Raw genomic sequence first — 72,089 nt, 5'->3', positions numbered from 1 at the left:
GCAAATTATACGCTTGTGGAGGATTTCCGCAGTGTCAGCGCACATCTTGTGCGCTGATCACGGATAGAATTCCACAATCGTTACAGCAGGCAGATAAGAGAAGATCTGCGGTGTGGGAGTTTAAACCAGGGGACAAAGTTTGGGTATCAACTCGTCATATAGCTCTGAGACAGCCATCCGCGAAACTGGGGCCCAGGTATATTGGACCATATCCAATTTCTGAAAGGATTAACCATGTTACTTAGAGAGTCAATTTACCTCATTCTCTAAGGGTGGGGAAAGCCTTTCATGTGTCGCTCCTGAAGCCGGCTGTTCAGGTGGATTCCCCCCCTCCTCACCCTGTCATGGTTGATGGTGAGCCCGAGTGGGAGGTCGGTGCAGTATTCAGGGCTCAGTGCAGTATTTGGTGCATTGGAGAGGATACGGTTTAGAGGAAAGATCTTGGGTCAAAGCAGGTGATTACATGCAGATAACCTTAGGAAACGGTTTCATGAGCTTTATCCTGACAGGCCAGGTGGGACGTGTCCGGAGTCCACGCCTAGAGGGAGGGGTACTGTAACGAAAAATCCGCAACGCCGGATGGATTGCGGAAATATGGTCGCATCCAATCCGGCAAGCGGACTTTCCAACGCGGGATGCGGAAATTCATCCGCATCCGCTGCGCAAACCCGTCTGAGCACTCTGCTCCAAACTCCCCATGCTGCTCACCAGGACTCTGCCATCTTGCCTCTCGGAGGGGAGAGAGAGCGAGGGAGGGAGAGCCCTAAGGTGAGGGATGGAGGGGAGATGGCCCCCCTCTCCACCGCAGCTCACAGCTCTCCCTCTTCTATTCTCTGCTCTCCTCCAGCTGGCCGCACGGGCACACGGCCGGGGGGGGGGGGGCAGTTCAAGTGGCGCGGGGCCTGTTCAAGGGCAGGGCCTGGGGCGATCGCCCCAGTTGCTCCCCCAAAGGCCGGCTCTGGCCAAAAGACTTGGTTGGAAGGAGACACAAAGCCTGCCTGATATTGCGTTGTGGAGAGAAGGTATCACATACACAATTGAACACGATTGATTTAGGACCACTTTTTCAAATTTGAGCACCATCCGGCTGAGGATCCTCTGCACGGCCCTGGGCATCAGCTTCCCTATTTCATGGGATGCTCTCCATTCGCAGCCTTCTCTTCGATATGTAGTAACTCGAATTTCACTTCCAGGTACCTCCGTGGGCTGCTGCTGCTGCCTTTAAGCCTTTCCAGAAATCAGGCCCTAATATTATGATTTTTAAATACATTTACTTTGCCTGTAGTTACATGGGTTATGTTTACAGTTTTTATGATTAAATATCAGGGTGTTGCTAAACTTTAAAAAAAAAAGAACCATGTGATGCTGTTTTGTTTTTTTTTCATATTCCTGTGAACTTCATGAGTAGTGGCAGGGCCGCGCCTGGGCGGGTGCTGCGGGTGCATTGCACCCAGGCGCCGCTCACCCCCTCTGGCCGCGGCTCCCACCCTCCCTCTAGCCGCTGCCGCCGCGTCATTAAGACCTCGATCAGGCGGCGACCAATCGTGCGGGCGCTAGGACCTAACACACTGCACTGATATGCGGATGTGACATCACTTCCGCATATAGAGCGGGTGCGTCCGGTGCCCGCTCGCACTGGTCATGTCGCCGCTGATCCTGAGGTCTGACACTGCAAGGTGAGGGGGAAGGGGCGGCGGCGGCGGCTAGAAGGGGGGCCTTCCTGTCACTCACTCACTCACTACCTAAAGGGCCTCCCTGTCACTCACTCACTACCTAAAGGGGCTCCCTGTCACTCACTCACTACCTAAAGGGCCTCCCTGTCACTCACTCACTACCTAAAGGGGCTCCCTGTCACTCACTCACTACCTAAAGGGGCTCCCTGTCACTCACCCCTTACCTAAAGGGGCTCCCTGTCACTCACTCACTACCTAAAGGGGCTCCCTGTCACTCACTCAATAACTAAAGGGGCTTCCTGTCACTCCTTCACTACCTAAAGGGGCTCCCTGTCACTCACTCACTACCTAAAAGGGCTCCCTGTCACTCACTGCCTAAAGGGGCTCCCTGTCACTCACTGCTCAAAGGGGCTCCCTGTCACCCACTGCATAAAGGGGCTCCCTGTCACTCACCGCCTAAAGGGGTCCCTGTCACTCACTGCCTAAAGGGGCTCCCTGTCACTCACTGCCTAAAGGGGCTCCCTGTTACTCACTGCCTAAAGGGGGTCCCTGTCACTCACTGCCTAAAGGGGCTCCCTGTCACTCACTGCGTAAAGGGGCTCCCTGTCACTCACTGCCTAAAGGGGCTCCCTGTCACTCACTGCCTAAAGGGGCTTCCTGTCACTCACTGCCTAAAGGTGCTCCCTGTCACTCACTACCTAAAGGGCCTCCCTGTCACTCACTCACTGCCTAAAGGGGCTCCCTGTCATTCACTGCCTAAAGGGGCTCCCTGTCACCCACTGCCTAAAGGGGGTCCCTGTCACTCACTGCCTAAAGGGGCTCCCTGTCACTCACTGCCTAAAGGGGCTCCCTGTCACTCACTGCCTAAAGGGGCTCCCTGTCACTCACTGCATGAAGGGGGTCCCTGTCGCTCACTGCCTAAAGGGGCTCCCTGTCACTCACTGCCTAAAGGGGTCCCTGTCACTCACTGCCTAAAGGGGCTCCCTGTCACTCACTGCCTAAAGGGGCTCCCTGTCACTCACTGCCTAAAGGGCTACCTGTCACTCACTGCCTAAAGGGCTCCCTGTTACTCACTGCCTAAAGGGCTCCCTGTCACTCACTGCCTAAAGAGCTCCCTGTCACTCACTGCCTAAAGGGCTCCCTGTCACTGCCTAAAGGGCTCCCTGTCACTCACTGCCTAAAGGGCTTCCTGTCAATTACTGCCTAAAGGGCTCCCTGTCACTCACTACCTAAAGGGGGTCCAAGCTGGCTACATATCCTGGGGACACTGGCTGTTTGTCATTATGTGCATTTACTGGTGAAAAGCTGTATCTTATTATGTGCATTTACTGGTGAAAAGCTGCCTCTTATTATGTGCATTTGCTGGTGAAAAGCTGTCTCTTATTATGTGCATTTACTGGTGAAAAGCGGTTTCTTATTATATGTATTTACTGGTGAAAAGCGGTCTTTTATTATGTGCATTTACTGGTGAAAAGCGGTTTCTTATGTGCATTTACTGGTGAAAAACGGTCTCTTATTATGTGCATTTACTGGTGAAAAGCTGTCTCTTATTATGTGCATTTGCTGATGAAAAGCAGTCTCTTATGTGCATTTACTGGTGAAAAGCGGTCTCTTATTATGTGCATTTACTGGTGAAAAGCGGTCTTTTATTATGTGCATTTACTGGGGAAAAGCTGTCTCTCATTATGTGCATTTACTGATGAAAGGCTGTCTGTCATTACATGCATTTACTGGTGAAACGCTGTCTCTTATGTGCATTTAGTGGGGAAATTTTGTCAGTAAAAATCTTTTGTTAGTAAATTTTTAAGTATTTGTCAGTAAAAAATAACGTCAAAAAAACAAGAGAACTTAAGGTCCCCCCTGAATATAGTAATACCAAAATGAGCAAAATATAATAATGCTGGATGTTTTGAAAAAATATAAATATTTTTTCAAAACATCCAGCATTATTATATTTTGCTCATTTTGGTATTACTATATTCAGGGGGGACCTTTAGTTCTCTTGTTTTTTTGACTGTATATTGTTTTGGGTCGGCGACCCTTCACCCTCCTGCATAGCCTATTATGGCAATTAGAGTAACATTAGTTACCTAGTGATGCTTGCTTGTTTTCTTGGTTTTGAAAAAAGTAAAAAATAACGTGATAGGTTGGCAACACTGGCAGGCTGCGCGGCGCAACGGGAAAGATACAGGCAGCCCACCTCACGCTTGGGCTTGGCGGGAGGAGGAGGCGACGACAGCGAGCGAGAGTAGGGTGGCCGCAGGCAGCCATAAATACGCAGTGTGTGACTGCGTCGCACTCGCAGAGCCTCTCAACCTGAGTCAGTCCAGAGACTGGCAGACTCGCAGGCAACCAAAGCCAGCCAGGAGCAAGCCCATGGAAGAGGGGTAGGAATAGGGTATCACATGCATGCGTAAAGAGGTGGAAGGTGTGGGTGTGATTAGGCAGGACATGGGTGTGGTTATGTGGTTGGGCGCGGTTAATTTAACCACTCCCATAGGCCCCAGAGAAAATCTTGCACCCAGATGCCAGGCACCCCAGGCTCACCCCTGAGTAGTGACTAATAGAATTTATAACTGATAACTATTCCTGCTCCTTCAAAGTGTGCAATTGCACCAAAAAGTCCCCAAAGTTCTGTTCACAATTTACTCGTTACCAGGATTGCTGTAGAAAAGTCCAAAATTCAAACAATCCAATAATTACTGCTGCGCTCTCCGTGATCTGTAATACACACAAAGAGACTCCACATAGGGTAATATCGTTCTGTCTGCAGATTGCATATAGCACACCACCTCCGTGTCTGTGTATTCGTGAGAATGCGTGCCCCTCTCCTATAAATGCACTTCCTTTAACTCTATGCGCTCACCAGAAAAAAGCCACCTCAGCTTCCAGGTGGGTCTTAAGTTTTATTCATAAGCCTCTTGCTTGTACTCTTCAAGGCGCATAGGGTATCTCCTAATAGCATTCAACGGCATATGCAAAGATTCTTAGCCTCTCTTGAGGATTCTTTTATTCCAATATACGATCTCAATAAAACACATAAAATTCACATAGCGTAAAACTGTAAAAAGTTTACCTCTGGGCGCAATTAGATTTGCACTTACGCGTCCAGGTAAAAGTATGGCATGTAACATAAACTGCTTGGGTCCTCTAACCCGCCGTGTGGGAGCTCCTGATGAGACCGGCATGAGGACGAAACGTGTAGGGCAGAGCTTAACTACTTTCACCTCCTGGACGTAGAAGCTATGTCCAGGAGGCCATGTGCGCTCCTGCACGCTCCGGCGGCCGATCGCGCGTATGCACGCGTGCTCCGGGCCGTGGATCGTTAGCCCAGGAATCAATGAATCGGGCCATGGTGCCCGATCACTGATTCCTCTCCCCCGCAGAAAAAGCGACAGCTTCTCTCGGAAGCCTCGCTTTTTCTGCCTCCTACGTCCCCCTACGTCCCTCTAAGCATACATGTTACGCTTAGAGTGTCGTTGTGTAAACAAACCTAAGATTGCCATCTTGTGGCCAAAAAGTAAAACTACATCTACATAAAAAAAAAAAAAAAACAACAACATATATTTACATTAAAAAAATTACTATTTACATCCCACCCTCCCAAAAATACCCAAATAAAATGTTTAACCATTTTACCCCCAGCGGTACGGATTTCTCCGTCCCTTTTTCCACCCTGTTATCACCAAGGGACAGAGAAACCCGCACCTGACTCCGCTCACGCCGCTCCCACCGCTGTCCGCGCTCCCGCTCGCTCGTCTGCGCGCCCCCGCACTCGTGCACGCTGCTGCCTGCTCGCCCGGAGATCAATGAACGGGAAAAACCTTTCCCGTTCGTTGATCTAAGCCCCCCGTAATGATCAGCTGCTTCTACGAGAAGCAGCGCGATCATTGTGAAAAAAAAAGTTGCCCATCCTCCCTGAACTTCCTGCAAGCCTACTTCCTGTACAATTCGCATAAACAAAAACTTACTGTGGCCATCTTGTGGCCAAATAGTAAAACTACACCCTAAAGCATTTTTCATATACAAATACATTAGTTACACATTAAAAATTAACTCATTACCTCCCATACTCCCCAATTTTTTTTATTGTAATTAAAAAAAAAAATACAATAAAAAAAAAATACATAAATAGTTACCTTAGGGACTGAACTTTTAAAATATTTATGTCAAGAGGGTATAACACTGTTACTTTATAAATTATGGCTTGTAATTAGGGATGGACGCAAAACTGAAAAAAATGCACCTTTATTTCCAAATAAAATATTGGCGCTAAACATTGTGATAGGGACATAATTTAAACGGTTTTATAACCGGGACAAATTGGCAATTACATTTCATGGGTTTTAATTACAGTAGCATGCATTATTTAAAAACTATAAAGGCCGAAAACTGAATAATAATACATTTTTTTCCACATTTTTTTCCTATTTTTCCATTAAAACACATTTAGAATAAAATAATTCTTGGCATAATGTCCCACCTAAAAAAAAGCCTAATTGGTGGCGAAAAAAAACAAGATATACAGGGAGTGCAGAATTATTAGGCAAGTTGTATTTTTGAGGAATAATTTTATTATTGAACAACAACCATGTTCTCAATGAACCCAAAAAACTCATTAATATCAAAGCTGAATCTTTTTGAAAGTAGTTTTTAGTTTCAGCTATTTTAGGGGGATATCTGTGTGTGCAGGTGACTATTACTGTGCATAATTATTAGGCAACTTAAAAAAAAACAAATATATACCCATTTCAATTATTTATTTTTACCAGTAAAAGCAATATTCACAAATATACATTTCTGACATTCAAAAACAAAACAAAAACAAATCAGTGACCAATATAGCCACCTTTCTTTGCAAGGACACTCAAAAGCCTGCCATCCATGGATTCTGTCAGTGTTTTGATCTGTTCGCCATCAACATTGCGTGCAGCAGCAACCACAGCCTCCCAGACACTGTTCAAAGAGGTGTACTGTTTTCCCTCCTTGTAAATCTCACATTTTATGATGGACCACAGGTTCTCAATGGGGTTTAGATCAGGTGAACAAGGAGGCCATGTCATTAGTTTTTCTTCTTTTATAGCCTTTCTTGCCAGCCACGCTGTGGAGTACTTGGACGCGTGTGATGGAGCATTGTCCTGCATGAAAATCATGTTTTTCTTGAAGGATGCAGACTTCTTCCTGTACCACTGCTTGAAGAAGGCGTCTTCCAGAAACTGGCAGTAGGACTGGGAGTTGAGCTTGACTCCATCCTCAACCCGAAAAGGCCCCACAAGCTCATCTTTGATGATACCAGCCCAAACCAGTACTCCACCTCCACCTTGCTGGTGTCTGAGTCGGACTGGAGCTCTCTGCCCTTTTACCAATCCAGCCACGGGACCATCCATTTGGCCCATCGAGACTCACTCTCATTTCATCAGTCCATAAAACCTTAGAAAAATCAGTCTTGAGATATTTCTTGGCCCAGTCTTGACGTTTCAGCTTGTGTGTCTTGTTCAGTAGTGGTCGTCTTTCAGCCTTTCTTACCTTGGCCATGTCTCTGAGCATTGCACACCTTGTGCTTTTGGGCACTCCAGTGATGTTGCAGCTCTGAAATATGGCCAAACTGGTGGCAAGTGGCATCTTGGCAGCTGCACGCTTGACTTTTCTCAGTTCATGGGCAGTTATTTTGAGCCTTGGTTTTTCCACACGCTTCTTGCGACCCTGTTGACTATTTTGAATGATGCGCTTGATTGTTCGATGATCACGCTTCAGAAGCTTTGCAATTTTAAGAGTGCTGCGTCCCTCTGCAAGATATCTCACTATTTTTGACTTTTCTGAGCCTGTGAAGTCCTTCTTTTGACCCATTTTGCCAAAGGAAAGGAAGTTGCCTAATAATTATGCACACCTGATATAGAGTGTTGATGTCATTAGACCACACCCCTTCTCATTACAGAGATGCACATTACCTAATATGCTTAATTGGTAGTAGGCTTTCGAGCCTATACAGCTGGGAGTAAGACAACATGCAAAAAGAGGATGATGTAGAAAAGAGAGAAATCGAGAGCCCAATATGGTGTAGTATGTCAGAGATACGAAGGGGAATGAATAAGTAAGATGGTTATACTCACAAACATGGGTTACCACTCAGGCAACCACTGTATAGGCAGGTGAGGAGATTAGACCTGTCCTCACTCAGGATTAAGAAGTCGCTCTCTGTAGATCAGAAAAAATGGGGTAGGGTCACCCCTCCACCTGGGGTGGACTCAAGTATACTGGTAGGTTATCAGAGGCGCCAGCAGAATAAAATTAATATAAAATTGTTAAAAATTGCCGGGAGGGAAAGTGGTGGACTTCCCCTCAATAATTAGACACCAAGGTCTGTCATCAAATCAAACGAATACATTTATTCAATAGTACCCCAAAATCTGCAACGCGTTTCGTGGGAACAGACCCACTTCTTCAGGCAATAAAACGGGGACAACAAACCCTGTGAACAAAGGACAGAGGGTATTGCTATAAGATTGCCGCAAATAACAAACATACAAAAAAAAAAAAAAAAAAACACAAAACGATGATATAGCAATAATCATATATCAAAAATCAGGATAATGGTTATGTAACAAAAGTAGGGACTAAATCCATAGGTGGCACATGAGCTAAGTGGAGTATCCAGACGTATACATAGGGGTATCAACATATGTACAGACAATAAAAGTTGATGAAATTATAATAACAACAATAAGTATAAAAGATAGGGACAAAAACTATATATACTAAGTTCATACGTTTGCTAGATCAAAAGCCATAACAATGTAAAACAGGATGATAATATATCAATGAAAGAACAAAAAAAAAAACATTTTTTGGCAATTAAATTTGTACAGATGATAAAAAGGATGAAAAAATAGGGATACTATTTATGTGTTAAATACTTGAGGCAAAAAAAAAATATATATATATATATATATATATATATATATATATATATATATATATATATATATATACACACATATACATATATATACATATACATACATACATATATATATATATATATATATATATATATATATATATACATACAAATACATACATACACATACACACACACATACACACAAACACGTACACATATCGCTGAAGGAGTGTCCCAATATAGGGTGGAAACATGTGAAGGTCATGATTGACCCTATTTTTCCCGTCCTTATAACGTGAAGGGACGGGAGAAAAAGGTACTAGGTATGTGCTTAGTGTCAAAGAACCCGTGGTTTTGCTAGTAAGAGATGGCCATGGTGTATAAGGTTTTGCATTAGAGATACCCCCATTAAAGACAAGGCTATAGGAGTGGAGGATACAAAAAAGTATGAACACATGGGGAAAGATAAAAATAACACCACCTGGGACAGCGGTTACATGGTGCTAGAGTCATATTAATTAGTGACATGTTTAGGTGAACATATTGGGGCAAAACAAGGGGGGTTAAAAATAGGCAAAAAGAAGGGCATAAACAGCATAAATAACAGATGCAAACTTACCAGCAATCAATGTGCAGTGAATTTAGCACCTCTGTACTGGTCTGAGGATGCTGGCTGGTTTAAATGTGAAAGCAGAATGTCATCTATGTGAAGGCTCGTTTGATGTGGGAGGGAGGTGTGGATGGTCATGGTGATATTGATCTAACGAATCAGACTGCGGTGAGACGCTGAGTCTGATTGGGCTGCTCTTTTTGGTGGAAAAGTGTCATCAGTGATGCGTACTGTCATGGGCGGAGGGGAAAAAAAACAAACAAAAAAAACAGGCAAAACGTATCTGGACAGTTTCCCCTCTTTTTCTCTTCTCCTCCCCTTCCCTTTTTCTTATCCCCTCCCCTCCTCCCCCCCCCCCCTCCTTTTTCCCCTCTATCCTTTCTCCTTCTCCCTTCCCCCCTTTTTTTTCTTCCTTCTTTCCCCTTCCTTTCCCTTCCTTCCTTCCCTAATCGCGCATGACACAGAACATCCTGATATGCAACACTGGTGGCAAGTTGTTCAAAACGATATAGAGCAAAGAAATACAAAAGACAGGGACAATTGGAGATAAAAAAGACAGGGACAATTTCTAAAAGTGCAACATCCTGATATGCAATACCAGTGGCAAGTTATTCAAAATATATATATATATATATATATATATATATATATATATATATATATATATATATCAAAGAAATGCAAAAGACAGGGACAATAGGAGATAAATAAGACAGGGACAATTGAAAAAAAATCGTAAAAATGCGTTAAACAGATCCATGTTAAAATACACGATACATAAATAATAACAGATTGTAAGGTATAAAATAGTAAAACAAAACAGCCATTAGAAGAAAGTGACTAAGATAAAAGAAAAACTGTCAGAATGTATAATTAATGTATTTTTTTTAAAATTTCATTGAGGACCTCTGGAACTAAAGTTTTTAATGTTTGAATCCAAAACATTTCTCGTTTTTTGAGGTGCTCGAATGCATTTTGCTTACTTGGATCCACTGAGTCAATTAGTGTGATATTGAATAGTGATGGGTTGCTGTCGTGGTGGGTGCTGAAGTGGCATAAAACACTGTGCAGTGGAAAATTCTTGATAATATTTCTTTTGTGCTGTCCTATTCTGCTACATGCTAATTGTGTGGTTCTACCCACGTACTGAAGTCGGCATGGACAAGAGATCAAATAGATCACGAATTTACAGTCGCAAGTGAGATGTTTATTTATGGAGAAGTGGCAGTTGTTACTCGTGGAGGTGAATGAGGTATCTGTATGGATAAACTGGCATGCTAGGCAACGCATCCTGTTGCATGGGGAGCAGCCGGGTACAAGCGGTGCGGAGCGATCTGGAGAATCCTGTTGGAGTGGGCGCAATTTGCTTGGTGCTAGGATGCTCCGAAGGTTGGGTGCTCTTCTGTAGGTGATTGGTGGGGTTTTGGGTAAGATTGGCCGTAGGTAGGAGTCCTGTAGCAGGATTTCCCATCTGTTATTAAGTATATTTCGGATCTTTGAGTGTTGCACATTATATTGGGTAATGAATCTAGGAGGGCCTGTCTTAGTAATAGGTTCGGTGGGAGTCCCTGGGGTAGTGTGATATTTGGCCCTTGATTTGGCATCTTTAATAAGTTTTCTGGGGTATTGGCGTTCTGAAAATTTTGTTATCAAGATGTCAGATTATATATTGTATTCTGTTTGGTCTGTGCAGTTTCTGTATATTCTCCTAAATTGGGTGTATGGTGTATTGGTAATCCAGGGATGGTGATGGAAACTGTTGAAGTGTATGTAGTTCTTGGCGTCAACCGGTTTAAAATAAGTCTTTGTTTTAATTTGATTAGATTCTATGTAGAGTACCAGGTCTAAATACTCGATAGTGGAATGGTGGTGGTGGTGTGTGAACTGAAGTCCCGCTGGGTTGGAGTTAAGGAAAGCTATGAAGTGGGGAATGATGGAGGTGTCACCCTTCCAAATGAATATGAGATCATCAATATAACGTTTATAGAATACAATGTTTCTAGAAAATTGGCTGTCTTGTGAAAATTTCATATGTTCAAATAGACCCATAGTGAGGTTCGCATACGAAGGGGCGAATGAACTACCCATAGCTGTCCCGCTTACCTGATGGAAAATTTGGTCATTGAAAGTGAATATGTTATTATGAAGAATGAACTCTGCACATTGCAGTAGTAAGGTTTGTTGTTGGGCTGGCATGGAGGGATTGGAGGCCAGGAAATGTCTTAATGCACTAAGGCCAAATGAGTGGGGAATATTGGTATAGAGGGCCGAAACATCACATGTGAGCCAAATGTAATCCGGCTTCCATGGGACATCCTGGAGAAAATTAATCAGTTGTTGGGAATCTTTTAGGAATGACGGTAGGGCCTGGACATGAAATTTGGAAAGGTTGCTGGTAATGGAGTTAATTCCTGATATAATAGGTCGGCCTGGGGGTTTATGGAGGCTTTTGTGTATTTTAGGTAAATAATAAAAAATGGGGGTGCTTGGTTGGGTGTTAATAATAAAGTTCCTTTCATTCTTGGTAATGATGTTTAGCTGAAGGGCATTGTTAATGAATGTCTTGAAAGTCTGATTAAGAGTGGGGGTTGGGTCAGAGGGCAAGGTTTCATAATGTTTTTTGTATGTTTGTTATTTGCGGCAATCTTATAGCAATACCCTCTGTCCTTTGTTCACAGTGTTTGTTGTCCCCGTTTTATTGCCTGAAGAAGTGGGTCTGTTCCCATGAAACGCGTTGCAGATTTTGGGGTACTATTGAATAAATGTATTTGTTTGATTTGATGACAGACCTTGGTGTCTAATTATTGAGGGGAAGTCCACCACTTTCCCTCCCGGCAATTTTTAACAATTTTATATTAATTTTATTCTGCTGGCGCCTCTGATCACCTACCAGTATAAAAAAGAGAATGATGTTGTCAAAATACTCGTTTGCCTAATAATTCTGCACTCCCTGTAGTTCACTTCATTGTGATAAGTAATGATAAAGTTATAGACGAATGAATGGAAGGAGCGCTGAAAGGTGAAAATTGCTTTGGTGCTCAAGGGGTAAAACTACTCAGTGGTGAAGTGGTTAATAATTAAAAAAAAAATTACAATAAAAAAAAAAACACATAAATATTTACCTAAAGGTCTAAACTTTTTAAATATGCATGTGAAGATGAAATATTTCTATTTTTTTTTTTTATTATAAGCTTGTAAATAGTGATGGATGCAAAACGGAAAAATGCACTTTTATTTCCAAATAAAATATTGTCGTCATACATTGTGATAGGGATGTAATTTAAATGGTGTAATAACCGGGACAAATGGGCAAATACAATACGTGGGTTTTAATTATGGAGGCATGTATTATTTTGAAACTATAATGGCCGAAAACTGAGAAATAATGACATTTTCCGTTTTTTTCTTATTCTTACTGTTAAAATGCATTTACAGTAAGGTAGCTCGTAGCAAAATGTAACACCCAAAAAAAGCCTAATTGGTGGCGGAAAAAACAAGATATAGATCAGTTCATTGTGATAAGTAGTGATAAAGTTATAGGCTAATGAATTGAAGGTGAACATTGCTCAGATGCATAAATTGAAAACGACTGAGGGCTGAAGTAGTTAACATCTGACGTGCAACGCAAGGAAGTGAGCGGACCGGCCGGTTAACGGTAGCTGCGCGAACCGGAGGCTCACATACGGTGGGATAGAGGACCCAAGGGGGGTGCCGGAGCACTCTCACCTGCGACCCACTAAGCGGATGGGCATTGGGCAGCAATTTATGTTACATGCCATACTTTTACCTGGACGCGTAAGTGCAAATCTAATTGCGCCCAGAGGTAAACTTTTTACAGTTTTATGTGAATTCTATGTGTTTTATTGAGATTGTATTTTGGAATAAAAGAGTCCTCAAGAGAGGCTAAGAATCTTTGCATATGCCGTTCAATGCTGTTAGGAGATACCCTATGCGCATGATCCACCTGTAACCAGAGGTGGGCTATACAGTATCTGGTGAGTGACTGACCAGTGTGGGGTGAAGGGGATTGTCACCAACACGGAGTGTAATCACTTAAAGAGTAACTGTCAGGCTGCAGAAGCTAATTTAAACCTCTATTCTCCTGTGTTAAACAGTTTAGAAGGAAGCCAAAAAGGCAATACTGCAGTTAAAAATCTCTCTTACATTTGATGTGTGCTTATCAGCAAAGCTGTTAGACCCAAGCTCTTAAGAGGACGCAAGCCGCATACCATACTGCAAAGCATTCTGGGGCCCTCCCCTCGGCTGCTAATGAGAAGTTACAGTATCAAGTTTCAGCAGCTTGTAACTCAGTCCAGCGCACAGCACTGAAAAATCTCCGGGCAGAGTACACTGCAGGATTTCGCTATTGTTCCTAGCCACATGGCTAATTAATATTCACTGCACACTAGTGTTATTCAGTACGAGCTTTTCTGTGATCAGGAAGCAGGCAAGACATGACGACACATTTGGCTTCATAGGAGACAGACAAACATGGAACCTGCCATGAGCTGTCAGGAGCATCAATCTCTGCATATACTATATACAAATTCTGTGAAATCCAAACGTGGACAGTGAAATGCATATGTAATGTAAGTACAGCCAATCTTTAGCTACTGATATATGTGTTTATTTTCTCTGAGACCCTATACCTAACAGCTCCTCTTTAAGCACTGTGGAGAAGTGTTGTATATTGCTGTAATTAGCAGAAACAGTATTACCCTATGTGGATATCATATATCTTTTACAGGACAAGAGTACAAGCAAGAGGCTTATGATTAAAACTTAAGACCAGGGGTCTAGTCCTGGAAAAAGAAGTGAGTGGACTCACCCTAAAAACAAGAAAAATGGGCGTGGTTAAGCATAGCGTGGGCATGGTCATGGGTGAAGCCAAATATACATGGCCTTAGCAGTGGTATAAAAGGTCTGCCGGGGGAAGTTTGAGCTCTGTCGTAGTGTATCCCCAAAAAGTAGATGTAATCTGACAGCATTTCACCAAAAATACACATAATCTGGCAGAGGTTCCTCCAAAATACAGATAATATGGCAGTGGTTCCCCCAAAATAGACAATATGGCAGCAGTAGTTCCCCCAACACATAATCTGGAAGCAGTTCCCCAAAATACGTGAAACCTGGTAGTGGATCACCCAAAATACACGTAACACCCAAAATACATGTAGTCTGGCAGCAGTGGTCCCCCAACATACACAATCTGGCAGCGGTTCCCCAAAATGCACGTAATCCGGCATCAGCAGTTCCCCAAAAATACAGATCTGACAGCAGTTCCACCAAAATAGGTACCCCAAGTATAGCTAGCCAGGTCTATAGTTGTCCCCAGTATAAGTAGCCATGTATAGTTGTCCCCAGAATAGGTGGCCAGATGTAGAGATGTCACCAGAATAGGTAGCCAGGTGTGTAGATGTCCTTAGAATAGGTGCTCAGGTGTATAGATATTCCCAGAATAGGTGGCCAAGTGTATAGATGTCCCCAGAATAGGTGGCCAGGTCTATAGGTGTCCCCAGTATAGCCAGGTGTCCCCAGTATATGTAAACAGGTGTTCAGGTGTCCCCAGTATAGCCAGGTGTATAGGTGTCCGCAGTATATGTAGTGAGGTGTATAGGTGTCCCCAGTATATGTAGTGACATGTAAAGGTGTCCCCAGTATATGTAGCCAGGTGTATAGGTGCCCCCAGTATAACCAGGTGTATAGGTGTCCCCAGTATAGCCAGGTGTATAGGTGTCCGCAGTATATGTAGCCAGGTGTATATGTGCCCAGTATATGTAGCCAGGTGTATAGGTGTCCCCAGTATATGTAGCCAGGGGTATATGTGCCCAGTATATGTAGCCAGAGGTATATGTGCCCATTATATGTAGGCAGGGGTATATGTGCCTAGTATATGTAGCCAGGTGTATAGGTGTCCCCAGTATAGCCAGGTGTATATGTACCCAGTATATGTAGCCAGGTGTATAGGTGTCCCCAGTATAGCTAGGTGTATATGTGCCCAGTATATGTAACCAGGTGTATAGGAGCCCCCAGTATATGTAGCCAGGTTGTGAGAAAACGCGGTAAAGCCGCCGCGGGTGCTCAGAGCAGGGCGGCTGATTCCGCGTCCAACGCGGCAGGTTGCGCGCATGGGCCTGCATCTGCTGGCATGACTGAATGTGGAGAAACCGCCGCATGTCCTGAGAACAAGGCGGCGTATTCCGCGTCCGACACGGCAGTTTGCACGCATAGGCCTACATCTGACAATATGGCTGAACGCGGGGGAACCGCCGCATGCTCTAATAGCGGTGCGGCTGGTTCCGCGCTCAGCACAGCGGATGGTTTACAGCACAGGTCTGGTGTGGCTGGGACTGATAGTCCACACAGATTCAGAAGGACGCGCGCGCTGAGAGGCAGAGCTTTTATGACAGCCAGAAGGGAGTCAGCTGACCAAGCCGGTCAGCTGACAATTCCACCACTTCCCATTGGTCCAGCACTTAGGGGAGGCGCTGGAGAGCGCCTTGCTATATATACTTGGTGCTGGTCATTCTCTGGTTGTCTGCCATTGCGATCACTACGTGGAAGCACTCAGACCTTTTTGTCAGAATTTGTGTTATTCTCTAGACCAGTTCCAGGGTGTTGATGATCACGGACCTCACACCCCAAATTAGGAATACTGTATATTATCTGTGTTATTCTTCAGACTAGTTCCAGGGTGTTGATGACTAAGGAGCTCACACCCAAGACTAGGAATTAGCGTTACCATCCTGTTATTACTTCAGACTAGTTCCAGGGTGTTGATGATCAAGGAGCTTACACCTTTTAGACTAGACAATTGTTGATTATTTGTTATGACATTCTGCTTTCCTGACCTCTCTTCTGATCTCTGATTTGGTACTTCGCTATATCTGATACTCCGTTGCCAAACCTTGCTTGCCTTAGGATTCCGTATCAGTCTCTTTCCTCTGTATCTGATCTGTCTGTCTGTTGCCGACCTGGCTTGTCCGACCTTGAGAACTATCTCCTCTGTTTAGAGATAGTTCACAGATCTGTCAGTGACACTCCACCAGTGGTGTCACTCACACTCTGGTCCTTCCCACTCTCAGCCTGACTCCTCCCCTTGGGGAGCCCCAGGCCTTTGGAAGGAGCCTGCTCTTTGGGCAGTATCTCTTACTGCCTTGCACCCTCTATACGGGGGGCTCTCCTCAAAGTATTACTGTTGCACCAAACACTCATATTACTCAGGTGTCCAGAGGTTAGAGATATATCTGATTATCGGTGATACTGCAGATCATCAATAATCGGGTATATATCTGTATTCTCGGTGATACTGCAGATCACCGGTAATCAGATCCTCTCTGTGTTACACCGATCGTTACACAGGTGTCCCCCCAGCTGGAGGGGAGCAGAGCAGTGGAGAGGAGCATTGGGCAAAGCAGCGGGGAAGGGCGGACGTTTCCCCCCCCCCCCCCCTTCCCTCACCTTGGGGCTCCTCTTCCTGGCTCTCCCCTCCATAACGATTGTGGCGGTGGCTGGCGGCGATGGCTGGCAGCGGCATCAGTGGGCGGGACTTACCTCCAGTGTCCCGGCGAGTGGACGCTGTGCGTGCAGCTAGTCTGGTCTAGTGAAGTTCAGACTAGCTGCACGCACAGCGTCCACTCGCCGAAACACTGGAGGAGGTAAGTCCCGCCCACTGATGCCGCTGCCAGCCAAGCCATCGTCGCAATCGTTATGGAGGGGAGAGCCAGGAAGAGGAGCCCCAAGGTGAGAGAAGGGGGGGGGAGACGTCCGCCCTTCCCCACGCTGTGCACAATGCTCCTCTCCACTGCGCTGCTCCCCACCAGGGTGCTAGGGTGGACGACGTCCACTCTCCAAAAAAGGTGAGTGGATGTCGCCCCCCCGCGTTCACGCAGGACTCGACCCCTGCTTAAGACCCACCTGGAAGCTGAGGTGGCTTTTTTCTGGTGAGCACATAGAGTTAAAGGAAGTGGATTTATAGGAGAGGGGCACGCATTCTCACGAATACACAGACACGGAGGTGGTGTGCTAGAAGCAATCTGCAGACAGAACGTTATTACCCTATGTGGAGTCTCTTTATGTGTATTTCAGATCACGGAGAGCGCAGCAGTAATTATTGGATTATTCCTGCTCCTTACCGGACAAAGTGAGACCATCAAAACCAGATTTACGTAATGACGGTATGATGTATAGAACAACCCATTCAGACTTCCATGAATAAGAAATTGTTGACACTTTTTTACCCAGATGCGTACCTCTAGGGGAAGCAACCCCTGCTATTGCAAGAGTTCCCAGGGTTGTGGAGTGCCCCACTTACTTACCAATACAGAGGCCCATTACCCAGATCATGTGATAAGGGGGAAGAGACACCCAGGTGTGATAAAATACATTAAAATCAATAAAATAGAAAAAAGATAAGGTGCCAAGTGCCAAACAGTGCTGTTAACTGCAAGAGAAGTGCCTAACTTGTGGCTAACAGCAACAGCAATGTTTGGCACTTTTTATTTGGCCTGAGGAAGTGGGCATGTACCCAGAAAAAGCATTGCCAGTGCATAGTAGAAATTCATATAATAGACTCTGTCTTCATTGAGTTAAGCCACCTCACCTTTTTCTATTTTATTGATTTTAAAGTATTTTATCACACCAGGGTGCCTCTTACCCCTTATCCTGTGCCTTTATCCTGCTGCTGGGGGGGGGGGGGTATTATCCCTCATTGATCCTCGGTGAATTCAACCACCTTTTAGGTCAATTGAGATGTAATTTTGCTACAAGAATGAGACCATCTCCAGCTCTGTCTAGATACCTGAGTGGAGTTGGGGGTCATACATCTCCACCTGCCTACAGCAATTGGCTTCCCTTCTGCAGTCCACCTATGTGAGTATCATTTATTTACCACCCCCTTTTTCCTCCAATTACTGTGACAAACTGCACCATTTGGGCTCCTGTTGTCTCTGTGCTTTTTCCTTGTAGGGCATTCCAATAACCCCCTACAGCTGCATACCCAGATCCTGAGTTCTCTTAAGGTCCGTACACACGCCGGGCGGATCACTCAGAAACAGCCGTATCAGTCCGCCGACAGTGCGTTCACACGCCGGACTGTCGTTGGAACGCCCACCCAGCGGGAGATGACGACGGACCCGTCGTTGCCTCCAGTCCGGCGTGTGTACGGACCTATAGTCACACTTGTTATGGGATGGGAGGAGCCATGATGACCACACTTGTTATATGACCCCGACCTATGGACCCAAGATTGTGGGGTCACCAAGGAGACAGTGGGAAAGATATGTGAGTGTTGGTAGTCCCCATAAATTGTAGGTATGACCCTGAGTACCACCCTAACCAGTTACTGATGTCATGTCAGTAAGACCCATCTGAGACAGTCATTGAGGCCTAGAATGCCAGTATATTTGGAATGTATTTTTATTATTTACATTTGCTTGGTTTTGTTACATATTGAAGTTGTATTTATTGGACATTACAGCAGTTTAAGCAGCAACAATTATCACATCAGATTAGCGATAGAAGAGCAGGACAGCGGACTCGGTGATCTCCTTGGAGGCGCTCCACCCGGCACGTTTTCCATAGCCGTCCCAGTCCCAGCCGGCAAAGTCTCCACACTGGCGGGGGCTGGCTTCTGGAAAAAAGCCGCCTCCTCCTAGGCAGTGCTGCAATAAAACATATGTAGTACATATCAAATCAGGTAATGGGCAGTATTTAAACTTCCTTTCCTTTTTTCCTTTTTTTATTGGGGAGGGCAGATCTGTAACCCTAACACCCGGTACAGACTATGCAATTTCCCATCAGATAGATAGTTCAATAGATAATTTACGACAAATCCGATCGGATTTCCAATCGTTTTTCTGATTGATTTTCTAATCACTTCTATGCAAATCGATCAGAAAAACGATTGGAAATCAGATCGGACCTGTCTGAAATGATCCGTTCGACCCATCTATCTGACGGGAAATTGCATGGTGTGTACCAGGCTTTAGACTGCAGCCGACTTCTATAGGTGGTCTGTGTTTTCACATCCATATACCCTGGACATCTAAAAGCTCTTTAATACAAAACTACTTCTGCCTGCAGTAGACGTCTATGGGTGTTTTTGTGTCCACATATCCCCTTACCACGGATGTCTCAAAGGCGTTTACTACAAGGTTTTGGCTCAGTGCCAACTTTCTACTTTACTTGTGAGAATCTGGGCTGCAAAAGTTTGTAGTAAAGAAAATCTGTAATGAACTTTTCCAATATTTAAACTAGCTGTGCCATATTTTGCCAATAAGCGTGGATAACATCTCCTGTGTGAAAACTCAGGGGGGGGGAAGATCACAGGAGCCTAGTGAGCTGGCACAGGAGCCACAAGTGTGCTGGCTGGCCCAGCTGCCCCTTCTCCCTTGCCCGGCCATCATAGCAACAGGTGTCCCTTAGCATTATTTAGCCAGAGGTACCCTCAGTATTAACCTCCTCAGCGGTAAGCCCGAGCTGAGCTGGGACTAAGCCGCCGCTGAGGATTTCTCAGCCCCTGGTGGGCCGATTTCCTCACTTTTTGCTTTGTTAGACACAGCTAGCACTTTGCTAGCTGCGTGTACAAGCCGATCGCCGCCGCTCTGCACCGATTCGCCGCTACCCGCCGAGTTAGAGAGCCCCCCAGACCCCTTGCGCAGCCTGGCCAATCACCGCCAGGCTGCGCTATGGGGTGGATCGGGACTCCCTACGACGCCATGACGTGGATGACGTCATCCCGATCGTCACCATGGCAGGGGTGGGGGGATGCCGATGCACAGCGGCTATCATGTAGATAGTGCTAGGATAGCTACATGTTTTTTAAAAAAAATGTAAGTGCTGCGCCGCCCCCTGGCGGTTTTAATAGACTGCCAGGGAGGTTAAGCAGATAATGGTGCCCCGGACTGAAGTAAGATCTTGCCAGTGGAATGCAGAGAGCTGGGTGAGTAACCTCTCATTTACTCTCTGCTCAGGACTCTGCATAGGGAAGGCATAAGGGAGGCACTAGGGAAGGTGAGTGAGCCACCTTCCCATTATCAGGCACCTGTAGGCAAAGGCCTACAGTGCCATGCTCAGGACTCTGCATAGAGAAGGAGGGATGGAGGCAATAGGGGAGGGGAGTGGACCACCTTCTCATCATCAGGCGCCTGTAGGCACATGCCTATAGTACCATATGGTAAATCCGGCCCTGATCTGGGCCATTTACTCCTATTTAACCCTTTATAGTAAGCAGGGAAGGGATCTGCAAAGTGGGGGTGGGCCTTTGATTGTTTACTTAATAAGGGAGGTGACCGGGTTACCCCATAGGAACTTTATCTTAATTGCATTCTCACTAGTGGGTTCACCACCATTGCAATACATTGGAAAAGCGTTTTTTGGGAATTGCTAATCCCAGCCCTAATGCTTGCTGTGTGGGCAGTTTGCATAATGGTAGCTTTGTCTTAGTAAATAGGCCCTCTGCCACTACAGGTTCCCTTTTTAACCCTCCTGGCGGTTTGTCAAAATCCGCCAGGGGGCAGCAAATACGTTTTTAAAAATTTTTTTTTTTTCATGTAGCGAGACGAGGTCTCGCTACATGATAGCCGCCCCCAGCCCCTCTGATCGCCGCCGGCTTCCCTCGTCGCCAAGGGGACTCCGATCCACCCCACAGCGCTGCCTGGCACTGATTGGCCAGGCAGCGCACGGGGTCTGGGGGGGGGGGCGGCTGCGGCGACGCATATAGCGGCGGATCGGCGGGTAGCGGCGGCGATCGGGCACTGCACGCAGCTAGCAAAATTGCTAGCTGCGTGCAGCAAAAAAAAATTATGCAAATCGGCCCAGCGGGGCCTGAGCGGTGCCTCCCGGCGGCATAGCCCGTGCTCAGCACGGGCTTACCGCCAGGGAGGTTAAGAGCGCAGAGGTGTCCAAGAGGACCTGCAGTACTCACGTGTTCTGTGTTGCAGCCTGTCACCTTCACACCGGCACACATAGCCATGGCAGCTTTTTCTGTGTTAAAAACACGAAACTGGACATATCCGGCAGTGAACTCAGCTGTAAAGAGTGGAAAATACATCAGCATCGTCTTCTTTATAAATGGTACAAAACTAATAAAAGGTGGCCATTACCGATACAATCCCACAGACAAGCAATTGTTTCTCATTGTTTCTTGTAGCAGAACAGTGGCGTAGTGGTTAGCACTCTTGCCTTGCAGCGTGGGGTCCCTGGTTTGAATCCCAGCCAGGGCACTATCTGCACGGAGTTTGTATGTTCCCCCCGTGTCTGTGTGGGTTTCCTCTAAACACTCTGGTTTCCTCTCACATCTCAAAAACATACAGAGAAGTCAATTGGCTTCCCCCTAAATTAGCCCTAGACTACAATACGTAGACTACACGATACATACATAGACATATCTGTGACATATGTAAGGTACGGATTAGATTGTGAGCCTCTCTAATGGACAGTTGTGACATTCCTATATACTCTGTACAGCGCTGCAGAAGATGCTGGCGCTATAAATACTGAATAATAGTAATAATCGTTAAAATTGATTCGAAACAATAGGTTGTGCCCTCTTATGTCCAAAAACCTGCTAATTAACTCAATCAGTTAATGGAAACAATCCAGCAGTCTGATCAAACTGGTTATCACGTTTTCAGCCATTAGCGGGCACGAACAATCATTTCCAATTGCTCATAACCATGATTGGATTGTTAATGATTGGATTGTTATGGAATAGTAATGCTGTCCTTACTTGCTCCATTTGGGGAGTAGTACGATCTGGTCTTCTCAATGCTTCCAAAGTCATACGTAACTGCAACAGCTGGGCCGTTTTGTTGCAGACAGTTACCGGTCCCGTACACCACAGGGTATTTCTAAAAACAGATATATGAATCAAGTTACCACGCTATAAACTAAAGATATTTGTCATTAATTAGTAGATTTGCAGTAATTGGTTTGTTAATGATACAAAACAATGGAGGTGATTTTTTTTTTTTTTTAAGACTATTGCGAAAAAAAGTAAGCAGTTAGTTTCTATATTGGGAGTTATATTGTTCTCTAGTCTTTAGTTTATGTACTTCATGGACAAATTGTACATTTAATATGTATTTTTCTGTAGATCTTGGCCATGATTGGTCAGTTTATTGGTGTAAGTTTTGTTATGACTTTTTCTATGGCAATAAAACTAAGTGAAGGAAAAAAGTAAGCAGTTAAAACCGAAAAGAACTGACAGGTTTTGGACTAATCATCTCCTCATGGGGCATTCTCGGAGTTAACTTTGTTTTCAAAAGCATTTCCTGAAAGGCAGTTGCTAGGTCTATCTGCCAAAATAGGGTTTAAGTGGGTAGGGAGGGTGGCTGGTATCTTTGTAACAATTCTTTCCAGGGAATGCTTTTGAAAAGAACAAAACAGAGATACTGAGAACCCCCATAAGGAAATTGACTAGTCCAAAACCTGTCATATTTTAACTGCTTATTTTTTTCTGCAATAGTGGTCTTTTAATTGTCTGAAAGATTTAATACCCTTAGCTGGGTGATATCAGGACATAGAGGACTTGTTGAGTTTCATGTGCAGAACACCAGGCTGTTCTGGGTTTATTAACCCTTTAACAGCCAATGTATTTTAGCATTTTTTTTAATTTCTTCTTCCTTAGATTTCTTAGCTTCTTATTAGTACTGCTGTAATGTATATGTATGGCCACTTGTCATGAGGGGGCAGTGTGAGACAATAAAGAGGGCTTCTGCTTTCAGATTCTATGTTTTTTGCTTGGTGAAGAGAGATCAAAGCAAGCCAAATATTTATAGCACAACGAGTTCTGCAGGCTGAAGACAAAGGCAGTGCATTATTTTAAAGTGTGATAACTCATTTGTGCTGTTAACAGGTTAAACGTATTGTCTTACTGTGGATATAGGCATGTTACTACAATAGCATGAATGCAAACAACATTTCACCAAGTCTCACTGACTTCTGATATGACCCAGACAGTTGCTGCAAATATTTCCCCCTTGGTAGTAGGTCCAGTGGCTTCAAAGGACAAGTTCCCCACAATGTGATTGGCCCAATAGGCTGCCTGTCACTTGAAAGCCAGCTCGTCCTTTGAAGCTGAGGGCGGGTTCAGTGGAGAGCTCATTAGGTTCAACGATGCGCTTGTTAAACTATAGGAGCATAGCCTAATTTAGCAGCGCACGCTATGGCAGCATAGCATAGAGATTATTACCGTGCACTGCTGTCATTAAGCTTAGGGAATCAACCCCATACTGTTGCAATTCTACCAGTACTAACACTGAGGAGGCATCACCTGTTAACCTATTAGTGCCATGTGGGTTACTGGGATAAAGCATGCCTTGCAAATAACCTGCCGTGTAACGCACTTGATGCTAATGAATTCGGATCAGTGAATAATGGCGCACAGCGCCTATGCATAAAAATGGCGCCGCATTAAAAAGATACGCTTATCGCTATTTATCGTTAGTGCTGCATAATAATGGCGCACAGGGAAAAAAAGAAGAAAAACGGCACACACTAACGTTATTTATCAATAGTGCCATACATTTGCCAAACAGCAGACATTATTGCCCACAGTAACGTTATTTATCAATAGCACCCTTCATAAGCCAAACTGCAGACATTATTTAGCTGCAAAACGGTGAATGGATTTAATGTAACACTGTCAAGGTTAGGGTTAGGCACCACCGGGGGGGTCTTAGGGTTAGGCATCACCGGGGGGGTTTTAGGGTTAGGCACCACTGGGGGAGTCTTAGGGTTAGACACCATCAGGGAGGTCTTAGGGTTAGGCACCACCACCAGGGGGGTGGTTAGGGTTAGGCACCACCAGGGGGGTGGTTAGGGTTAGGCACCACCAGGGGTTGGTTAGGATTAGGCACCACCACGGGGGTCTTAGGGTTAAGCACCACCAGGGGGGTGGTTAGGGTTAGGCACCACCAGGGGGGTCTTAGGGTTAGGCACCACCAGGGGGCTCTTAGGGTTAGGCACCACCATGAGGGTCTTAGGGTTAGGCACCACCAGAGGGTGGTTAGGGTTAGGCACCACCAGGGGGTGGTTAGGGTTAGGCACCACCAGGGGGTGGTTAGGGTTAGGCACCACCAGGGGGGTTTAGGGGTTAGGGATAGGTACAGAGAGGGTTCTTCTGTGTGTTAACACTAAATAACGATAAGACTTTAACGTTAAATAACAATAAGGCTTTAACGTTAAATAGCGATAAGCGGCAAACGGATTAGCGGCAACACCATGCGCCATTATTCTCAGGCGCCATTTTCAGATGGATCCAATGAATTGATTAGTACTACCTGCACATGGCAATCCTATGGCAGTTTAGTGAATCAGAGCCAATGTTTTTTTACTAAAAAAGGTTCTGCCCACGTTGCTAGGAGAATCTTCAGCGCTCTTTAGACCTAGAAACTTCAGCGCTCTGTTAGACTTGTAAGATCTGCATATTTATGTATGGACTACATTTACATCTTTTATTGTTGCCACATACGCTGCTATCTGATTATGTAGCTGTGCGGTTTGGGAGTGGAATAGAAAGTGCCATAGCAGCCACAGTAACTGCCATGTGGCCTGGTGCCTGGAAGGGGGTCTGCTGTGCCTCCCTCAGTTTGCCTTCTTGCTATTCTTGCACAACTGCCCCAATTTACCCACAGTGACTGCTCCCCTATCTGGGCCCAACACCACACAGCATGTAGCAGGACACATGCAGCTGTGTCTTCATGTCCAGACCTACACAGCAGGGTTTTTTCACACAGTGATTCTGAGGCAAAATAGAACAAAATAGAGCCAGGAAATTTGGGCGCAACATGTGCCGCCATGGGCCGTAATGTGAATTACAGCTACAGCCGTGCTCAAATTACTTTACTTCTTTTGATGGCACCTAAATGACTTTAAAAACAGCATAATATGGCCAATGGCTGGTAACTGAATTACATCTTTCCCTCTGAGTCCATGGTGGCCTGAAGGAGGTATAGTAAATAATTAACACCGCCGGGACGGTGCCGTTTTTGCATGTATGCTTAAGGTATAAAGCCTAGAAAGGAGAGATCTGTCACTGTGAGGGAGACCAGATGCAAGAGCAGGAGCACCCTATGAGAGCGAGTGGAGACCAAGACAGCGGGGAAATCGCTGTGGGGCAGAAAGGGCAATAGAGACCAAAAAAAGAAGGGACATCGTTGTGGAAGAGAAAAAAGACCAAGAGTAGCGCGAAAAGCACACTATAGAAGGGCTGGGGAAACAAGGAGCAGATAGGAGCACACAAATGAGTAGGTGAGGGTGTCAAAAACAGATAGGAGGACACGTAGGCATACCTCCCAACATTTTAAAATAAGAAACCGAGACACTGGCCACACCCCTAACCACACACCCTAACCACACCCCCAACACGCCTACCAACGTTTTTTGAAGATTTTTTTTATTTTATTAATATTTATGCCCTTATATATTTTTTTAATAAATATACCCTCATACACCCTGCCCGTGGGTGGGGAGGAGGGTAAGGGTGCCCGTGGGTGGGGAGGATGGGTGCCACTGCAAAAAAAAAAAAAAAAAAAAAATGATCGAGGCGCCAGCCGTGCCTAAGTGGTATGCGGGATGCGGCAATAGCATTACTACCTCCCTCCCTCCTTCCCTTGAGATCTGCCCCCGTGTCCCCCATAGCAGAGTGCGTAGCGAGCGGAGCGGGCTGTCATCTTACCTGCGTCCATGCACGCATACTGATGTCTTTATCCAGCTTCCTGCTTCCTGTGTCGTCACAGGAAGCAGAGTGAAGCCGGACATCGGTATGCGTGCATGGACGCAGGTAAGATGACAGCCCGCTCCGCTCGCTACGCACTCTGCTATGGGGGACACAGGGGGGCAGATCTCAAGGGAAGGAGGGAGGGAGGTAGTAATTCTATTGCCGCATCCCGCATACCACTTAAGCACGGCTGGCGCCTCGATCATTTATTTTTTACTTGCTGCCCACTGCCGCCCGGGACTTGGGGGGCTCATACCGTGATAGCGGGAGAGCCCCCCCCCCCCAAATCGTGACGGTCCCAACGAGATCAGGACGGTTGGGTCCTATGAGTAGGTAGTGGATAAATCAGGAGCCCTGCTTGGAGAAAGGAGAGATCACCAGTAGAGAAGAAAACAGTATCGGATGCAGGGGAGACCTGGAGCAGAGGGAAGACCACTGAAGAAGGAGGAGGCACTAGAAGTAGCATTGAGGGAGGGCAAGAGCAAAGGGAAGCAGGATTGAGTGGATGGGGAAAGGAGCAGAGTGAAGCATAATGGGGGAATTAGGAGACCAGATGCAGAGGAGAGTACAATTGGGAAGTAAGGAGAGACTAGGAGCAGAGAAGAGGACAATGAGTGGGCAAGGATCAGGAACATAGGGGACCTTAGCTGATAGACTCTCTTAGCTGATAGAAATCTCTACAGTGCGGACACAGACAGCATTGGGCTTTTAACGTTACAATCAGAGTTATTAAAGGCTCAGGATATGTTAATGTATAACCTACAGAACTAGGTTTTTCTTTTGGGGGGGGGGGGGGGGTAGAGACATCTGGTGTGGCATCAAAGTTTTGCTGTGGAATTACATGATTTGTAGTTAATATCCTGTGCAAAACAGTTGTGAAATGTGACTGTAGTGTCTGTCTGTGCCAAGTATGCTCAGGTCTGACAATGAGTAAGGAGTCAGTGGGTTACTTACCTGGTACAGCTGGAAGAGGTTACCACCTTCCTGTGCGAAAAAGCCATTGTCTGTACGATATCTGAGGATAGCTGCATTTCTCCATTGAGACAAAGAGGAGTCGTTAGGAACGTGCCACACACTCAAATCTTTGGAGGTGATATCGTAATAACCAGGATTCTACAAGTAAACAGAAGATTAGCGTTAATTTGGAATACTCACTTCTGAAGTCATAAGCCTGATGGGGCAGGTTTCCTCTTCTACTCATGTGTCAAGTTTTTGCAAATGCCTGTTTCCTTTGATTGTAATCTACACTCCTTACAGATGTACAGTACTGTGTGCTTCAGAAATAAAGGATAATAATAATAAGAGGCGCTAGGCTGAGTCATAGACACCTGTTGCTGTATGCTCCATCCCCTATTGCCTGATGAAGCGGGGCCACAACTGTGAAACGCGTTGCTTTAAACCCTTTTGGCGTGTATATAAATAAAGTTGCTTGTTGATATAATATCAACCTGTTTTTGTGTCTGCTTGGAGGGGGTAAGTCCACCACTGACTCCCCTGTTTGTTTTTTTTAAGTTGTAGCTACATTTATCCTTTTGGCGCCTCTGTTCATTCCCACAATGATAATAGTAATGCTACTTTAAAGAGGAACTGCAGTGAAAATATTATAAAGAATACAATTGCTTATTGTTTACATGTATAGACTTTTTTAGTCATTGTTTGGCCTTTGTAAAATCTTTACTCACCCTGATTTACAGTCTGAAATTTATAACAGGGGGAGACATCGTCAGTTCTGCCAGGTGATCTGTACAGAATGTTTGTTACTGAGAGTTCTATGCACAGAGGGAGATACTGCTTGCTTGGCAGTTGGAAAAATCCATTATTTCCCTCAATGCAACAAGGTTCACAGACAGTAAACTGTCAGGGCCATGGTCATGAATCTCATGACATCACACTGTGGGAGGAGTTTCTCCACAATATCAGCCATTGAATATGATTACACACTCGGCTCCCATCCGTGCACAAGCAATGCTTTACTGCGCAGGTGCAAGTACAGCCTGCACAGTAACAGGGAGTCACTTGTGCATGGCTTTTTCCTTTGTGCACAAGTGGCTCCATGCTACTGCCCAGGGGCGCGCCATACTTGCACCTGCTTGGAGCTGTATTCGCGCCTGCAAAAGTGCAATCACAAAGAAGAATGTGCTTGCCTGCCGCAGTAAAATCAACATCGGAGAAGCCTGAGGATCATCCAAAGACCTTACTTCTACCTTGGTAAGTACTTTATCTAACTGTATCATTAAAAAGGTCAAACTTAAATAACATACATATAAATACATTTCTCCCAGAGTCTAGCACCTCATGTAAGATTCTGAGAGTTTTCTTTATTTTCAAAAGCACTTACTGAACTTCAGTTGCTCAAACTGCCAAACTTTTGTGTGATCAACTAAGAAAGTTGCTGGACATCTTTGTATAGATCCTTTCCAGGAAGTGCTTTATAAAGAGTAAAGTAAATACTGAGATTCCCCCATGAGGAGATTAACTAGTCCAACATCTGTCAGATCGGTCACCTTTTTACTACCTACTTTAAGTGACAGCAACATAGGAAAAAGGTCATTTATAGTGCATTTCACTGTGTACTATGTGTAGTACAGCTAAGAAATAAAACATTATTAGCACAGAAATTAGTCTCATATTGTTTCCAGTACAGGAAGAGTTAAAAAATGTCAGTTGTTATCTATGCAAAAGAGCTGCTCTGAGCTTTGCGATTTTATAAAGTCCTGGACAGCACTGTCTTTTGAAGCATTTATCTCAACTGTCTCTCATTGTTTCTTCTTTGTTTATGGTTTTTCTCAAGAGAGAGAAGTTCAAAGTGTCATTTAGCCTGCCCTATGAAATCATTTAAAATGCTGAGTGTATTGTGGAAACTGCAACTATTAGAGAATGATGCAATGTTATAAAAATAAAAAGCTATATACGGTACCTAAAAATAAAAATATGACACTATGTTCTTTGCTAGTAATGTTCTATGAATTATCCGTACTAGCACAACCTTTTCATTATATCATGAGGTTTTTTTGTGCTTTAGTGCACTTTAAACAATAGTCGGGCGACAGTGCCCAAACCATACACTGCATAGAAATGATAGCTGACACTTGGCTATACCGCCAAACTAAGCATCCAGTGTGGTGTAGAAGAAACTTTGCATAGGGGTTGGAGGTGATACCAAATAACCCCATGCACAAATAACCTGATGTGCCTACAATATATGCTTTGTACATTAGGTAGTAGCAGCAGCAGCAGCATATTTCTGCCTTGGACAATGTTTGCCATAAAAGTTTTTAAAAACTGCATGTTTACCTCTATCCCTTGCACTTTAGCTTTAAACTGAACCATAAAAATGTCCTTAGCGCACTGTAATATAAGTATAGCGAGTTTTTAAAACAGTGATCAAAACTTGTTTGCACCTTGTAATCGGCACTAGTGGCTCCATCTGCTAGCCCAAATGTGTGATAATTGGCCCAGGTGCCATCTCCTGCTGGGTTTAATGGATTGCTACCCTCCTGACTGGACCAGCGATCTCCCACAGTGCATTTCCCATTCATGTTGTTCTCATGGACACTGGCCACCAATGTCCATCCTCCACCATTGGTTGTCATATCACAGAAGGTCTGATAGTTAATTCCATCAGCAGTGGTCAGTGTGTAGATTCCATCTAAACAAAATAAAAAAATTCAGTCATGTTTCCAGCCTAGTACAACACATCTATATGAACATACAGTATGTGCTAATTAGCGAGAAATACCCATGAAGTTAAAATTAAGAGAGGGGTAATTCACCTGTAGCATGCTTGTCTGAAGCCTTGATTTCCTTGCAGCTCCTGTATCCTCCAGAGAAATAGCCTGTGGGGGGACCGGAATTTGATGATATTGCACGATCTGCATCATCTTCATCCCAACATGACAACAAGTTCAGAATAGTTTGTTTCTTCTCAGAAAGTGTACCACATGCTGAAGGAGAAAAAAAATCTTAGTACTCACTCATCATTTTTTATATAAACACAAACCGCAAATTTTCATCACCCATATAAGGTAAATCTAAGGGGAAGTTTACTAATGCCCCATGAAAAAAATCCCTCAAACTTAAAGTGGACCTGAACTCTTGCACAGGACACAAGGAAAACATAACAGAAATATACCCTGTATTTATTTAAAGAGTTCAGCCTGTGTAATTCCCCCCTCATTTGGGTCTAATCACTAATTGTAATTTGGTCTCCCCCTGTGTCACATGACTGCCCATGGCAGATAAGCAGATAAGCACATTTGAAAGTACAGACTGTAAACAATATGTCTGCTTCCATGAATCAGGAAGTAGAAACTGTGCAGATTTATTTTAGGATTTGTATTAGCTGTAACAAATACATGTTTTTTTCTTTAAAGGTTATTATGCTGTTGTGTATCTTTTAGAGCAGAGAGGAGTTCTGAGTTCTGGTCCACTTTAAAGAGGTCAAGTAATGACATAAGGTGGAATACAATACTTTTTTTCAGGACACCCACGTTTACATTAAAGTGGTATGAAACTCAGCATTTCATCTTTGCTCTAACAGGTTTTCTACAGCATAAAACCTATTAACAGAAAAAATGGTAGCAGAACAGCATTCAAACAGTTAAGCACACCACTTTCTGAATCTGAAGTTGAGGAAGTGATTACATTATGTTGTTTATGTTTCCTTATCAGCCCCCATTAGTAGACATTCCTAGGAACAAACACTTCCAATCCAGCGCAGGAGACTTGGGCGCAGCCGGCGCCACCATAGACCGTAATAGAAATTACGCCTGTAGCGGCGCACAGTGAGTAACTTCATAAGACGGCGCTGAAGTTACTTATAAAACACTATAATTCAGCCTCCAGCAATTGCTGGAAGCCAAATTATTTCATTCCCCACTATCCACGTCGACCTAGAGGGGGAATAGTGTTTAACGCCGCTGGGAACTTGTGCAATAGCAGGATAAGCCATACCGGCTGTATCCTGCGCCCAAGTCTCCCAGCAGCGATTCCTCTCGTAAGCCCTGGGAATGTTTCAGCTGAATATCAGCAGAAAGTGTACATAGAAGATGAATTCTCACTTGCATACATTATAATATATAAATACAAATTAACTGTTTGGAGCTGGTGTGTTAAACAATATACATCAGTGCCAGTGCTAGCCCTCTGTTTTTGTTTTTTTGTTTTTTTTCACAGACTTTAAAGTACACCTAAAGTGGGGATTGGAAAAAAGTTATATACTTACCTAAGTAGTTGGAAGCTTCTGGGTGGTCCAGAAGCTTCCATGATCCTTGTAGAGCCCACTGTTCCAGTGCAGGCAGGGTCCTTCTTCACCTTCTAGTCATAATGCTAGCCATGGAAGAGCACATCCAGACCGGGCATGCATTAGTAAAGTCTGTGCATGCCCAGTATAATGTAGCTACTTGTGCACTACTTTTTTCCTCTGCGCACAAGCATTTTGTTCTACTGGCATATGAAGACCTTACTTACGCATGCCCAGTCTGGAAGCGCTCATCCACTGCTATGTTTGCAGCCAGAAGGAGCCTATCTGACATGCATGAGTTAAATAGGTATGGAGGGATCCTGTGCTGGAAAAGTGGTCTGTAGGAGGATCGGGAAGCCTCTGCATCATCCAGAGGTTGCCCACTACTGAGGTAAGTATCTCACTTTGTTTTAATTCACTTCAGGTGCCTTTTATATCACTGACTCATAGACAGGGGGAAAAAAGAAGAAATTAGTTTATTTTATATTTCAATATATTTATAAAAAATTTTTATTGGATTTTCTTTTCAAATTAATGCTTTGGTTTTTTTTTAACTACTAAACCTTTATGGTAAAAAGGAAGGAAGTTGTGAGAATTCGCTTAGCTGCCTGCGCAGGCAGGCAGCCTTTTGACCACTGTTCAGGTCTGCATTCTGCAGGTCTCTGGAAGAGAGACCTTTTGTCAGTATTGCAGCTTGCTGCTGAGGAATTTGCATACATTCGTTATGCAAATCCAGGGCCGGCCCGCCCATGAGGCGGGGTGAGGCGGGTTCCTCAGGCGGCAGGAAGTGGAGGGGCGGCACCAGGCATTAAAGGGGAACTGAAGAGAGAGGTATATGGAGGCTGTCATGTTTATTTCCTTTTAGACAATACCAGTTGCCTGGCAGCCCTGCTGATCCTCTGCCTCTAATACTATTAGCCATAGCCGCTGAACAAGCATGCAGCAGATCAGGTGTTTCAGTGGTTCAGACTTATAAGTCTGATCTGACAAGACTAGCTGCATGCTTGTTTCTGGTTTTAATCAGATACTACTGCAGAGAAATAGACCAGCAGGGCTGCCAGGCAACTGGTATTGATTAAAAGGAAATAAACATGACAGCCTCCATATACCTCTCTCTTCAGTTCCCCTTTAAGAGGAAGTGCCTGTGCCTGGTTCTTGCCGCCCTCTGGAGAGACTGGACTGGTCACTGGAGGAGTGGCACTGTGCTATCGCCGCCGCCCGCCTCAAGTGCTGCAGAGCCTGCAGTGAAGTCTCCGTCCGTCCGACCCTGCTGCTGCTGGCACAGTGGCACTGAATCGGTGAGTCCCTGGCCGGCCTGGCTGCACAGACTGTGAGTGTGACGCTGCGCACCAGCCCTGACTGACGTGCCGCCCACGCCCGGCCCACCCACCCTACCCACCATGCCGGAGTCCGGACTTCCGAGTCCTGAGGCGGGCGGCAGCTCTGCGGCGGCGGCCTACTAGGTCTAGGCCTCTGTGAGGCTTTCCTGGCTGCACCTGCACCTGCACGCTGCCGCCTACCGCCCGTGACAAATTGAGCCCGCCGACCGCCGTTGCAGCCCCCCCCCCCCCCCCGGCCTTGCCCGCCCAGAGATGGAGCATGGAGGAGCAAGCCCGGCGCCCGCTGCCCTCTTGCCGCCGGCGCAAGATGGATGCTGGGCTGGCTCGTGTGCCCCGACGCCTGGCCTGCCTCCGCCATCATCGTCGCCGGACCCCACCGCACCATCCCCGGTGAGTCAGCTTTTGCTGCGGGCTGCGGCTGCCTCTGGGCGACTGGGCCTCTGGCTGCTGCTGGGGTCGGATCGGGTCGGATTCCGTTTTTTGTATTTTTTTAATGTAGTATGTGTAGTCAAGGGTGAAGAGGATGGCTGGGGAGGAGGATGATGAGGATGGCTGGGGAGGGGAGGAGGATGATGAGGATGGCTGGGGAGGAGGAGGATGAGGATGGCTGGGGAGGAGGAGGATGAGGATGGCTGGGGAGGAGGAGGATGATGAGGATGGCTGGGGAGGAGGAGGATGAGGATGGCTGGGGAGGAGGAGGATGAGGATGGCTGGGGAGGAGGAGGATGAGGATGGCTGGGGAGGAGGAGGATGAGGATGGCTGGGGAGGATGAGGATGGCTGGGGAGGAGGAGGATGGCTGGGGAGGAGGAGGATGAGGATGGCCGTGGCTGGGGAGGATGAGGATGGCCGTGGCTGGGGAGGATGAGGATGGCCGTGGCTGGGGAGGATGAGGATGGCCGTGGCTGGGGAGGATGAGGATGGCCGTGGCTGGGGAGGATGAGGGTGCCCGTGGCTGGGGAGGATGAGGGTGCCCGTGGCTGGGGAGGATGAGGGTGCCCGTGGCTGGGGAGGATGAGGGCGCCCGTGGCTGGGGAGGATGAGGGTGAGGGTGCCCGTGGCTGGGGAGGAGGGTAAGGGTGCCCGTGGCTGGGGAGGAGGGTGAGGATGAATGACCGTGGGTGGGGAGGAGGGTAAGGGTGCCTGTGGGTGGTGAGGAGGGTAAGGGTGCCTGTGGGTGGTGAGGATGGCCGTGGGTGGGAAGGAGGGTAAGGGTGCTCGTGGGTGGTGAGGAGGGCGAGGATGGCCGTGGGTGGGGAGGAGGATAAGGGTGCCCGTGGGTGGTGAGGATGGCCGTGGGTGGGGAGGAGGGTGAGGGTGCCCGTGGGTGGTGAGGATGCGTGCATCCCATTACTACCTCCCTCCCTCTCTTGGAATATGGCCCCTGTGTGTCCCCCCCCCGTTAGCAGAGTGCAGAGCGGGCTGTCATTTCCTGCGTCCATGCGTACCGATGTCCAGCTTCATTCAGCCTTCCTGCTTCCTGTGACGTCACAGGAAGCAGAATGCAGCTGGACATCGGTACGCATGGAGGCAGGTAATGACAGCCCGCTCCGCACTCTAACGGGGGGGACACACAGGGGCCAGATTCCGAGGGAGGGAGGTAGTAATGGGATGCACGCGTCCCGCATCCCACTTACCCGCGGCTGGCGCCTCGATCATTTTTTTTTTATTACCATCACTGCCCACTGCCGCCCGGGACTTGGGGGACTCATACCGTGATAGCGGGAGAGCCCCCCAAAATCGTGACAGTCCCGCAGAAAACGGGACGGTTGGGCCCTATGCGTCAGTGCCTAGAATAGTGGTATTGGTATGCAGGCCCAGCCCTGCATATACAGGCTGCGGCCCTGCATTGCAGGGGGGTATATCTAACATCCTGTTGGCATATATATATATATATATATATATATATATATATATATATATATATATCTATATATATATATATATATATATATATATATATATATATATATATATATATATATATCTGTGTTTGGTCCACAAAAATGAAATAAACCAATCAATTAATAGTTAGTTGTGCTGCAGACATTCCCTGTATTTTTAAGTCAGATATACATATCTGATTGTGACTGTATATATGATGTGTACACAGGAATCTCATATATACTAAAAATCATTTACGCTGTAAGAATAAAGCCTGATGTGTAGCCGTGTCACTAATAGAGATGGTCAATGAGATGGAAATAATTCTGCGTTGATGCTGATTTATGCAAATGTATGCACTCTTTGCTCATGAAATCAAATAATTTGATATGTCGGTAAAATTTGGTTTGGTGACTACCTGAGAAGGATGAAAAGAAAAGTTTTATACATACCGGGGGCTTCTTCCAGCCCCCTTCCGGCTAATCAGTCCCTCGCTGTCCACCTCCACCACCTGGGTCTTCTGCTATGAGTCCTGGTAATTCAGCCAGTCAGCGCAGTCCGGCCGCATGCCGCTTCCACAGCCAGGAGCGTTCTGCACCTGCGCAATAGTGCTGCGCAGGGGTAGTACTCTCCCGGCGGCGGAGTGTGTGCATGCACGCTACGCCAGACTGCCTCAAGTACCTGGACTCAGCAGAAGATCCAGGTGACGGAGGAGGACAGCGAAGGTCTAATTAGCCTGAAGGGGGCTGGAGGAAGCCCCAGGTACGTATAAAACTTTAATCTGTCTCAGGTTTACTTTGTTACACAGCAGTACTATACTCTACATATGCACTCCCCACAGAGCTGCAGGGAATCCACTGAGAATGTTGTGCACATTGAACACAGAAGTGTCGTCTATCACCCATAAACCTGTTTCAGATTGTACATGAAGAATGTGTAATAGAGGAAGAATCCCCATATTCCCCTGCAGAGTACCTGCACATCACTCTTACATGTACCCACAGTTACATTGCCTAGGGCCTGATAAATGTTCTTTGTTCCGGTTTGTACCGTCAAGTACTCTTACCAAGGACTAGTTTTAGTGTATGTCTACAAGTATTAGAGGCAGAAGATCAGCCTTATAGCCAGGTAACTGGTATTGTTTAAAAGGGAATAAATATGGCAGCCTCCATATCACTCACACTTCAGTTGTCTTGTAAAATTCCTAAGTGTTGGCAGCGAAGAGATGCATTTTATGTTACATACTTTCAATCAACAAGATTGTAATATGCAAATTAGAGGATTTGGAGTCGGTGGATTTTTGTACCGACTCCACAGCCCTGCATTTCCTCCACATTTACCCTTGATAAGAGCTCTTCCCAAGGGGCCATTTAACTCTGCATCCCAAATGTCAGATGCAGGCCAGTTCTCCTGTACTGTGTGCTTCCTTGTTTGTCAGTCAGGCAATTAATCTTACTATTTCTGCTAATGAGACTCTGCTGTTGCTGCCAGCCGGACTCTGAGCCTGTGTGAGAACAGGAGCTCAGCTACCTATGAGGCTTACTGAGCCTCATAGGTAGCTGAGCTCGTCTCATAGGTAGCTGAGCTCCTGTTCTCACACAGGCTTCATAATGCAGCCTGCATTATAACAGCAGCTTCTCTTGTCCCATCCTGATGCATCCATCCATTCACCTGCATAGGCATGATAGCAGCAGCTTCAATCTGCCCAATCATGGCTTCCATCCATCCACACACAGGCTGCATACCAGCAGCTTCTCTGCACCATCATGGCCCCATCCATCCACAGAGCAGCTTGCGCCCCCTCCCCCCCCCCCCCCCCCCCATAGCCCTATCCATCCAACAGCTTTTTTGCCTCTCCTGGAGCTACAGCAAGAGCAGCAGCCAGACACCACAGTCACTGCCTCTGTGCTTCACTCAGACTGCCTGGATGAGATGGCGGCAGGGAGCGAGAGGCCTTAGCCTTAACGTGCATCATTTTGTTTCTCATGGTCTGAATCCTTTAGGCTAATTTCACACCAGGACGTTGCGTTAGAGGGGGCGTTAAGGTCGCATAACGTCCCCCTAACGCAACGCCTGGTGGTGCTGGATCTGGACGTCAGAGTGAGCCGCGTTGTGCAGCTCACTCTGGCGTCAGTGATGCCGTGGTGCGCACTCTTGTGCGCATGCGGCATCACGTGGTCCCGCCGGCCAATCGCCGCACAGAGCGGCCGCTCCAGGAAGTAAACACTGCACGTCACAACGTGCAGTGCATATTAATTAGCCATGTGCCTGGCCACTCTCCGCTCCTCCACAAGATTACTGAGCATGTGCAAGCAGTCTAACGCGGCTCAGCCGCATCTAAAGTACTGCATGCAGTACGTTGTCTTGTGACGCAGCGTTACAATGTAACGCAGCGTGGGCACTGTGAACAGCCCCATTGATTTTTCATTACTGTGCGGTGGGCTGCGTTACAGGCTGCTCTAACGTGCGCCTGTAACGTCCCACTGTGAAACCAGCCTTAGGTGTATTTTGTCACATGCCTTTTACTAAGGAGTGGCTTCTGTCTGACCACTCAAACCATACAGGCTTGATTGCTGCAGAGGTGGTTGTTTCTGTCAGTGTAGTTAGCGCTAGGAAGTGTCATGGTTTTGAACCTCTTCCACTTACGAAAAATGAATTTAAAAAAATGATGTGCAGTGAATATTTTGCAGAAGCATTGTATAAATGTATGTATACTGTATGTTTATTTTTCCTTTATTTTTTTTTTCCTTTCTCTTCTTTCTTCCCCCACGTTCCCCCCCCGCCCCCCAGATTACATCAAAATGTCAGACGGGCGGAAACGCCTCTCTGGGGCAGCATACAAAAAGAAGAGGGAGGCTAAAGCTTCTGCTCTGGCAAAACAGAAAGGCTCGATGCTGAAGTTTCTTTCACCAGAAACATCAGAAGGAACAACACAACCTGAAGAGACACAAGCATCTAGTTCTGATACTGGCGGAAGTGCTTCGATAATTAGTATTTCTCACTCTTCAGATCTGCATATTGCTGGCGATGAAGGTTCAAGAGATACCAGTCAAGCGTCTACTAGTGCTACCTCAAGAGTGCAAATGGATGTAGAGATGGAAGAAACTGAGGAACAAACCTTGTCAGAAGAATCACAATTTGATCCATCAGTGCTGCAAGACCCTGGCCTATGGATGGATTTGAGCAGCAAATTGAGAGATTATCTGGTACTGCATGGTCCAAAGCAGGTCAAACTTGCTCGTTTCCCAAAAGATAAAAAACACAGAAGCTTTCATCGCAAATATTACAAACGCCACCTGCCAAACTTGGAGACAGCAGAAAGACAGTGGCTGATGTACTCAGAGAGCAGAGATGCTGTCTTCTGCTTTTGTTGCAAGTTATTCCCACCTAAAGTTCCAGTCTCTTTGCTGTGTTCAACAGGATTTAGTGATTGGAGCAATCTAATAAGGAATCTGGAAAGTCATGAGCGAGCTGAATACCATACCATGGCATTCCACAAATGGAAAGACCTAGAGATTAGACTGAGACTCGGATTGACCATTGCTGACACAAATAGAGAACTTATTGATTCAGAAACACAGCATTGGAGAAAAGTGTTAAAGAGACTAATGGTGCTCGTTAGAACTATGGCTATGCAGAACCTAGCTTTTCGTGGAAATAGTGACAAAATTTTTCAACCAAACAATGGCAACTTTCTAAAATTGGTGGAGGCAATTAGTGAATTTGATGAGGTAATGAAGAGGCATTTGGACAGAATTACCAACAAGGAAACGCACAATCATTATCTTGGAAAAATAATTCAAAACGAAATTATACAGCTACTAGCTCAGCAGATCAAGGAGAAGATTTTGGCACATCTTCATGCTGCAAAGTATTATTCTATTATTTTGGATTGTACTCCCGATATAAGCCATAAAGAGCAGATGACCTTAATTGTGCGATTTGTCACAGCAACCGAAAGTACGGAAAGCAACTCTGCAGCTGTCTCCATTAAAGAACACTTTTTAACATTTATTGATATAGATGACACGACAGGAGCTGGCATGACAACAGTACTGCTTCAGGAACTGGAATCATTTGGTATTAGTGTTCATGACATGCGGGGCCAAGGTTACGATAACGGTTCAAACATGAAAGGCAAAATTAATGGTGTGCAGGCTCAAGTTCGACGGATAAATTCACGAGCTTTTTATGTCCCATGCAGCTCCCATTCATTAAACCTGGTTGTTAGTGATGCTGCATCTACCTGTATTGAGGCAGTTGAGTTCTTCAATATAATACAGAGTTTGTATGTTTTTTTTTCTGCTTCAACACACCGCTGGACTGTTCTAAAGGAACACCTGTCAGTAACACCGCAATGGATTACACTCAAGCCATTGAGCACCACTCGCTGGGAGAGCCGAATTGATGCTGTTAAAGCTGTCCGGAATCAAATTGGAAAAGTAGATGCTGCACTTTCTGCTGCCATGGAAGATTCCGCTTTGACAGGGGCAACTCGATCAAAAACCATAGCGGAAGCAAGAGGCATCCAAAAAAATATTTGCAGCTTTAAATTCTTGTGTGGATTAGTGTTGTGGTATGATATCTTGTTCAACATTAACATCACAAGCAAGAGACTCCAGGAAATTGAAGCTGATCTTTCGGGAGCAATGGAACAGCTTGAAAAAACAAAATTGTTTCTGCAAAATTACCGTACAGATGAGGAGTTTGAAAAGGTCATCAAGACTGCTCAAACATTGGCTGAAGAGCTGAAGATTGAAGCTAATTTTCCACCTGCTCCGGTTGGGAGAATCCATCGCACTAAAAGGCACTTTGACTATGAATCATTGGATGAGCAGGTCACTGATCCAAAACAGAATTTTAAAGTGCAGTTTTTTAACAGCATTCTAGACTGTGCACTCCAGTCAGTGGAGGACCGTTTCCTGCAGGTTAAAGAATATAGCAGCATCTTCGGTATACTGTACAAAATTCCGACAGTTAAGGAACTGACTGCAGAAGAAGTACGTGAGCAATGTGATCAGCTGGACACAGCACTTTGTCAAGACAAAAAACGAGATATTGAAGCTGCAGACTTGTGTTATGAGCTGCATACACTGTGTAGATATTTACCCAAAGACTGCATGACACCAAGGGCTGTTCTGGAGTACATTTACAAAACCAAAATGTCTACCATATATCCAAACACCTGCATTGCTCTTCGTATTCTCCTTACACTTCCTGTCACTGTTGCAAGTGGTGAACGTAGTTTTTCGAAGCTGAAATTAATTAAAACCTATTTGCGGTCTACAATGACACAAGAGAGACTTCTGGGGCTTGCTACAATATCAATAGAGCATGAGTTGGCTGAGAATATTAATGTGGATGAAGCAATTACAGCCTTTGCCTCCGCCAAGGCACGAAGGGCACCTTTCTTGTAATTCAAGTTTTTTAAAAGTTGACGTTTATAACGAGTTGAAGATGCACAAGTTGACGTTTATAACGAGTTGAAGATGCACGAGTTGAAGATGCACGAGTTGAAGATGCACGAGTTGAAGATGCACGAGTTGAAGATGCACGAGTTGACGTTTATAACGAGTTGAAGACTAAAGTTGCCATGGGTTGGGCATACTAAGAAGAAACTGTTTAAAGAATGTTACAGAAGTTAAAGAAACGGGTGTCACTCTTTGGATTCTCTTCACATGCATCTAAGGTATTTTGATTCCACCTTTATAAAACAGAGACCATGTGACCTTCTCTCCTCTTCCCTCTCCATTCTCCTCCTCCTTACCTTCCCTCTCCCCTTCCCTTTCCTCCTTCCCTCTCCTGTTCTGTTTTACTATTTGACTCCATTATTTATTTCTTATAGGTGTCAATTTGGAGGCCTGGACGCAAACTTCTAGAGGTCTTTGGGCCTACAATATGGCTTCAACGTCACACTCTGGATTTCCCTAACATGCATGCAAGGTAAACAATGTGTCCTCCTCTGCCCCCTTCCCTTTCCTCTGCCCCCTTCCCTTTCCTCTGCCCCCTTCCCTTTCCTCTGCCCCCTTCCCTTTCCTCTGCCCCCTTCCCTTTCCTCTGCCCCCTTCCCTTTCCTCTGCCATCTTCCCTTTCCTCTGCCCCCTTTCCTCTGCCCTCTCCCCTTTCCTCTGCCCTCTCCCCTTTTACGATTTGACTCCATTTATTTATTTCTTACAGGTGGCAATTTGGAGGCCTGGGAGCAAACTTCTAGAGGTCTTTGGTTCTACAATATGGCTTCAACGTCACACTCTGGATTTCCCTAACATGCATGCAAGGTAAACAGACCATGCGTCCTCCTCTGCCCCTTTCCTCTTCCCTTTCCTTTTTCCCCTTTAATTTCCTCTTTCAGTTCCCCTTTCCTTTCAGTTCCCCTTTCCTCTTTCAGTTCCCCTTTCCTCTTTCAGTTCCCCTTTCCTCTTTCAGTTCCCCTTTCCTCTTTCAGTTCCCCTTTTCCCCTTTCAGTTACCCTTTCCTCTTTCCTTTTCCCCTTTCAGTTACCCTTTCCTCTTTCCTTTTCCCCTTTCAGTTACCCTTTCCTCTTTCCTTTTCCCCTTTCAGTTACCCTTTCCTCTTTCCTTTTCCCCTTTCAGTTACCCTTTCCTCTTTCCTTTCCCCTTTCAGTTACCCTTTCCACTTTCCTTTTTCCTTTCCTCTTTTATTTCCCCTTTCCTCTTTCATTTCAGTTACCCTTTCCTCTTTCATTTCCCCTTTCAGTTACCCTTTCCTCTTTCATTTCCCCTTTCAGTTACCCTTTCCTCTTTCCTTTTCCCTTTCCTCTTTCCTTTTCCCCTTTCAGTTACCCTTTCCTCTTTCCTTTTTCCTTTCCCCTTTCAGTTACCCTTTCCACTTTCCTTCCCCCTTTCAGTTACCCTTTCCACTTTCCTTTTTCCTTTCCTCTTTTATTTCCCCTTTCCTCTTTCATTTCCCCTTTCCTCTTTCATTTCCCCTTTCAGTTACCCTTTCCTCTTTCATTTCCCCTTTCAGTTACCCTTTCCTCTTTCATTTCCCCTTTCCTCCTCTACGATTTGACTCCATTTATTTCTTATAGGTTTCAATTTGGAGGCCTGGGAGCAAATTTCTAGAGGTCTTTAGTCCTACAATATGGCTTCAACGTTACTCTGGATTTCCCTAACATGCATGCAAGGTAAACAGACAATGTGTCCTTCTCTCCCCCTTCCCTCTTCCCTCTCCTGGTTTACTATTTGACTCTCCATTTATTTTTATAGGTGTCAATAATTTGGACCTTATGCTGAACAAGCTGTTTATCTGGATTAAGGGACTAGAATTTTTGCCCTGACTGGGCTACGTTACTCTGATAAAGAGACTGTTTTTTTTTTTTTTTAGGTGGCGCTAAAGGTCAGCCTAATCTCTAGCGTTCTGGCAAGCTATGCATATTGTGAATCACAAGAACTTATGGTGTTTGATATTGCTTGGTTACTAGACTGCATACCTCTTTCCTGCTACAGGTTATATTTATGACTTTTAACTATTTGTTATGTTTTGTATTCAATAAATGTACTCATGATTTTACTTTATGGCCTATTGAGTGTGTTTGGATCGCAGACGGGGTTCTGCCACACCAATCTTCAATAATGTGGAGGCCTGGCCCTGGGGAGAAAACTTCTAGAGGTCTTTGGTCCTAAAATATGGCTTGGCTTCAATGACACTCTGGACTTAACGAACGTGCATGCAAGGTAAACAGAGACCATGTGTCCCCTCTCCTCTCCTGTTCCCTCCTCTCCCGTTCCTTTTTGTCTCACTATTTGACTGCACTATCTCCTCTTTTCTCTCCTTCCCCTCTTCCCTTTCCTCCTCCTTCCCTCTCCCATCCCCTCTCATGTTCCTCCTTCTGTCTCACTATTTGACTGCACTATCTCCTCTTCTCTCTCCTCTCTCCCCCCCCCCCCCCCCCCGCTCTTCCCTGTTCCTCTTCTCTCTCCTCTCATTTTCTGTCTTTCTAGTTGACTGCACTACTCCTCTCTTCCCTCCCCTCTCTCCTCCCCTCACCTTTTCCTCTACTCCTCCCTCTCCTCTTCTGTCTCACTATTTGACTCAATTATTTTTATTTTTATAGGTGGCAATCTTTTGGAAGCCTAACTCTTCCTAGAGTTCTTTGGTCCTCGAATACCTTTTCAATGACTTGTTGGATTCTCTTCACATACATGCAAGATAAGGTATCTACTTTACAGAGTAAACACACAGACTATGTAGCCTTATCCCTCTCCTCTTTTTGTCTTTTCCCTTTCTCTCCCTCTCATGGACTATTGAATTAAACTTTCTGTAATTTTTTTTTTTAGGATTGCCAATCTGGAGCCCTGAAACCAAACTTTTCATTCTCCTTCAAAGCATACTCTTCCTACAGGTCTCCAGTAATGAAAGGTATGTGATAGTTAATTCACTGTAGAGCAGAAACTGAAGCGGTCTTCTTTAATTCTTTAATTTTGCTTTAAGGAGGGGGGGAGGGGGGGCCTGGGGCCCGGGGGGGGGGCGCCTTCACGATCTTTGCCTCAGGCAGCAGAAAGTCCAGGACCGGCCCTGTGCAAATCCCCTACCTGCCTCCTGTGATGACTGGCAGTATAAAGGTTGGGATTACCCACAGTCCTTTGCTGGTCATTCCTTCAGGGTTTTGTAGTAAACACTCCTAGAGAGTGTCAGCCATGCTACTTCTTGTTGAAGTTATCTTAGAGTAATTCTGGGGACTGCACTAGGCAGTTTCTTTAGTGCCGTTAGGATTGCTTATCTGTTTGTTTGTCTGTTGCGACTGTCCTGTCCCAGTGGTGGCCGATAGGAAGTCGTTCTGTGTGTCTGGGTGCTAACCGGAACAGCGGTTGTTACTGGTAGCCCCTTCTGATCTGTCTTCCCTGGATCGCACTCGCCTTGCGCTAGTGCTGTGGATCCTTCTGTTCTGTCTACCTGGATCGCACTCGCCTTGAGCTGGTGCTGTGGATCCTTCTCATCTGTCTTCCTGGATCACACTAGTCTCTGGAGCTGGTGCTGTGGATCCTTCTGATCTGTCTTCCTGGATCGCACTAACCGCTAGCGGTAGCCGCTGTGGATCTTTCTGATCTGTGTCTCTGCTTGGATCACACTTGCTCTGACGGAAGAGCGGTGGATCCTTTCTGCCTAGTTCCTGTTTCACGTTTGTCTGTCTTGTCTGATACGAACGCTTGCTGTAGGCTCGGTGAGGTAACCGTTAAGCAAGGGCTCGCGTTCTCTGTTTCGTGTTTGTCTGTCTTTGGTTAGTTAGGCGTGCTTGTCTCTGTTGTGCATAACACGCGGAGACCGCGCACGAACGCGTGCACTGTTGCGAATGAGTGCGGTGTTCGCGTTCAGCTAGCGTTTGTTATTTTCCTTATCTTTCTCTTTGTATGATTTGCTGTGCCTTTGCTACCCTGGTGCTTTGTCCTGCTCAGTCTTGTGTCGCTATTGGCAATCGCCATTCTTGCGATTGCGTTTCCTACTTCGTTTCCGCCGTTGTGTGTTCGCCGTTGCTGGGTGGCGACTAGTTTGGTGGGCACACATTGGTTCTGTCCCTTTGCTCTGTTCCCTGTGGGCTATCCAGCCCTGCCTGATTGTACCTTGTCCCGGATCTGTACAATTCCCATTTGACATCTGTGGCTGTGCAGCGGCTGTGTTCGCCTGCACTCCACAGCGCCATCTGCCGGTGGGAATTGCCCTCTGCGGGTGCATAGCACCTAGCCTGGGTGTCCTCAATTATACGCTTGTGAAGGAAATCCGCCGCATCAGCGCACGTCTGGTGCGCTGACCACGGAGATGATTCCACATTCGTTACAGAAGTAAAAAATTACCTCTTTTCAAATTCTACTGTAAGTTACCTCCATACTGTCATCTCCCCATCTGATGGGCATCTCAGAAATGAAAGAGTCCCTTGTCCATAATATTGGGGCAGTATAGGCAGTAGAGGCAGTAGAGGCACAAATAGAGGGGAGCAAACATGTGATCACAGGGGGGCCCAGAGCTGTGGGGCCCCCAACTACTAACCTTCCCTACCTCCAGTACAGGGGACTATACTCCAGACCAAGTGTTTTTGTGCCTATACCAGCTATTAGTGTTGTATGACCCTTGTGAGATGGTCCTCAAGCCTGTGAAGGAAAAAAAGGGGAGGCAAGGGAAGGGGTGTGAACATTTGGGGGGCCACATCAGAGTTTTGCTGCGGGACCCCATGAATTGTAGTTACGTGTTGAGGTATGTACCGCACAAGTTGGTAATTTACGTCGCTGCTGGGTAACTTCAGTTTTTCATTCGATAACAGCCTTTATAAATTGACGTTTTCCTAAGTGCTTGGTAAAGTCTGCTGTTTTCTGCATTACCGAATGCAGTAATGCTTTATGAATCAAGCCATTATGTTAGATAACCTTACTAAATAAAAGAGCATAATTACATTGGATGGTGCCGTCATTTCTCTTTGCATTTTATTTTACAATAATAATGAATCACCCTCCCAATGTGTACTGTCTTGTGGTTAGTGCGGTGTGTCTTGTGGTTAGTGCTTTTGGTTATCTTTTATGAGCTTCCCACCTCTTGTTTAAAAATGATGGAAAATGTGGCGATAGATAGATAGATAGATAGATAGATAGATAGATAGATAGATAGATAGACAGATACTCACCAGAATTTCCACCGTAGGCACCAGCAAGTACCACGGAGAACACCAGGAAGAGATGCACGAACATTTTCTAATCAACAGATAGAGCAAAACAATGTAACTAAGAATATTAGCATATAATCTTATATACACTAATGACATTAATGACTATATTTGAACTTTCCAATTAAAGGGGTTCTCTGATATGTTTAAAAAAAAAGCTAAAACTGACAATTGTCTTGTGCTTCTATCGGCCCCCTGCAGCTGTAATGTCCAGCACCGTCCTCCTTCGATCCTCCGTTCCCCGCCGCCGGTAACCTGCTAATTATTCGTCTACCTAGACAAATAGTACTGCGGCTCGCTCCCACGCGCACAAACGGGAGCTTAGCGCGCAGGCGCAGTACAAGAAAACTTCATACTGCGCCTGCGCAGTAATCTCCCGATGATGCGCTCTGCAGTTCTATTCGTCTAGTTAGAGGAATAATTGGCAGGTTACTGACGGTGGGGAACGGGGGCATTGGAGGAGGACGGCGCGGGACATTACAGTTGCAGGGGGCCGATAGAAGCCCCAGGTAAGTGTCAGTTTTAACTTTTTTTAAACATACCAGAAAACCCCTTTAACATATTAACCACTTGAGGACCACAGTGGTGAACCCCCTAAAGACCAGGCTATTTTTTTCAAAATTGGTTACTGCAGCTTTAAGGCCAAGCTGCAGGGCCACACAACACAGCACATGAGTGATTGCTCCCCACTTTTCTCCCCACCAACAGAGCTCTCTGTTGGTGGGGTCTGATCGCCCCCAACCCCAACCCCCCCCCCCCCCCCCCCCCCATGTTTATTTTTTTATTATAAATATATTTTCTTTTTCAATATTTTTCACTATTTCTTTTTTTTTTAATCCCTTCCCTCCCCCCCAGCCGGCCAATCTTGGCGATCGGCTGTCATAGGCTTCTGCCTATGAGAGCTGATCGCTCTCTTCTGCTCCAGGGGGACAGCCATGTCAAACGGTTGTCCCCAGTACAGCGCTGCTGCTGATCGTCCTGTAAAAGTTAAAGGAAACCGGGAAAAAAAAGTATCCATACATACTTAGGCTGCGACTTGCTACAGCCCACCTCAGGCCGATGGCTCCCTCACCAACATCCCCGGCCACCTCGATCCTCCTCTGGCCACCCAGGTGTATCTGTCAGTCACCACCTGTCGCCACATACTGCGCATACGCGGCCTGGCTGCACATCTCTCATGCTTCCATGGCTGAGAGCATACTACACCAGGGGTGTAGATATGCTGCCTTTGACGCTGGAATACGTATCCTCATTATCCCCAACTCATTTCCATTCTTCTGACAACCATAAACCTTTACAATTTACCAGAGCCTTTGTCATGGTGTCAGCTATCACAATAAGAGGAAGGGAACATCTCAATAATACCTAAAAATTAGAAAACTGTTTGGCTGTACTGTGAAAAAAATATACATAAATCTAATAAAGGCTCCCAGTAAAATGGGCATGTGATAATACTCATAGTAGAATTTAGGTAATATTACTGTTATTGTACTATCCCCAATTTTAGACACTAGAATATTGGTAATTATCCTGATATTCTACTACCCCTACTGTAACCCTATTCTCACACTTACCCTCCCCTATCTACGCCTAACTCTAACCTTCCCATCTACTCCTAACACTAACCTCCCCCCACCTACTCCTAATACTATCCTCCCCCCACCTACTCCTAACACTAACCTCCCCCCACCTACTCCTAGCACTAACCAGCCTCCACCTACTCCTCACACTAACCTCCCCCCTCCTACTCCTAACACTAACCTCCCCCCACCTACTCCTAACACTAACCACTCCCAACACTAACCACTCCCCACCTACTCCTAACACTAACCTCCCCCCACCTACTAATAGCACTAACCAGCCTCCACCTACTCCTCACACTAACCTCCCCCCTCCTACTCCTAACACTATCCTCCCCCCACCTACTCCTAACACTAACCTCCCCCCACCTACTCCTAACACTAACCTCCCCCCACCTACTCCTAGCACTAACCAGCCTCCACCTACTCCTCACACTAACCTCCCCCCACCTACTCCTAACACTAACCTCCCCCCACCCACTCCTAATACTAACCTCCCCCCACCTACTCCTAACACTAACCTCCCCCCACCTACTCCTAACACTAACCCCCCCCCCCACCTACTCCTTACACTAATCTCCCCCACCTACTCCTAACACTAACCACTCCCAACACTAACCACTCCCCACCTACTCCTAACACTAACCTTCCCCCACCTACTCCTAGCACTAACCAGCCTCCACCTACTCCTCACACTAACCTCCCCCTCCTACTCCTAACACTAACCACCCCCCACCTACTCCTAACACTAACCTCCTCCCACCTACTCCTTACACTAATCTCCCCCACCTACTCCTAAGTCCTAACACTAACCACTCCCAACACTAACCACTCCCCACCTACTCCTAACACTAACCTCCCCCCACCTACTTCTAACACTAACCTCCCCCCACCTGCTCCTAACACTACCTGCCTGCCCTATCTACCCCCATCAGTTTGCAAGCACTGTGCAGCCAGCCAATCACCATGCGGCTTCGGTCCCATGTCATGTGACAGGAATGGAAGCCGAATTGTGATTGACTGGCTGCACTGCACTTGTGAACTGAAAAGGAAGTGAAGAAAGATCTGTGTCGCCATCAGGAGCAGGTAATGTATAATATTTTTTTCTGCTGCTGACTACCCTACCTCCTGCTCCCAGGCCCCCCTGCTCTTGCCCCTGCTAGAACTGCAGAGGAAACACAGCTATACATAAGAATCCTATAGTTTACAATGCACAGAACAGGTTTGAAGAAAATCTGGAACCAAGAAATAGAGATGGCCCAAACGGTTCGCCAGAGAACTTGTTCGTGTGAACTTAGCTGATTCGAGTTCGTGGTGAACAGCGAACACTTAGCGAGTTCGACCCGCCCCCTACACTACATCATTGGGCTAAACTTTGACCCTCTAAATCACAGTCAGCAAACACCTGGCAGCCAATGAGGCTGCACTCCCTCCTGGAGCCCCCCCGACACCCTCCTTATAAAAGGCAGCAGCATCTGCCATTTTATCGCTCTGTGTGCTGCTGTGCTGTATTAGTGACAGAAGGGAGAGACATTGGAGAGATAGGGTTAGTGATAGTTAGGAGGTCTGTTAGCTTGCTCCTTGCTGATATTTGTTGATGAAAAGCACCCCAAAACAGCTCTTTTGAAAGCTAGTGTTTTTCTGATGTGTATTTTTATGTGTGTTCGTGCCACTGACACTGCATATACAGCCCTGTCTGTCACAGCTGGCCCTTGCTAATTGCTGTACTGTGCCCGGCCCAGCACATTCAGTGCATACCTTTTCCCTGCACCTGTGTGACTGCACAATTGCATTATAACAGTAGTCACTGCATACCTTTTCCCTGCACCTGTGTGACTGCACAATTGTATTATAGCAGCAGTCACTGCATGCCTTTTCCCTGCATCTGTGTGACTGCACAATTGTATTATAGCAGCAGTCACTGCATACCATTTCCCTGCACCTGTGTGACTGCACAATTGTATTATAGTAGCAATCAGTGCATACCTTTCCCCTGCACCTGTGTGACTGCACAGTTGTATTATAGCAGCAGTCACTGCATACCTTTTCCCTGCACCTGTGTGACTGCACAATTGTATTATAGCAGCAGTCAGTGCATACCTTTTCACTGCACCTGTGTAACTGCACATTGTATTATACCACCAGCAGTCACTGCATACCTTTTCACTGGACCTGTGTGACTGCACATTGTATACCAGCAGTCACTGCATACCTTTTCACTGCACCTGTGTGACTGCACAATTGTATTATAGCGACAGTCAATGCATACCTTTTCACTGCACCTGTGTAAAAGCACATTGTATTATACCACCAGCAGCCAGGTCAAAATAGTGTTCAGTACCTCACCTTTACTAAACTGAATGAGGCATGGATCCCGGAGGACTACTGACTGCCTGAAGACTAAGTCAGTCCCCACACACACAGCATCTCTGCCTGCACGCTGTGTGACTGCCTTCCCCAAGACTAAGGCCTCAATTCACAGAGCTTTATCAAACACTTTATCAAACGTTTGATAATTTTCCTCATGGGTAAAATCTAATTTTGAATTCACTAAGGTGTTATAGATTTATTAAATGTTTTATCAATGAAATGATCAATAAATCTATAACACCTTAGTAAATTCAAAATTAGATTTTACCTATGAGGAAAATTATCAAACGTTTGATAAAGTGTTTGATAAAGCTCTGTGAATTGAGGCCAATGTCAGTCCCCACACAGCATCTCTGCCTGCAGGCTGCTTGACTGCCTTCTCTGCCACCACCAACAGGGTCCAGGACTCCAGGTGGATCCCTGAATTTTTCTGGCCGCTGCTGCTAGCAGAGGCTGCTACCAAACATAATAATACATTTTCTGGTGCGTGTACATGTCTAATTTTTCTGGCTGCACTGCGGCTGCAACAACAAAACAAAAGCCATGTACATGTGTCAATTTCCCTTCATGATCGTTACCTTGCCGCTGTGAAGTGGCTTGCGTATCGCAATGAAGCAATGACCTATATGAGTGTGTTGGGGGGGCACACCCAAGATAATAAGGTCGTTGCTTCATTGTAGACAGACCAAATTATATCAGCTGGACACTCAGTCACTGTTGTTCTGTCATTGAGCTACCTCAGCCCGACCATATGGGCTTGAAAACTGCCATCGCCTGCACTCTCGCCATGGTGCGCACCAGTCCAGCACGGCCATCACTACACAAACAGCTGTTTGTGGTGCGTTACACAGTGAGTTTGGTCTGTCAGTTTGAAACAGTACACTACTTACACTAACTGCTGATCCATGTATACACATGCAAGATGTTTTAAAGCACTTTATGCCTCCAATTCAGCATGCAATGTGATTTCTGCCTTTTAGGGATTATAACCCTGCTGTGCGCCAAATCCGTAATTTTCCCCGGGACTTTTGGTGTGTATCCCACTTCACCATGCCCCCCTCCAGGTGTTACACCCCTTGAAACATCTTTTCCATCACTTTTGTGGCCAGAAACAGCGTTTGTAGTTTTTCAAGTTTGCCTGGCCATTGAAGTCTATTGCGGTTCAAAAAGTTTGCAGGTTCGCAAATTTTTTCAGAAGTTCGAGGTTCGCGAACCGAAAATCGGAGGTTCGAGCCATCTCTACCGAGAAACAGATGTAGTAATAATGATCATAATCTGCTAATTACATTTAGGCATAATTTCCTGTACATTTTTGCAGTTACAGGCATTTGGACATTCAATTGATTTCATGTAAACTATTCGTAATTTAGCATAATTTTCACATAATTTTGTGCCGACTTTAGAGGTGAATAGCAAACCCCGCCCCTGCATGCTATTGTCACCAATACTGCTACATTTATTAAGGGAAATGGTGGCAATAAGGATTTTACAAAAATACTTTGTTTTTTTGAGAAAATCGATTTTAAAAATGCAAAGGAAAAATGCTTTTTAAATTGTAGTTTTTCTGTGTTTAAAAAACATTTTTCCTTTGCCGTTTTAAAATCGATTTTCTCAAAAACTGCATGGTCTTTTTGAAAACATTTTTGACTTGTTCCCCCTCTTCTCCATAACATACAACAAGTTTGGTGACAATGGCATGTATGGGGGCTTTGGTATTAACTGCTAAAGCTGGCAAGAGATTATGTGAAAATTACACAAAATGGCGGTTCCTGATTAGGTTTACAAGCTAAATTAATTATGACTTTTCCTGTAATTTGGCATTACAATTTTGCATTGCATTTGCTAATTACGATGCCAGATTACGATTGTGCAAAATTTGTGCTCATCACTAAGCTGTAGTAAGACGACAGATGTAGTAAGACGAGACGAGTGAGAGATGCAGCTTACCAGCTCAGGAGGGCTTCTTCTCGCCGCTTCACTTTTAGTTTGCGTTGTGTCCTTTTATAGGCTATAGCGTGGCTCCTCCAACCTGTCCAGCACCATTCCTTTGCTAGCCGCAAGAAGTAGTAACACTCGTTTGGCAGGGCTGTTATATTCACCTACACTTTGTATGGGTTATGTAAACCTGTCTAATTAAGCTTATGCTATACATTTTTTGAATTGTGTCTGAAGACTGATTGTGCTGTGAAAAACCATAGCAATTCCAGGCATTTTTCTAGAGGCACATTTCAATTTTCTCTTTATGGAGAAACATTTATTTTGATTCTGATGTTTGCAGCAGTAGTGCATTGTGCTGTGTTATCCATGCTTCTTTCTGAGTCTATAGAAATCCAGAGTGATAATGAATCAAAATCGAGCTTCCATTAATACCTCCTTCCAGAGTTGGGACAAGGTCCTCCAGCACCCAAGACTGAGACACCAAAGTGCTCCCCTCCATCCCTCCCACCCCAGCCTTCACACACTGATTGCTATTAGACTAAGATGCGCTTCAGGGCCCCCAGCACCTTAATCTCTAGTTATCTGGCTTGCAGTCACTGCCATGTATCCCCTTTTCTTATTTCTCTCTGCTTAAAACACAATAGGGGAATGAATGATAGCTGAGTGAGTTGTGCACCCCTCCTACACTGCGCCCTGAGGCTGGAGCCTCTCTTGCCTCTGCCTTGGCCCGATGCTGCCTCCTTCTCACTTACATACAGCTTCAGGGATGGTCAATGGGATTCAAATAATTCAGAGTAGTAGTAAATAATTCAGGCATTGTTGCTAATCATATCGAGTCGATGCAGCATCACTTTCTGATTCATTGGTGAGGAATAGATGCATGAGCGCACCCAAGCATGTAGAGTAAGCTGGAGCTGCGCTAATGCACATGTGCGGGCGGGCGTGTGTGCTTACTGCGCAGCCATGAATCAGGAAGAGGAGCAACGCAGCCCCAAAGTGATGGGGGGAGGGGCACGCTCAGGAACAGGAGGACTGCGGACCACCGGGGGAAGCCTCGATAGGATCCAGAGGCTTCCCTTTCTTCAAGGATTATTTTAAAAGCTTTATATAGATAAGTGTAAAAACAGGTAAGACAAGGACATTTTTGTGAATCAATCATTGTTTCCCCACTTTGCTTAATAAAGTTAAGTAATTTTAAAAAAAAGATTTTTTTTTTTGTTGTTTTTTTTTTTTTGTGGAAACCGTTATATTTTTCAGATGTACGCTATTATGCGGACATCCGCTGTACGCTTCCAAATTTTCTGTTTGGTCAAATGCTTTTGAGTTGAAAGTATTGGACCAATCACTGAGTGCAAAAGTTTACAGCAGAAATCCGAATACCATGGAAATTTTAGGCCAATCACAAAAACCCTGAAATACTCGGTAGAATTGGACCAATCAGACAATGCAAAAGTTTACAGCAGAAAACAGAATACTGTGGCAATTTGAGGCCAAACACAAGACACTCACTTGTTCAGGCAGGACTTTTCCTCCCCTCCACCTATTTAAACTCCAAGTGTGTCCAGTTTCTTTACAAATATGACTAAGGGCTGAATGTGAGCCTGCAGCGCTTCAGTGGTTTTGTGGAAGTACCTTATTTTGACTGTGTCCATCTATCAATAAAAATGCTGGTTTTAGTGCACATGTGAGCCTGCGAATCACTTTTCTTCTTCTCAACTGTTTATATAATCCGCCCATGATTATTTTCTTGAAATATCTATTGTACCTACTTGTTCCAACTGTTATTAAATATTACTTCACATGCATCCCCCTCATGGAGAAGAATTCTTTTTTTTGAAGATGCAAATTAAATCGTCCTCCAACCACAAAGGGTTCCCATGAGTCTTTAGTGAAAAAAAAAATCACTTGGCCCCAGGCACCCCCATAATGCATTTGTAAAACATGAAGTACAATACAATACAATAATAATAATACAATACAATAACATTTGTAAAGCGCTTTTCTCCCATAGGACTCAAAGCGCATAGTTGTGTCTCAGATCAATACAAGGTTGCAGGCTGGACTGTGTTACAGAGGAGATAAGTAGGTGTTCATAAAAGCCAGACTGAAGAGGTGGGTTTTCAGTTTAGACTTAAATGCTTCCAGGGATGGTGCGATCCTGATTGTGTGTGGCATAGTGGTGCTCAAATACCCCTTTTTAAAATTCGAGTTTGGTCGAATTCGAATAGTAAATTATTCGAGGTCAGTCGAATATTCGAGTCGAATAATTTTTACTATTCGATTCGACCTCGGACTTCGAGCTCACTATTCGAGTCGGTATTCGAGCTCATTATTCGAGCTGACTATTCGAATTGGCCTTAAATAGCTTCCAACACTTGTTTTGAGGGTGAATGATGCAAGAAACATCTTTTTTTCCAAGTAACAACAGCAAGTGATTATGTGGGGATGTTCCTTTAAAAAAAAAAGGTGAAAAGAGAAGTTGTGTCCAGAATTTTGTTCAGTACTGTATATACTTCTTCTTCTTCTTCTTTATCTTCTATATCTTCTTCTTCTATATCTTCTTCTTCTATATCTTCTTCTTCTATATCTTCTTCTATATCTTCTTCTTCTTCTATATTGTCTTCTTCTTCATCTTCTTCATCTTCTTCATCATCATCTTCTTCATCTTCTTCATCATCATCTTCTTCTTCTTCATCTTCTTCATCTTCTTCTTCTTCATCTTCTTCATCTTCTTCATCTTCTTCTTCTTCATCTTCTTCTTCTTCATCTTCTTCATCTTCTTCATCTTCTTCATCTTCTTCATCTTCTTCTTCATCTTCTTCATCTTCTTCTTCATCTTCTTCATCTTCTTCATCTTCTTCTTCTTCTTCTCCTTCTTCTTCTTCTTCTTCATCTTCTTCTTCTTCTTCATTTTCTTCTTCTTCATCTTCTTCTTCTTCTCCTTCTTCTTCTTCTTCTTCATCTTCTTCTTCTTCATCTTCTTCTTCTTCATCTTCTTCATCTTCTTCTATATCGTCTTCTTCTTCACTTATTTCTCTTTTCAATTTTTTTTTTTAAAGAAATGCAGCTATTTTTGAGCGTAACAAATAGCTGGTGGCGCACGCATGTTGGAAGCGCCATTATATGTGCTCCCTGGCAGTGGAAACACACAGACAGCAGGAGGTAAATTCAGCAGCAGGAGGAGGAGGATGAGTGTGTGGCAGCAGGCAGTCAATGAGGCAGGCAGCGTGACATAATAGCCCTGGTACCTAGCGGTGATACCAGGGCTGTAAATAAACACAGCAGGCAGGAGGTCCCAGACAGCGGTCGTGCAGCCCACATCGTGTCCAATACACAACTGGGACAACACAGTTTTCAACCCGGGCACCTCAGAAAAATTAAACCTTTTTTTTTTTTTAATGGTTTTTTTGGTTTTGTTTGTACAACCAATTACACAGATATATAGCTATTGTTTGACGTAATAGCTGGTGGCAGAGTGGCAGCAGAATGTAATTCTGTGTACCCTGGCAGTGGGAAACACAGACCGACAGCAGCAGCAGCAGGAGGAATGGAGGAGTAATGTGAGCAGCTATTGTTTGACGTAATAGCTGGTGGCAGTGTGGCAGCAAAAGGTAATTCTGTGTACCCTGGCAGTGGGAAACACAGACAGACAGCAGCAGCAGCAGGAGGAATGGAGGAGTAGTGTGAGTGTGGCAGCAGGCAGGCAGCGTGACATAATAGCCCTGGTACCTAGCGGTGATACCAGGGCTGTAAATAAACACAACAGGAGGTCCCAGACAGCGGTCGTGCAGCCCACATCGTGTCCAATACACAACTGGGACAACACAGTTTTCAACCCGGGCACCTCAGAAAAATTAAACCTTTTTTTTTTTTTTAATGGTTTTTTGGTTTTGTTTGTACAACCAATTACACAGATATATAGCTATTGTTTGACGTAATAGCTGGTGGCAGAGTGGCAGCAGAATGTAATTCTGTGTACCCTGGCAGTGGGAAACACAGACCGACAGCAGCAGCAGCAGGAGGAATGGAGGAGTAATGTGAGCAGCTATTGTTTGACGTAATAGCTGGTGGCAGTGTGGCAGCAGAAGGTAATTCTGTGTACCCTGGCAGTGGGAAACACAGACAGACAGCAGCAGCAGCAGGAGGAATGGAGGAGTAGTGTGAGTGTGGCAGCAGGCAGGCAGCGTGACATAATAGCCCTGGTACCTAGCGGTGATACCAGGGCTGTAAATAAACACAACAGGAGGTCCCAGACAGCGGTCGTGCAGCCCACATCGTGTCCAATACACAACTGGGACAACACAGTTTTCAACCCGGGCACCTCAGAAAAATTAAACCTTTTTTTTTTTTTAATGGTTTTTTTGGTTTTGTTTGTAAAACCAATTACACAGATATATAGCTATTGTTTGACGTAATAGCTGGTGGCAGAGTGGCAGCAGAATGTAATTCTGTGTACCCTGGCAGTGGGAAACACAGACCGACAGCAGCAGCAGCAGGAGGAATGGAGGAGTAATGTGAGCAGCTATTGTTTGACGTAATAGCTGGTGGCAGAGTGGCAGCAGAAGGTAATTCTGTGTACCCTGGCAGTGGGAAACACAGACAGACAGCAGAAGGGCAGTACACAGCAGCCCACTGTAGGTGTAAAATGTGTGGCTGCAGGCGACGTAATAGTCAAACTGAACCAGGCTGGCTTAGTGAGCAGGAGCCAGGAGGTGGTAAAGGGTGGTAAGGCACATTAACGATGGTTCTTAGCCAGTTCATGTCCCCCTCTCGCCGACAACAGGGGCCAGGAACTCGCCTTCCACCCATGCCTGGTTCATCTTGAGAAACGCCAGTCTGTCCACAGACTTGTGAGACAGACGTGAGCATTTCTCGGTGACCACGCCACCAGCTGCACTGAAGCAGCGCTCGGACAGCACGCTGGAAGGGGGGCAGGACAGCACTTCCAGGGCGTACTGTGCCAGCTCGCTCCAGATCTCCAGGCGCTTGACCCAATACTCCATGGGATCAACAGGGGCATCGCTGTCAAGCCCGCTGTAGGACCCCATGTAGTCAGCCACCATGCGGGTCAGGCGCTGGCTGTGACCGGAGGAGGATGCTGCTGCATCATGCACCTCCTCTCTAGTCACTGCTGCCGGAGCCTCTACAGTCCTGTAGAGCTCGTGGCTGAGAGACAGCAGGTCTGTGGGGCGCTTGCTGCTGGATGCAGGCACCTGCTGCTGCCTCTGTGCTGGCTGCTGGACAGTGGGGGTGGAAGGCTGGGGGAAGGCTTCCTCCAAGCGCTCAACAAGGGCCTGCTGCAAGCTCCTTATTTGTTGTGCTGGGTCTCCTCCTGCAGGCGGCAGGAACTGGCTCAACTTCCCCTTGAGGCGTGGGTCCAACATCATGCTGATCCAGATGTCCTCCCTCTGCTTCATCTGGATCACCCTGGGGTCCTTGCGCAGGCACGCCAGCATGTGCGCTGCCATTGGGAAGAGGCGGGCCACGTGTGCTGGCACATCGACGGCAGTGCTGTCCTCCTCATCCTCCTCCTCTGCCGCCTCATCCTCTCTCCACCCCTGCACCAACTCAGCTGTGCTGTGCTGATCCCCCTCATCAGCAGCAAGGTCAGGGACCTCCACCAAGTCCTCCTCCTCCTCCCCCTCAGAGGTGGACTGTGCAGCTGCTTGCCGCTCCTGCTGGTCCAAGGCTGCTGCTCCCTGTTCCAGCAAAGCATCGAGGGCCCTGTTCAGCAGACAAACCAGGGGCACCCACTCGCAGACCATAGTATGGTCCCTGCTCACCATGTTAGTGGCCTGCAGAAAGGGAGCCAGCACTAAGCACACCTGCTGCATGTGCCTCCAGTCATCATCGGGGACGATGAACGGGATGTTGCTGGTCTTGTCCCTTCTCTGAGCGGCGGAAACAGTGGCCTGGGCAAGGTACTGGTTGACAGCGTGCTTCTGTTCAACCAGACGCTCCAACATCGCCAGGGTGGAGTTCCAGCGAGTCGGAACGTCAAGGATCAGCCGATGGCGTGGCAGCTCCAGCTCCTTTTGCACGTCTTCCAGGCTCGCACAGGCTGCAGCCGAGCGCCGGAAGTGACGCACAACGTTCCTTGCCGTTTCCAGCAGTTCGCCCATCCCCTGGTAGGTGCGCAAGAGCTTTTGCACCACCAGGTTCAGCACGTGGGCAAGACAGGGGATGTGGGTCAGGTTTCCCCTGTCTATTGCGGCAACCAGATTGGCCCTATTGTCGGCCACCACCTCTCCGACTCTGAGGCCTCTGGGGGTCAGCCAAATCCTCTCCTGCTCCTGGAGTTTGGCCAACACATGGGTTGCCGTCAGCTTGGTCTTCCCAAGGCTGACCAAGTGCAGCAGCGCTTGGCAGTGGCGGGCCTTCACGCTGCTGCTGAGGCGGGGGGTTTGGCCAGGTGTGCCGGAGGATGGCAGAGGATCGGAGGAACCTGCTGCAGTTCCCCTGACCCTGCGGGGGGGCACCACCCACTGTGTTGCTGCTGCTGTGCCCGCTGCTGCTCTCCCATCCTCACCCCCTTCCACCAAGCTGACCCAGTGGACAGTGAAAGACAGGTAGCGGCCTGTCCCGAAGCGGCTGCTCCAGGAGTCCATGGTGACGTGGACCCTTTCACCAACCGCGTGCTCCAGCCCTCGCTCCACATTGGCCATCACAAAGCGGTGCAGTGCAGGAATGGCCTTGCGGGCGAAGAAGTGTCTGCTGGGGAGCTGCCAGTCTGGGGCTGCACAAGCAAGCAGCGCACGCATGTCGCTCCCCTCCTGCACAAGCGTGTACGGCAGGAGTTGGGAGCACATGGCCCGTGCCAGCAAGCCGTTCAGCTGCCGCACGCGACGGCTGCTGGGAGGCAGAGCCCTAACCACCCCCTGGAAGGACTCGCTCAAAAGGCTCTGGCGTGGCCTTTTGCTGGCACGGGAATCAGCAGACACAGCAGAGGAGGCCACTGAGGACTGGCTGCCAGAACAGGCCTCAGTGTCGGCGGCAGGAGTTGCAGAGGGGGGAGGAGCAGTGCGTTTCCGCACTCCTGCTGGTGCTGCTGGAGGAGCAGGAGGGCGGGTGGCTGCTGTTGCTGCTGCTGCTGAAGGCTGTGCAGTGATGGGTGTGGTGCCACTGCCAGCACCAGATGCCTTCAGCCTCTGGAACTCCTCATGCTGGTGGAAATGTTTCGCAGCAAGGTGGTTGATGAGCGAGCTGGTGCTGAACCTTAAGGGGTCTGCACCTCTGCTCAACTTCCGCTGACAGTGGTTGCAAGTGGCGTACTTGCTGTACACAGTGGGCATGGTGAAAAAGCGCCAGATTGGTGACAAAAACAACCCCCTACGGCATGGAACCGCTGCTGCCTGTCTCCCTGTGGTGGTTGGGGGGGGGGGGCTTGGGTGCGGCTGGTGGTGGTACTGGCAGATGCTGCTGCTGCTGCTGCTGCTGAGCCTGAGACACCAGCAGGCTGTGGGACCTGCCTACTGCTGCCAATGCTTGCAATGATGCGCCTCCTTGCAAGGCCCACAAGCGCATCCTCCTCCTCCTCCTCAGAGCTGCTGATGACGACATCCCCTGGAGCTGGTGGCACCCAGTCTCTGTCTGTCAGCGTGTCATCATCATCCTCCCCCTCCTGAAACATGTCCTGCTGGGATGATGACCCCCCAAACTCCTCTCCTGATGCATGGATGGGCTGCTTGACTGTCGCCACAGTCTTGCTGTCCAATCCCTCATCCCCCAAAGTGCCCATCAGCATCTCCTCCTCCAAATCGCCAACAACAGCAGACAATACCCTGATGGTGCCTGGGGTAAAAATACTGCTGAGTGACAGGTCGCCAACTTGTGACGGTGAACTGGCCTCCTCCCCAGGCCCTGCTGGGCGGCTGCTGCGAACAGGGGTGGTGGTGGTGAGGGTGGAGGCCTCGGATGCAGAGCTGATGGCGGGCTGCTCATCCTCCGTCATCAGTTGCACCACAGTGTCTGCATCCTTTTCCTCAATGGGATGTTTCCGACCCGGCTGGAGGAAAATCGGAGCAGGTGCTACACGCTGCTGCTGCTGCTGTGTCTCTGCAGCGTGAGTTGCAGATGCTCCTGCTGGGCGGCGCCCAAGGCGTCCACGGCCAGTGGCTATGGGAGGAATGTTAGCCACTGACGCTGCGGAACTGTGCATGGTGGCGCGGCCGCGCCCGCGGCTTGCCACAATGCTGCTCCCTCTCCTCCTGATTCCCTTGCTGCCCTTCCCCTTGCCCAAACCGCGCTGGCTGCCACTTCCAGACATCTTCGATGTTTTGGGCGTAAACACAAAAGTTTTTGAAAAGGGCGGGTGAAAAGTGGGGTACTTTAATGGAGTGGGTTGGTGGGTGAGGTGACTGAGTGAGTGTCCCGACTCCCTAGTACAGTAAGTAAGTAGTAACAGTCAGGAAGTACAACTAGCAGTTACAATAATCAGTAGTAATCACAAGGAAATAGAGTGTGTGTACACTACAGACAGTGAGTGCACGCACGCGCAAACACGCGCAGGAGCTGGCCTATGAACAGAGAGTGAGTGAGTGTCCCTAGTACAGTAAGTAAGTAGTAACAGTCAGGAAGTACAACTAGAAGTTACAATAATCAGTAGTAATCACAAGGAAATAGAGTGTGTGTACACTACAGACAGTGAGTGCACGCACGCGCACACACGTGCAGGAGCTAGCCTATGAACAGTGACTGAGTGAGTGTCCTACTACAGTAAGTAAGTAGTAACTGTCAGGAAGTAGAATTTACAATAATCAATCAGTAATCAGAAGGAAATAGAGTGTGTGTACAGTACACAGACAGTGAGTGCACACACACACGTAGGAGCTAGTAGCCTATGAACAGTGACAGTGAGTGTCCTAGTACAGTTACAGTATATAACTATTCAGAAGGAAATAGAGTGTGTGTACACTACAGTACACAGACAGTGAGTGCACGCACACGCAGGAGCTAGTAGCCTATGAACAGTGACAGTGAGTGTCCTGGTACAGTTACAGTATATAACTATTCAGAAGGAAATAGAGTGTGTGTACAGTACACAGACAGTGAGTGCACGCACACGCAGGAGCTAGTAGCCTATGAACAGTGACAGTCAGTGAGTGTCCTAGTACAGTTACAGTATATAACTATTCAGAAGGAAATAGAGTGTGTGTACAGTACACAGACAGTGAGTGCACGCACACGCAGGAGCTAGTAGCCTATGAACAGTGACAGTGAGTGTCCTAGTACAGTTACAGTATATAACTATTCAGAAGGAAATAGAGTGTGTGTACAGTACACAGACAGTGAGTGCACGCACACGCAGGAGCTAGTAGCCTATGAACAGTGACAGTCAGTGAGTGTCCTAGTACAGTTACAGTATATAACTATTCAGAAGGAAATAGAGTGTGTGTACAGTACACAGACAGTGAGTGCACGCACACGCAGGAGCTAGTAGCCTATGAACAGTGACAGTCAGTGAGTGTCCTAGTACAGTTACAGTATATAACTATTCAGAAGGAAATAGAGTGTGTGTACAGTACACAGACAGTGAGTGCACGCACACGCAGGAGCTAGTAGCCTATGAACAGTGACAGTCAGTGAGTGTCCTAGTACAGTTACAGTATATAACTATTCAGAAGGAAATAGAGTGTGTGTACAGTACACAGACAGTGAGTGCACGCACACGCAGGAGCTAGTAGCCTATGAACAGTGACAGTGAGTGTCCTAGTACAGTTACAGTATATAACTATTCAGAAGGAAATAGAGTGTGTGTACAGTACACAGACAGTGAGTGCACGCACACGCAGGAGCTAGTAGCCCATGAACAGTGACAGTCAGTGAGTGTCCTAGTACAGTTACAGTATATAACTATTCAGAAGGAAATAGAGTGTGTGTACACAGACAGTGAGTGCAAGCACACGCAGGAGCTAGTAGCCTATGAACAGTGACAGTGAGTGTCCTAGTACAGTTACAGTATATAACTATTCAGAAGGAAATAGAGTGTGTGTACACAGACAGTGAGTGCAAGCACACGCAGGAGCTAGTAGCCTATGAACAGTGACAGTGAGTGTCCTAGTACAGTTACAGTATATAACTACAATACAAAATACAATCACTAAGTAGTAAAGGACAGCAGAAATACTGTCTAATACTATCTAATACTGTCTAATACTGTCTAATACTAATGATAAATAAACTAACAGAGGACAGGAGGACAGCTGCCCACACAGGCAGGCCCTGAGGCCTAAAGCTGTAAGCTTGCCTGCAGCAGCTGGCCTGTCTCTATGTAACACAAAAGCTACTAACTAAAATACAATGTCTATCTAACTAACAACAATATAGGTGTGTATAGGAGGTGTATGTGAGCAAAAACGCTAGGTAAATGACCACAATAGAGCTCTTGCTAAGCCAAAGCACAAAGGACCAACTCTCTCTCTATGCAAGTCTCAGGCAAGGACGGAGAAACGGAACATGGCGGCCGCTATTTATAGGGTAGGGGCTGGCCAGGGTCCCCCTCTGTGATTGGCTGCCGTCAGAGGGCCTGGGAGCCCTCTGATTGGCTCTAAGGACATCAATCTGGGCTATGACGCTATTCGAGCTCGGTATTCGAGCTCGAATAGTGAATGGGCTATTCGCGTTTACTCGAATAGCCCATTCGAATAGCTGCAGCTATTCGGAGCTCGAATACCGAGCTCGAATAGCTGAAAAAGAGCTCGGGGCAGCATGACAGAAGGCTCTGTCTCCAAGTCCTTCAGGTATCTAGGGCCCAGATTGTGCAAGGATTTGAATGTCAGTAAGCCAATCTTAAACAAAATTCTCCATTTTATCGGTAGCCAGTGAAGTTGGCTCATTAACAGCCTTGCAGCAGCATTCTGTACTAATTGCAGGCGGTGTAGATCTTTCTTTCGAAGGCCTGTGTAGAGAACATTGCAGTAGTCCAGCCTTGATGTGATGAAGGCATGAACTAGGGTTGGAAGATCATCTGAAGGAATGAGGTGTTTAACCCCCTTGCCGTTCCAATTGTGTCGGCAAGGGGGCGGCGCAGCACTTTTTTTTAATTTATTTTTTTTAAATCATGTAGCGAGCCCAGGACAAGCGGCATCCTCCTACCTAACCTGATCGCTGCCGATGCTCTCTGAAAGCAGGAAATCTCGTTCAGAACGGGATTTCCTGCTGGGCTTCCCATGGCGACGGGGCGGGATGACGTCAGAGGGAATCCCGATCCACCCCTCAGCGCTGCCTGCCTCTGATTGGCCAGGCTGCGCAAGGGGTCTGGAGGGGGGGGGCGCGGCATGGCGGGTAGCGGAGAATCGGCGGCGATCGTAATATGCACGCAGCTAGCAAGAGATAACCGGCAAGGAGGTTAATCCTTGCAATATTCCTTAGGTGAAAGAAGCAATGTTTCACAACAGCTGAGATTTGATTCCTGAAGCTTAATTTCCCACCAATCAGTACTCCCAGGCTGCGCACGCAGCCGGAGTTCTTCAGGTCTGAGCTCCCCATCCTTAGTGGCGCTGGTTGAAACTGGGGCTGCTTTGCTGTCGAGCCCTGACTTTCGATGACAAGAACCTTAGTTTTGTCAGCATTAAGTTTTAGCCAGGTATTATTCATCCACTCCTGAAGCTCAGCTAAACATGCATTTATTTGTGGAGTAGGGTTTGTGATGCCAGGTTTGAATGACAAATAGGGTGTCATCAGCGTAGCAATGATGTGTCAGGCCATGTTTTTGTATTATTTCTCCAAGTGGCAGCATGTAAATGGTGAAAAGTGAAGGGGATACAGTGTTCTTCCCAGAATTTTTTTCCAGCCGGGTGGCATGAAAAAGTAGCCGGGGGGCATGAAAAAGTAGCCGGGTGGGGCGAGATGAGAGAATGCAGGGCCGGTGCTTCTGTGTGCAAGTCTGCTTACAGTCAGAATAGGAGGTGGTGAGCTGATGACAGCCGGGTGCTCACCAAAACTAGCCGGGTGGAGCACCTGGCTAAAAAGAGCCTGGGGAGAACACTGGGATAATATCGTGCCCTGGGGTACACCATTATTTAGTGGTGATAGATAGCTCTTCCGCCACCCAACAGACATGCTCAATGCCAAGCTTACACCCAGGGCTGGTACCACTCCACACACAGATGTCTCTTCTGGTTGCTAACTGGGGGGAAATTACATCACATTCCCAAAGTCCAGATCAATGCACATAGCCAATTGTTTGAACATCTGGCACCTGGGGGCATGACATCATGCTGCACTTCATGTATGAAAAGGAGGACCCAGGAGAGACGTGTTTTTAGAATCATGCCTGCGCTCTGAGTAGGCTGAACAGTGCACCATACATCACTGGTAGGCAATGAAACAGTAATGTCAGTGGCGTAGCAATAGGGGGTGCAGAGGTTGTGACCGCATTGGGGCCCTTTGGCAAGAGGGGTCCGAGGGGCCCACACCTCAAACAGAGTATTAGCTCTTTATTGGTCCTGTGCTTATAATATTCTCTTCTATAGTTGATTTGAATAGTAGTGATCATTAAAACTCTGTTTCCCATCCCCTTCTTGCACCCCTGACACTGTAGTTGTCCTTGATTGTTTTTTTTAGTGTGCCGTATCAATTGTTATCTGTAGCATGCTTGGGGGGCCCCAATGCTAAACTTGCACTGGGGCCCACGGCTTCTAAGCTACGCCACTGGGTAATGTAAACCTTGTTTTGTTGCATTGATACCTTGGCCCATATGCAATTAACTTTTTCACCTGAGTTTTCTCCTAGGTGGTATGTTTAAATTTGTCAATAAAATGCCCTTTAAAACACCAGAAAGCAAGAAAATACTCAAAATAATTTTGTCAGTACTTTTCAACCTTCTTTTCGGTACTTTTTCAGTTGAAAAGAGCTAGAAAGTTATTTTAAAAAGAAGATGAAAAATGATCTCCTAGGAGAAAACTCCAAAGAAAAAGTTAATTGCATATGGGCCCTTATAAAAACTGTTTTACACCAAAAAGTGATTTGTGAAAGCAATTTTAGGCAATCCATTTTAAAGTGATTTTGAAGCAATTTTCATAGTGTTTTTGCTTTTCTATACTTTCTATAGAATCACAATAACGGCAAAAACTCCAGTGCGAAATGACCCATTTGATTACTTTAACCAAATGCTTTTCAACACGGTAGTGACTGAATAACACACTGAAAAGAACGGATTTACGCTTTTTGTGCCCCAAGGCCAAGTATGTTGTGGTTTCGCCTTCTTGTGCAGCATCACCCCTCCCATTCCATGTGCAGCCCCCTCTTCCATGTGTATCAGCCATGTACTACAGATCCTTCCATTCCATGTGCAGCCTCCTCTTCCATGTGTATCATCCATGTACTGTAGCCCCTCTCTGTCATGAACAATTTCCTTGGACAACGGTTTCCTTTTTCAGCCTCCTCTTTCTCATAAGTAGCAACCAGTCTTTTTTGTTCAGGTGCCCCCTTGGGCTGCAGCCACCCAAGACCTGGGCCTTTGTGGCCTTTCCAGAAATCCGGCCCTGCATAAGGAAGCCTGGTGATTTTGCCACTGATATAAAAGTCACTTTTATTTTAATTATATTTTTTGTCTAGGTTATTTTTATGCGTACGTTAAAAAGGGGGCGCTGGGAAAAAAGGGCGCGGGGTTTTAAACGATAAGCATGGATAACGTTTAAAAATATATTGTACTATATTTCGTTTATAAATAATGTTTTATAAAGTTATAAATCATTAAATAATGTGCATAAAATCAGCAATTGTGAAAACTAGAGATGGGACGACGAATCCGGCGAATCCACGAATCCCTCGAATATTGGGAAATATTCGAGATTCGTGGATTCGAATCCCGACGCCATTTTCCACTTTACGAATCCGCCGAATCCCGACGCTGCATCGCCGCACATCCGCCGCTCGCACTCGTCCTCCTCCGACCCGCGCCTCCTCCGCCCGCCCCGCGCCTCCTCCGCCCGGCCGCCCGCATACTTTGTATCAACTCACCCGTCCAGTGGAGCGCAGACAGAGCGGCAGACCTCTCGCTGACTTCCTGGTTCCCTCTAGTGACGGCTTTTACAATGACGTCATCAGTAAAAGCCGGTCCGGCCACTAGAGGGAACCGAGAAGTAAGGACGAGGTCTGCCGCTCTGTCTGCGCTCCACTGGACGGGTGAGTTGATACTTATGCAGGGGTGAGCGAGGAGGCACGGGGGACGGAGGAGGCCATGGGGGTGAGCGGAGGAGGCACGGGGGGGAGCGACACCTACCTACCTACCACTTTACCTACCTACCTGCCACTATACCTACCTAAAGGCCCCCTATACGTACCTACCTACCTACCGGGCACTATACCTACCTACAGGCCCCTATACCTACCTAAAGGCCCCCTATACTACCTACCTACCTACCTACCGGCCACTATACCTACCTACAGGCCCCTATACCTACCTAAAGGCCCCCTATATGTACCTACCTACCTAAAGGCCCCTATACCTACCTACAGGCCTCTATACCTACCTACCTAAAGGCCCCCTATACATGCCTACCTACCTAAAGGCCCCTATACCTACCTACCTACATACCTACCTATACTTAAGGCCTTATACCCTGCTACCTATACTGAAGGTCCCTTTAACTACCTACCTACCTACAGGACACTATACCTACCTACCTACCTATCGGCCACTATGCCTACCTACCTACCTACAGGCCACTATACCTACCTAAAGGCCCCCTATACGTACCTACCTACCTACCTACCTAAAGGCCCCTATACCTACTTACCTACATACCTACCTATACTTAAGGCCTTATACCCTGCTACCTATACTGAAGGTCCCTTTAACTACCTACCTACCTACAGGACACTATACCTACCTACCTACCGGCCACTATGCCTACCTACCTACCTACAGGCCACTATACCTACCTAAAGGCCCCCTATACGTACCTACCTACCTACCTACCTACCTACCTAAAGGCCCCTATACCTACCTACAGGCCTCTATACCTACCTACCTACTTAAAGGCCCCCTATACGTGCCTACCTACCTAAAGGCCCCTATACCTACCTACCTAAAGGCCCCTATACCTACCTACCTACATACCTACCTATACTTAAGGCCCTATACCCTGCTACATATACTGAAGGTCCCTTTAACTACCTACCTACCTACAGGACACTCAGGGGTGCCTCTAGTCATTTTGTCACTCCAGGCGAGAAAACCTGTGGCGCCCCCCCAAGTCCCTCCCCCCAGGAAAATAATCATAATGCAGCATCGTTTCACCAGAAAATAATCATAATGCGGCAGTGTTTCATCAGAAAATAATAGTAATTATCGTAATTCAGAATCGTAATTCACCAGAAAATAATCGTAATGTGGCAGTGTTTCACCAGAAAATACACTTATTGCAGCAGCAGTTCACCGCAAAATATACGTAAGGTGGCAGCGTTTCACCAGAAAATACACTTATTGCAGCAGCATTTCACCAGAAATTAATCATAGGGCAGCAGCGTTTCACCAGAAAATAATCGTAATGGGGCAGCGTTGTCAGAAAATAATCGTAATGTGGAAGCGTTTCACCAGAAAATACACGTAATCCGAGCAGAGGGAAAGAGTAGAGAGGGAGAGGCAGCATAAGATGTAAGAAGTGGGTAGAGGAACAGAGAGGGGGAGGGATAGACAACATAAGGTGGAAGAGGGTGCAGAGAAACAGAGGGGAGAGGGAGAGACAGCATAAGATGGAAGAGAGTGCAGAGGAACAGAGAGGGGTAGAGACAGCCTAAGATGGAAGAGGGGGCAGAGGAACAGAGAGGGGTAGAGACAGCCTAAGATGGAAGAGGGGGCAGAGGAACAGAGAGGGGAGAGGGAGAGACAGCACAGCACTAAAGCACAGGTTTACAGCTTTACCAGCCTACAGCCTAACCAGCTTTTAAAGAAAACTCTAGTATCAAAAGAGCAGGGCACATTCTAGCAGTTATAACAGTACTGGGAGTCTGCACACAGGACAGGAAGTGTTCTTAGCAGCCTGCCTGCCTACGTTCCCTGCCTGCATACCTTCTCTTCTGCCTGTGCATGCAGCTTATCATCTCTGGAGTCTGGAGCAGAAACTTCCCTTCTCCCGGGCTGTGTTGCTGTCTTGTGCGGGGGCGGGGCTCCAACACGGACACATCACATTCTTCTCTCTGTGACTGCATCTGTCCCCTGGCTGTCTCGCTCCAGTGTCTGTGTGCAGCCAGTGACACAGGTGGGGGGTCAGACTGTCGGGGGCATAAGCTGGCTGGCCGCTGGCTCCTGGTTTGACTGGCGTGGGGCGGAGTTAAAGGCTGGGCCACACGAGGTAAACACTTTACCTGTGTGGCTACTGAGAAGAAGGGGCACGGCTTTAAAGAAGGAGCCTGGCAGAGAAGAGCAGTATTGATTGCTCTATTGGCTGGGGAGAAGTGAAGGTGGAGGCACTGCTGAGCACATGGTAGTGTGCCGAGCACCGGGGACGGAGTCGGGAGATAATATAATATAATATAATATAAAAAAAAAAAACATGGTCACGGTAGCAGCGGCGGGGGAATGCGCCTCACCACCTCATGGCGCCTCACCACCTCATGGCGCCCCAGGCAACCGCCTATACTTGCCTGGTGGGTGAGACGCCCCTGAGGACACTATACCTACCTACCTACCGGCCACTACACTTACCTACCTACCTACAGGCCACTATACCTACCTAAAGGCCCCCTATACGTACCTACCTACCTACCTAAAGGCCCCTATACCTACCTACATACTTACCTATACTTAAGGCCCTATACCCTGCTACCTATACTGAAGGTCCCTTTACCTACCTAAAGGCCCCTATACCTACCTACATACCTACCTATACTTAAGGCCTCTATATACCCTGTTACCTATACTGCAGGCCCCTATACCTTGCTACCTATACTGAAAGCTACCAATATTGAAGGCACCCATACCTAGCTAGCTATACTGAAGGCACCTTTACCTCGCTACCTATACTGCGGGCAACTATACCACGGATCGCACAATTCGTATGTGCAGGATTCGTTAGATTCGGGATTCGAAAGGTTCGAGATATTCGAGAACCTTTTTAGATTCGGATCCGGATTCGGATTCGAGGAAATTGTGGATTCGTCCCATCCCTAGTGAAAACGTTAATCTTCCGTTTAAAAACTGAAATGCATAATAACGTTTAAAAAAAAATTATTATATTTGTTGTATAGGTTATCTTTATACCTATGCTAAGTGATCATAGATATCATCCCTAAATTCTTTTGACAAAGGAAAGGACACTTAGTTTAGCTAGTCCTTCCTTGGAACATTAGTTCACCAAGCCTCTTTTTAATTTGGTTGTCCTTGCCTGCACTCTTTCCCATTCCTGGATTATTTTTTGTGATTTAATCCCCAAACCTGAACAAAATATCCGATTTTACATCAAATAGATGCTAAACAGGCAGTTATGCCACTGTATCTTCCAGCTATGGCTTTTTTTGTGTAAAATCAGGAACTACGCCAAGTTTCAAAGTTATTACATTCCATGCTGGCATTAAGTCTGTAGTCTACATCCAGGTTCTTTCCATTTGAGGTTCACCTAATTTAATACCTTCCAAATTTTGCTGTGTGTACGTTTTAGCCCCTAAGTGTGTAACCTTGCATTCATTCACATAGACAATTACCCAAACCATTTCATTCGGCTAGAGCATCTGAGCTGCAGACATATTCCATTGAGTGCAATGCACTTCAAAGTTTTGTGTCAACCACGAGCATAAGACCAGTATTTTAATATAAACTTTTTAGGGTTCCAATTATTATGCAAGTGCAATATAAACAACACCTAGACCCAACTGGAAGATCCCGCACAGGATGATGGTATAACAGCTCCATTGACAGTTGGCTTGCTTTGCTGCAAGATACCCCATGTTATGCCCATGAGGGTCACTCCATCTATTGTCAATAGGACATGATCAGATGGAGTGTGACATGGTTCAAGTTTGGAGGACTGGTGGACAGACGAGTGGGTTCAGGTTTGGAGGAGTGGGGGAAAGACGCATGGGTTCAGGTTTGGAGAAGTGGTGGACAGACGCGTGGGTTCAGGTTTGGAGAAGTGGTGGACAGACGTGTGGGTTCAGGTTTAGAGGAGTGGTGGACAGACACATGGCCTTGAGCCGAAACGTTGTGTGCTTTTTTTGCTATGGAATAAAATCACTTTGCTACAATTGCACTAATTCCAGGTGGAGACCCAGTCTTTCTTTCTATGTTGGTCTAATGGATTTGCACCTTGATGGATCCAGGTGCTGACTGGTTGACTCCCTGGTACTGAAATCATTGACACGGTTGAGCTTTGGGACTTTCCTTTTTCCTTGTGGACAGACACATGGGTTCAGGTTTGGAGGAGTGGTGGACAGACGTGTGGCTATATAATAGGTCAGGTTGGTAATCTGAGCAAATAGCCATAATACTGTAGCTGAGTTGGTGCTGGAGCAGGTGGTTATATTATACGCCCACACACTAATTAAAGCTGCAGCAGGACTAAGGTAGTTCAAGCCAGACAAGTAATTGATGTAACAGACTGTATAGTTGTCTTTCAGGCTGGCCTAGTAACAAGAACATCAGAAGATAGGGGAAAGGTCAGGAGATGAACTTAGTCTGTACCAGAAGCAAAATAGTGCGGGTTACACCATAGGAACTGAAGAGAGCACCAATATTCAAGAAACCAACTTTGTAGCCCAAGTCTGTCCTGGCACAGCTATACAAATTTATACAGGAATAAAGCTTATAAAACTGACCACGCTTCATTTCTTCCACAATTTTACTGTTTGCCTTGCCCCAATGAAAACTTTCTACACACTTTAGATTGTTGTTACCCAAAACAAACGATCCTTTCCAGCAAAGATCTAGTATGAGTAAAGGTGTGCCCCCATGTTAGACAAGACACTCCTTTTTTTTCAACTTAGTATCAGTATGACCTAGTTGTGTATGATTACTTCATTGTCACTGAGTCCATGTTTATATCATCATTGATTTAATTATTATTCATTTATTAACGAAACTCAAAACAAAAACAAAAAAAAGACCCCAAAAAAAAAGAAGCATCTAAGTGAGTTTTTTTGGCAGATTTACTTTCCGATCGATTTTCCGATTGTTTTTATAATTGATTTCCATTCACTTCTATGAGAAAATCAATCAGAAAACCAATCAAAATCAGATCGGACCTGTCGGAAATTATCTATTGAGCCATCTATCTGCTGAAAAAACTCATTGTATATTCCCAGCATTTGCAATACATTCAATCAGCCAGACGTACATTCATTCATTTTCTTCCTTCTGCTGTTCTTACAAGGATTATTGTTCACCCTTACACCTCTTACTCTTTTGCTAACTTTATCGCTAATTTTAACTAATTTCCAATGCTGTTATCTTTATACTAACTACATTTACCTTTATGTTTGGAGCTAGCCACCTTCTTTAATTTATTTGCCCATAACCACACAGTTTTCAGCCCTGTAGGTTACTTACCGGTTTAGCCTGTCGAAATGACTTTTCATATGAGTTAAGTTGTAGATTAATACTCCCTTTAAGCTTGGAGAGGAAACTCATTGCCTGATGGTGGAGCTAAAAGGATGAGCCCTTATCCAAATTAAGAAGTCCCCACATCCCATTTAGTACAGTAGGGTAGAATCAGGTGCCAGGCCACTCTTCTTGAACCAAGATACTGTAGAGTCAGTCCTGGTTGGAAATCAGGATTATAACTTAAAGTGGTTAATTAAAAGATTCCCCCTTTCTTCCTCCCCGGGATGGATTTACTAATAGACACTGTAGGCTAGTGTCTACAGGTGGCCCTTGTTTGAAAGGCGGCTCACTGGCAACCCCAAGTGTTCCCCTTCTCTCCCTCCTTATATCCCTCTGAAGAGTGCAAGTGGAACGTATATGAAGAGACTCACAGCATTGGAGAGGGGAGGCTAATAGAGATGTGGCGAACATCTCTGAATCCCTGGGGGTTCGACTACTTCCGGGTCGCTCTGACCCGGAGTAGTACGCCTGTGCTGCCCGCCGGAGCGCGTCCTAGATCGCGCTCCTGTTGCCGGGCACTTTCTGCGCATGTACGTGACGTCATGAACGACGTCACACTCATGTGCAGAGAGTGCCCGGCAACAGGAGCGCGATCTAGGACGCGCACCGCCGGGCAGCGCAGGCGTACTACTCCGGGTCAGAGCAACCCGGAAATAGTCAAACCCCCAGAGATGTTCGCCATGCGAACAGTTCGCCACATCTCTAGAGGCTAATTGGACTGGTTGGAGGGAGGGGGAAAGGGGAGCGCATCTGGCCTATCTATTAGGGGAGAGGGAAAGGGGGGCACATCTGGTTGGAGGGGACAGCTTAATGGGGCACATCAGGCTGGCCAGAGGATGTGGTTTGAGAATGTGTGACTTCTGTTAAGAGGCGGGTTTAGAGCATGAAAGCGTATGTGCCTATAGGCTCCTGAGCTGTAAATCTGGCCCAGCCCCCTCCATATCATTTCCACAAAAATCCTCAAGGCGGTTGACAATAGAGGATGAGCAAGGGATTCAGCTAAATTTGAGATTGTTTGGGCCACAGTTGGCCACTGGGTGACTGACTAATACTCAGGAAAGTGGGTGGAGCCTACAGCAGCCAATCAAAATTCACCTTTTGTTTTTCAAGGGGAATATTTACATTGCTGCCATTCATACACTCTTAATGGCAGAGGCCTAAATCTGGTACAGTCAGTCACTGGGAGACTGGGGTTTAAATTCTGAAAAGGGAGCGGGCAAAAAACAGACAATCAGATTTGTTTAATTTCAATAGTAAAATACAACTTATTGACGCCAAAGACCCCAAAGCTCATAAACGTGGTCATTGAGTGACTGTATGTCAAGGTTAGAAAAAGTGGGCGGAACCAAAAAAAACTAACTTTTTACATTGGAAAATATAAACTGCAGCTATTCTCACACTGTTAATGTCAGGGTTCTCAAACATGACACAGTTGGTCACTGGGTGACTGGGATTCATATTTGGAAAAGTAAGTGGAGCCTACAAGAGCCAATCAAAATTCACTTATTGATTTTCAAGGGGGATATTGGAACTGCTGTCATTCTTACAAGGTGAATGGTAGAGGCCTCAAACCTGCTACAGTCGGTCGTTAAGTGACTGGGGTTCAAATTCACTAAAGGG

At 46.2% G+C, this 72,089-nt stretch overlaps 1 protein-coding gene across 1 annotated transcript; it reads right to left on the bottom strand.

Annotated features, from left to right (window-relative positions):
- Nucleotides 1-18,585: 18,585 nt before the first annotated feature.
- Nucleotides 18,586-50,970, bottom strand: LOC137536186 (intelectin-1-like). Its single transcript, XM_068258279.1, has 8 exons — nucleotides 50,939-50,970; nucleotides 45,003-45,069; nucleotides 29,681-29,851; nucleotides 29,309-29,556; nucleotides 26,862-27,020; nucleotides 21,915-22,035; nucleotides 21,111-21,214; nucleotides 18,586-18,846 (listed from the first exon to the last, which is right to left on the bottom strand). Exons 2-8 carry the CDS (start codon nucleotides 45,064-45,066, stop codon nucleotides 18,694-18,696), a joined length of 1,020 nt encoding a protein of 339 aa, XP_068114380.1. The 5' UTR covers nucleotides 45,067-45,069; nucleotides 50,939-50,970; the 3' UTR covers nucleotides 18,586-18,693.
- Nucleotides 50,971-72,089: the final 21,119 nt, after the last annotated feature.

The sequence above is a fragment of the Hyperolius riggenbachi genome, chromosome 10 (assembly GCF_040937935.1).
Source record: "Hyperolius riggenbachi isolate aHypRig1 chromosome 10, aHypRig1.pri, whole genome shotgun sequence".
Taxonomy (NCBI): domain Eukaryota; kingdom Metazoa; phylum Chordata; class Amphibia; order Anura; family Hyperoliidae; genus Hyperolius; species Hyperolius riggenbachi.
The sequence above is the reverse complement of the archived record's forward strand: the minus strand, read 5'-3'. Positions and strand labels throughout refer to the sequence as shown.

What these genes read in the sequence shown, in the direction of transcription:
- LOC137536186 (XM_068258279.1), bottom strand. Translation starts at nt 45,066, where the DNA reads ATGTTCGTGCATCTCTTCCTGGTGTTCTCCGTGGTACTTGCTGGTGCC. An exon ending in ACCTCTTCCAGCTGTACCAG is followed by an intron (nt 22,036 to 26,861) that starts GTAAGTAACCCA and finishes ATCTGTTTTTAG; the next exon opens with AAATACCCTGTGGTGTACGG. An exon ending in CAGGCTGCAACACAGAACAC is followed by an intron (nt 18,847 to 21,110) that starts GTGAGTACTGCA and finishes GTTTTATTGCAG; the next exon opens with CACTGCCTAGGAGGAGGCGG.